Raw genomic sequence first — 59,659 nt, 5'->3', positions numbered from 1 at the left:
GTTTTGGGTGCTCTTGGGAACATAATTTAAAACATAATACCTCTTTATTAAATTGGTTTAGATTTTCTTAATTTAGTTAAGTCTTGATGCATGTGATTCATGAGATCTTTAAAGAAAACAGATACGTATATAATTTTATATATATATAATATATTATATATAATATAATATATAATAAATTAAAAAGAGAAAAGTAAGTGAAAGAAATTCAGATATACAGTACACAATTAGGGAAAAAAACAAATTATATAACAGTCAGGATGCAGATAATTAAACGTAGTAAACCAGAATCAATAAAAATCAAGAACCAAGTTACCCAGGGCATTTTCCAGTCTTCTCATAATCAAGCACTACATAGTGATGCAAAGGACCATCATAGTTTCAATTCTTCTAACTAATTAATATTACATAGGGGTTACGACAAATATCCAAATGTTTGTCAAATGCAATCATACAACACAATATCATACAAAACTTACAAGAAACTCATTTATAGGAAGAATATTTTGATAACTCTAATATCCCCAAATAAGAACACACAATGAAAACTACTTTAAAAAAAAAAACCCTTTATACACACACACACACACACACACACACACACACATTTGAATTGGTTATACTAGTTAGTAACAGTTTCTGATGATTATATAAAATTTCAGAAAGGATCTTATGTGTAGTAAGTTGATACTGTTCTTTATCTACAAATCTTGATGCTGAGTTGCTTATTGACAGATTACAGTCAATTTATATTGAAAATCATGGAGATGATTATATTGCTTTATGGTCTGTATGGCTCCATATCCTATTAAATTTGGAAGATGTCAATTGCCTGCTGTGGTGATACTGTATCAGATAGATATAGTAGGAGACAAGATGCTACAAAACAAGATCATCCAAGTCCTCCATTACAATGTATTCAGTTTTTCTGGGTAGTTTAAAGATAGACTGCAAGCTCCTACAGGAAAATGGCCCTTCTCACTGTTCCATCCTGGCTCAATGTTTGGTGTATACAGATAATTGTAGATAAGGATTAAGGGGTGGGGTGAAAGAGGCCAGAGAACTTCACTTTGCAGCAGGACCAGGAGAAGGGAGGTTGGTGGCGAGTTTGTGGCAGTTTGTCTGTCTCCTTCACTTTTCCCCCTGAAGACTAGTTGGTGGTGAGTTTGTGGCAGTTGGTCTGTCTCCTTCACTTCTCCCCCTGAAGACCAAGGACTTTTACTTATCCTGACTCCAGCTGTTCCTGAGACCTCCAGGGAGCTAACCCAGACTTTACAATACCTGATATTTTGAAAGCTCTCTTCTGTTTCAGAGCACAAAAATATATACACAAAAAAAATTGTATGCCATAGTTTTTGTTTTACCGTGTCCTTTTAGGAATTTCTCTTAACATCTTTATATCTACAACCCAGAAGAGAACATAAATCTAAAAACTGAGAACACTTCACAAGGGGCAAAGGTTGTCATGGTACCTGAAATGGATTCTGTTCATTTTCAACTGGCTTTCCATCTGATGAGTCACTCACTTTCATCACTTCACAGTGAGGCTGCCAGGAGCCCAACCTCTACAAAATCTTTGTAGGCGTTAGCTATACATAAAATTAAAATATACTTATTGTTAGGGAAATCATGATTCAAGAAGGCTAATAGTAACAGTTTTTGGTTCAGCCGCTCCTAAAAAAGGGAGCTACTTCTCTTAGTCCTAAGGCAGTAGGTATATGTAGGACAAAAAATACAGAATTACAATAAGTTAAGCTCAGAGTCTAGCAGAAGGAATAGATAGCATGGCAGGAAATGGACTAGATTACTTTAGGGAAATTGCAAAGTTCCCTAAATTACCCCAAGCTTGGGAACATTCTATTAATATTGTATGACAGTGAGACATGGAATGTAATAGTCTTTGAAGAATTAAAAATGTATATCACACAAAGAGTGATAGAGAGAAGCACGGTAAGTATGAGCAAGCTTCAACAGATAATCAATGAGAATCTTTAAAGAACAAGAATAAAAGATGTTATCATGGAAATGTATGGTAGAAAAAAATGATGGAGTAGCCATTTGTCAAAAAGGTGAGATAACAGACAGACAGTTGTAGTCAAGGTGGAACCCTGTGGCAAAACTTATATAAGAACACAAACAGCAATCTTGCAACTTGGGCAGGCATGCATGGGCTATGATCTCTGCAAGGGAATTTCCAACTCAATGAAATCACAGGCCCATCAGAACATTTAAATATTTGAAGTGATCAGACCTAGGGATGAGATAAGAATGGCTCCTTCACTAAAAAATGATTAAAAAAAAATCTCTGGCTTTTGAAATAAAAAAGCTTGACATCATATTCTTCTCAGGAGGAATATTTTTAGCCAAGGATCACAGCTAAAGCCAAAAGTTCAGATAAAAACTCCATTGTCACATGCCCAATCAAGCCTATTCCAGGAGGCATCTCAGGAAGACTATATATTCAGCTGTGTAGTATGCATATAAAGAACATTCATTAAAGTAGCAGTGGTAGACTATGTGTCCAGTAGTAGATGAAAGATGAAATGATTGAAGAAACAAACGTTCGATTTTCCAAACATAGCAATTTATTAAGTAATGTATACCAATTGCCTAACAAATCAGAGCTAGTCACCTTGCTCATCTTAGGACTAGACCCTGAATACAGGGAGAGACAGACTTTTTCTAAGTTAAAAACAATTAATCAAATAAAATCGAATAATTGAAAAGGAACAATACAACATAAGGTAATCTGATTTCTAGCTGGAGAAAAGATTAGGGACTTTCCAAATCAGGAGGGGGAGAATAAACAGGTGTAATTCTTTGAATTCAGAAAAAGAGGTGTCCCTCCTTCCTCAAGTGTCTGTAAATAATCAAGGGAACATAGAAACAATAATTGATGGATCAGTATGGGAACAGTTTTCAGAGAAGACATATGGGTTGCTTGAGATGTACGTTTGTACCCTTTGATCCAGCAGTGTTTCTATTGGGCTTATACCCCAAAGAGATACTAAAAAAGGGAAAGGGACCTGTATGTGCCAAAATGTTTGTAGCAGCCCTGTTTGTAGTGGCCAGAAACTGGAAAATGAATGGATGCCCATCAATTGGAGAATGGCTGGGTAAATTGTGGTATATGAATGTTATGGAATATTATTGCTCTGTAAGGAATGACCAACAGGATGAATACAGAGAGGCTTGGAGAGACCTACATGGACTGATGCTAAGTGAGATGAGCAGAACCAGGAGATCATTATACACTTCGACAACGATATTGTATGAGGATGTATTCTGATGGAAGTGGATTTCTCTGACAAAGAGACTTAACTGAGTTTCATTGGATAAATGATGGACAGAAACAGCTACACCCAAAGAAGGAATACTGGGAAATGAATGTGAACTGTTTGATTTTTGATTTTCTTCCTGAGTTATTTTTACCTTCTGAATCCAATTCTCCCTGTGCAGCGGGAGAACTGTTCGGTTCTGCAAATGTGTAGTTTATCTAGGATATACTGCAACATATTTAACATATATAGGACTGCTTGCCATCTTGGGGGGGGAGGAGGGAGTGAGGGGAAAAAACGAAACATAAGTGATTGCAAGGGATAATGCTGTGTAAAAATTATCCTGGCATGGATTCTGTCAATACAAAGTTATTATTAAATAAAATTAAATTTAAAAAAAAAAAGAGATGTACGTTTGTGAGAATCAATCTTTGGATGTGATTAAGTTTCTGGTCAGCATAACCTAGGTCTTTGGTTAAGAGTCCCTAAGCATCAGGAAGGTGTTATCTAATTTCCCAGCCATGCAGGGCTAGATTCAAACAATGCAATAAGGTTTTCTTCCAGTTCTCACAAATGAATAAAGTTTTTTCACAATACAGATATTGGACTAGATCTATAGCTGAATAGAAAGAGAATTGAGTTAGCTCCAGAATTGAGTCACAGGATGGAATCAGTGTGGTTCACTCAATTAAGCATTTGCTGTCCTAATCCCCTTAGTTTCCAAACCAGTAGGGAGTAGGTCCAGCAGGAGCAAGATGATGAAATATTCATAAATATACAACATACATAAAAGATGATATAAGCGAGGAAATAATCACATTTTCCATCTATGGATGAGAAAGTGTTTATAATTAAACAAAGGATAAAGAAGTTCACTTAAGAATAAAAGACTTTGCACAAACAAAACTAATGCAAGTAAAATTATAGAGTAAACTGATATCTAAGGAAAAGATCTTTGAAGTCTGTTTCTATGATAAAAGTCTCATATTCAAGATACACACACACACAAATATACACATCCATATTCAAATTTATAAGCATAGTAAAAGTCTATCCCTACAAGAACAAGATGTGCAGCTTGAAGAGAGCAGAATAGACATCTCTAGCCTTTTTTTTCTACCCTTCCTGCCAGGAACGGACACAGGATTTTAGCTCAAAAATCTGGCCACTCTTCTCTCCTCAGAGAGAGAAGGTACCAAGCTAGAATTATATTTATCTGATCCCTTAAACACTATTTGGTCTAAGGGATCTGCTTTTCAGGTTCAAGCTAACAGACCCCAAGTTTTATATCTAAGGCTTAACTCCCTAGCAAATACCATTTCCATAATGATAACATGCACATCAATTAGGAAAGAAACCCATTTATCCAAATCAGTAGCAAAAATAGAAATCATATAAGAAAATATAACAGACACTAAAGGCGCTCTCCTTTGGAAGTGAGATGACTTAGCTCAGTCACAAGAGGGAGTCCTAGATCTCATCCAAGGAGACATTCCTCAAAGTTTCTAGTGTAGCAAGCTGGGGATAGTTCCTCTCCTGATGATTTCTTTCCAGAGCCTTTTCCTTCAGCATTCTGAAATGGGTCTGGATTCATCAGTCTTTTCTCTCAAAGATATAAGCCAGAAGCACCTGAAATTGGAAGAGATTGAAGAAGAGATTTTCAAGCTTGAAGAAAGAAAACTCTTTCCTCCTGTTCTAAACAACTCCACTCAGTATTGATCTTCATCAATAATGAGAGAGGCCTGTATCAATGGACTTTAGAACTTATGTTACATAAGGATAATAAAATTCTCCAGATGAAAGATAAAACAGTCATATTTCAAAAGAGAAAAAATGAAACTATCAACATTTGACAAATGTTCAAAATTAATAGAGAAAAGGAAATTAAAACAACTCTGAAGTTTTTACTTACATACATCAGAATAGCAAAGATGACAAAAGAGAAAATGACTAAGAAAGCAAGTACAGTATTGCACTATTGTGCATTGTGAATTGGTCTAATCCTTTGGGAAAACAGTTAAGAACAATGCCCAAAAGTTTACTCAATATTGCCACCACTAGATCTATACTCCAGAAGAGCTCAAAGAAAGAGAAAAACAATGTATATGTACAAAAATATTTCTATCTGCTCTTTTTGTAGGAATAAAAAAAACTAAGTATTAATAGGGTGCCTATTAGGGAATGTCTAAACGTATTATGGTATACAAAAGGGATGGATTATTGTGCCATGATAATTACAAAACTGATATTTACACAGGAAATTGGGAAGACCTGCATGAACTGCAAATGAAATTAGCTGAACTAAGGAAACAGTATATACAACAACATTGTAAATCCAAACAACTTTAGAGCTTTGATCAATGCAATGACAAACCATGATTCCAGAAGGCCAAAGATGAAGCATACTAGTCACCTCTGACAGAGAGGTGATAGACTTAAAATTCAGAATGAGATATTCATTTTGAAAATAATCCGTGGAAATATGTTTTGTTGACTATGCATATTTGCAGTGAAGATTTTGTCTTTATTTTTTGTTGTTGAGTTGAGGGAGGCAGTGATCAGAGAGGGAGAAATTAATTATTAAATGGAAAAATAAATACCTTGAGGTAGATATCACAAAAGTTATTATATTACCAATAAAAAAAATATGTTCATAAAATCTCAGTTTAGAAGGTAGGAGAGAGGGAAAGGAAAATTTACATCTGAACATCCAACTACTACTAAATTGGGTTTCAAAGGAAAGATTAAGGGAGCCAGTATACAAAAATTCAATATAGCATTTGACTCTCCTTTCATTTCTCCCTGTGTAGTGGTTTAAGAGAAGAGTGGCATCAAAATGGCGGAGAAAAGGCAGCAACTCCCCTGGCTTCTCTCCCAAATCCATCTAAAAACCTTTAAATAATGCCATAAGACTATTCCTGGAGCAACAACCCACAAAAGGATGGGGTGAAATAATTTTCCAGTCAAAGATAACTTAAAACGTCAGCAGGAAAGATCTCCCACCTGGGAGAGAGTGAAACACAGTCCAGCACAGGCTGTGTCAGCACAGACCCAGAGCAAACCAGGAGTGGGCCTTCGGAGCCACTGAATCATTAACAATGATTGTTTCTAGAGTTCTCAACCCACAGGTGATAAGGGAGTCAAACAACTGGTCAGAAGGAGATTACTGAAGGGGTCTCTTTGCTAACCCTGAGGCAAGATGCTCTTTCTTTATCTATATTTGGATTCCAGTAGCAGCCCTGAGTGGCAGTACCTGGGCAAGGATGAACATTAGCACACAAGAGCTTGCAACCACAATGGAACAGAAACCCTTGTCCCAGTTCCAGAGCAGGAAAAAATGCTTGCGGTTGCTCACAGGCCAGGAAGGTGGTAAACAGACCTCTTCTTAGTTCATACCACCTTGGAAGAACTGAAAATTAACAGATACCTAGAAGTGTCTCTGAAATCAGCTGCACAAAAATCTGAAGCTCGGGACAATGCACCCTTTACCTTGGAAATAGAGCCCTGCTTTAACAAAGAGTTAAAAGTCAAGAAATGGATTGGGAAAATAAAGGCTTAATAGAAAAATATTCTGATTATAGAAAGTTCTGGGGTGACAAGGAAAGTCAAAACACTCACTCAGAAGAAGATAACAAAATCAAAATTCCCACATCCAAAGCCTTCCAAAAAAAATATGAATTTGTCTCAGATCATGGATATTCTCAAAAGGATTTTGAAAACCAAGTAAGAGAGATAGAGGGAAAATTAGAGCGAGAGATAAGAGTGATGCAAGAAAATCATGAAAAACAAGTCAACTGCTTGGTAAATGAGACACAAAAAGATCCTGAAGAAAATAATACCTCAGAAAACAGATTAGATCAATGTGAGAAAAGGTACAAAAGGTCAATGAGGAAAAGAATGCCTAAAAATGGAAAAAGAGGGACAAAAATTTCACTGAAGGAAAAAAGTCCTTAAAAGGTATGGGCCAAATGTGGGAGAGGAGGAGTAAAAAAGCTCATTGAAGAAAATAATTTCTTAAAAATTATAATTGAGTAAATGGAAGCTAATGGCTTTATAAGAATTCAAGAAATAATAAAACAAAACCAAAAGAATGAAAAAATAGAAGACAACATGAAATATCTCATTGGAAAAATAACTGATCTAGAAAAACAGATCCAGGAGAGATAATTTAAAAGTTATTGGACTACCAGAAAGCTATGATCAGAAGCTCTTAATAGAATGGAAAGGCCATACTCTGCTTTCCAGAGCTTTACAAAGCAATTAATTGTCCCATGGTGAATTATATATATATATATATTGCAACCCTATCATTTTTACACATGAGGAAATTAACAAGGAAAACTGCCTTGATATTCTAGAACCAGAAGATAAAACAAAAATTGAAAATAAGAATAAACCTTATTCTAATCAGAATTGGCTCAGAAGGAATAACATACACCTTCTACTTGCCTCCTGAAAGAAATCCCAAAATTAAAACTCTCAGTAATATTATAGTCAAATTCTAGAGCTTTTAGGTTGAGAAGAAAATATTTCCAGCAGGCAGAAAGAAACAATTCAAGTATCATGGAGCCACAGTTGGGATAATACAAGATTTAGCAGCTTCTATATTAAAGATTCTGAGGGGTTGAGATATAACATTCCAGAGAGTAAGGAGTTATAATTACAACCATCCAACCATATCACTTATCCAGAAAAATTGAGTATAATTCTTCAATGGGGTGCAGGAAATGGAAATTCAAAGAAATAGAGGACTTTCAAACATTTTTGATGAAAAGACCACTGAATACAAAATTTAATTTTCTAATATAAGACTCAAAAGAAGAATTTAAAAAGTAAATAGAAAAGAGAAATCATAAGGAACTTAACAAGGATAAAATGTTTACATTCTATCAACCAGATCAGAACTGGTTTCTAACCTATGGTGGCCAGAGTCAAAGCAGACTAGAGACAGGAAAGTCAGTTATCAAACAGAAGTTTAATTTCAGAGTGAGGAAAACAAGTTTGCCAACCAAAGTCCTCCTGAGAAAGAGGGCTAGTAGTTTATAGTACACTTGAAAACCATAAAAAGGTGAAATCACAACATAATCATTCTTAAGCTTTAAATAGTTTCCACAGCAGGTCCATTCCTTTTTGAGGACAATACAGTCATTCTTGGGTCCTATGGGAACAATCTCTAAGTCAATTGTCTCAAGTCTTATAGATCATTGAGCCTTGTGATTATTCAGTGTCGTATAGAACCAGAATTAGTATGCTAGGAACAGACATCCAGCACCTGGTTCTATTCACTTAGGAATTACAGGCATAGGGATTGTTCAGAGTATTAGGAGATTTAATTGATAATTTTCTACTGTAGTATATCAACTGCTTCTGGCTCTCAACTCCTTAAGAAATATGGAACTCCAACAAATCAAAATAATTATCAATTAATATAAAAATCATTAAAGCTTCAGTAAACACCTGATGCCGGGCAAAGCAATAGATTTTGCCAGAAGGTGAGCCCAAAGGATTGTTGTTATGCCATGCTCAGGGCACAGCTTGTTTGCTGGACCTTAACTCTGGAAAATAGGATGTCTTCTAATATGTTGACAACCCCTACAAGGGAAGATGATACAACTCATTAGAACTTTCTCATTTTTAGGGCAGTTACAAGGATTATGTATAGACAAAGGGCACAGGTATGAGTTGAATATGAAGGGACAATATCTTTAAAAATTGAGAAAGGAATGACTGGAGAAAAGGGAATAGGGTAAATTATCTCACATAAAAGAGACAAGAAAAAGCTTTTACAGTGAAGGGCAAAGTGAGGGATAATAAGAATAAGAATAAACCTTATTTTAATCAGAATTGGCTCAGAAGGAATAACATACACATTCTATTAGGTATAAAAATCTATATTACCTTAAAGAAAAGTAAGAGAAGGGGACAAGAAAAGGGGAGGGAGGTGTAAGAGAAGGGAAGAGAGGTGCAAGAAAAGGTGAAGGAGGTGTAATAGTAGGGAGAGCAGATTGGTGGTGGGGTGGTCAGAAAGAAACACTTTTGAGGAGGGACAGGCTGAAAAGAAAAAGAAAATAGAATAAATGGAGGAGAAAAGGAAATATACTTAGCAATAGCAATTGAAAAAATTTGAACCAAGTTTACCTAATAAAGGCCTCATTTCTCAAACATATAGAGAACTAAATCAAATTTATGAAAATGAGTCATTCTCCAAATGATAAATAATCAAAAGATATCAATAGCTTTTAGATGAAATAATCAAAGCTAAATATAGCCATATAAAAAATGTCCTAACTCAAAACAAAATGCTCTAACTCAAATTAAAACAAAATATCTATTATATTGGCCAATATGACAGAAAAGAAAATGACAAATGTTAAAGAGAATGTGGAAAAAAATAAAACATTAATGCATTGTTGGTGGAATTGTGAACTGATTCAATATCTGAAACTATACCCAAAGAGCTATAAAATTACATATACCCTTTGACCCTGCAATATCTCTACTAGGTCTGTATCCTAAAAGAAATTTTTAAAAAACAAAAAGGAAAAGGATCCATATGTACAAAAAATATTTATGGAAGCTCTTTTCTGTTGGCAAAGAATTGGAAATTGAAGAGATGCTATCAATTTGGGAATGGTTGAATCAACTGTGATTTGATTATGATGGACTACTACATAAAATGATGGATGCTCTCAGAAAAACCTGAAAAGACTTATATGAGTCTATATGAGTGAAATATACTATGTACAAAATAATAGTAATATTGTAGTATTGATGGGGGTAGCAATTTTGTTAGTAATATTTGTGTCAGCAACACAAGGAGCAATCTATTGTCTTAGGGCATTAACCCTATAGAATGATGATCACAAAATCACAGAATGGACTTTCCCTAAGCCAGTGCACAAACAGTAACAGCAAAAGTTCTCATTTGGATAAACATGATGTCGGAGGGTTTGTTATAACATCATTACCATAAATTAAACCCAACTTCTACCAGCCATTTAGGGGAAGGGATGGGGGGAAGGAGGGGAAAAGTTGGAACAGCAGGTTTTGCAAGGGTCAGTGTTGAAAAATTACCCATGCATATATCTGGTAAATAAAAAGCTATAACTTAAAAAAAAAAAGAAAATATTGATTCTAACCTGCAAACTGGAAACAGAATTAGTTTTAGAAAGAAATGAGGAAGTACAAATTCATTGTCTCATAGAATAGAAAATTCTGCCAAAAAATAAAACTTCTTTAAAAAAAAATTAAAACCCCACTGAGTGAACTTTTCTGTGTGCATTATGGGTAGCCACATGTACGGCTTCTGTTTGCCTTTATTATCATGTAATTGTGTTCTAGACAAGACCCAGGATGTTTGTTAGCATTTTCTACTCTATATAAACTTCACACACCTAACTCCCTTAAGGAATAGGATCGGGTAGGTACATTATCTCAATAAATGCCTTTGCTTGGGTTGGAGACTGTCTGAACCTGAATTCTTTCAGATACAATGCATGACACAAGCCAGTTACCTGAACAAGATCATCAGCTATGAATAACTTAGCTACTCAGCAATACAATATTCCAAGACAACTCTGAAAGATGAAAAATGCTATCCATCCCCAGAGAAAGAACTGATGATAACTGACTACAGAATGAAACATACTTTTTTTTTTTTACTTTCTTTTTCTTGAGATTTTTTTTGTGTGTGGGTAATGTTGCTCTCCATTTTCTTTCACAAAATGATGACTAGTTTTCAGTTTCTAATGCCTCTCTCCCAGAAACCATGCAAATCACCATTCCCAAAAATCCAAGATCAAGCATGTCATAGACTACTAAACCCCAGAATTGTTTCTACTTTTATTCCTTTTCTTCATAAAAGTATTCATAACTCTGATGGATATGTTATGCACAATCTCTCCTTTTTGAGGGTCAATAATCAATAAAAGTTTACTAGGCACTTACTATATGCCAAGCATTATATTAAATCTTCAGGATACAAAGCAAGGCATAAGACAATCTCTGCCCTCAAGGAATTCACAATTTAATATATAGAAAGAAAATTGGAGGGGAGTGATGAAATCCTAATGTCTCGCTGGGGGATGGGGTAATCTGACTTTTGGAATTGACTTTATTTTGCAAAATTAGCTTTTGAAAATCATAAAATTCAGGAAGTCATCTAGGTAGGAAATAATGGAGTGAATTCCTTGTTTACTCTTTTTAAGAGGAGGATTTAGGGGGTGCTCCCAGATGTTCATTCCCACTCTTTCCACCTAGAATAAGGGAGGCTATCAAGATCAGTAGGGAGTAAAATGTTAACGATGAGTTTTTTTTACCAGATCTATGCTTTGAGATCTTTAAATATAATAATTAAAAATTATAGTACTGTGTGGCGTTCTTTTTCTTTTTTATAATATAATTGTTCTCTGTGGGAGAGATTTCTTGGGGAGGTTTTCTGGAGGCAACCTTAGTTTCAGTTCAAAGTAATAATCACCGCAAATATAGCTAGCTGATAAAATCCAAATGTTTATTTTCTCTTCCTTGATTCCAAGAGCTCTTGCAGCTTGTCCTTTGCTTCTGCCTCTGCTTTCTTCAGCCTCCAATCAGCACAAAGGTGGAAGATGGAATGAATCTGCCTCTGCCTCTGAGAGTGGGCTTGTGGGCTTCTGTATCTCCCAGAGTGCTCTTTGGCCCTGAGAGCTTCTTGCTTATATGCTGTTTACTGAGTACACACCAATCATTATATCACTGGGAAACCATTATTTGTTGTATGATTAAATCAATGCTAAACTAGATTTAAACATTGTCTCCTCAATTCCACTTAGTACTTTGTTTCAAGTTCTGGCCCATAACATCTCCTCATAGGATCAGATCAATCTATGTTAAATTAGATAATTATTGTCTCTATCAACTATAATGAGTTAACACTTTGTAAGGATTCCAACAATACTGAAATGTCTCTCATCTACCCAAGGCTGGTTAACAAAATAATATAATTATGATCTCAGGCTCTATGGAGCCATTTGATCCCAGTTGGACAATTATTTTTTTATTATAGCTTTTTATTTACAAGATATATGCATGGGTAATTTTTCAGCATTGACAGTTGCAAATCCTTTTGTTCCAATTTTTCCCCTCCTCCCTCCTCCCTCCTCCAGATGGCAGGTAGACCAATACATGTTAAATATGTTAAATACAATATATGTATACATTGGACAATTATTTTTGGAATTATGAAGGGAGAGACAAATGGAAGAGATGGTTTTGGAAATGAAAATAAAAGAAAGTAAGAATTAATTAAAACTACACAGATTATAATACAGTAACCATCAAGCTTCCCAATCAAAGTTTGGTCTCTAAATTGGCTGGCTATTGTCAGAAAGATAGCTGTGGATTTTTTTTTTTTGTCAAGTCACTATCAAAGGCTGACAGTGCTTATAGGTTTTTCTCCTGGCTTCTACATATTAATACTATCTCAGATTCAGTGAGAAAAGGGAAATAAAATAATACACAATAGTACTTTCATCCTAAAGGGGAGGGAAAAAGACCTCAATTATGATTATAACTATGCATAAAGGTATGTAACAATCCATCAACATTTGTTTAGTAAATATTTAGACACCAGGGACACAAAGGCAAATTTTAAAAAATGAAACAAATTCTGCCCTCAAAGAGCTTACATTGTATTAGAGCACCAATATATACATAAGTATGTAGATTCAATCCAAGAATCATTTCTTAATAAGGAAAAGTCACTAACAATAAGAGAATGTCAGAAATAGTTATATATAAAGTGGTGCTTGAGCTAAATTTGAAGGAAATGAAGAATTCTATCAAGTGAAAGGGAAGAGGAAATGCATTTCAGGCATATGGCCAGAACCAAAGTACAATGATGGAAAACGGAGTCTTATGCTTGAGGAATGAAGAGAGAAAGCCAGTGTGGAAAGACATGTGGGAAAGGGTATAATGTATATGATGTTGAAAAAATGGTTTTGGCCCAGGTTATAAAGAATTTTTAGAAGCAAGTTGAAGAGTTTTTTTTATCCTAAAAACCAATGGCATTTATCAAACAGGACAAAAACCTGATTTAATTTTTCTAAAGGAAAACTCTTTGGAAACTTGTACAATGTAAATTGCAGTGGAGAGAGACAAAGTTGAGATACTGTTATGATGACTTTTATTTCCAGAGCTTAGCTTGGTGCTTAGCACATAGGTGCTTAATAAATATTGATTTACTGATTATATGAATACATATTTGAGAGATGTATACATAGAAAACAGCAAGAGTTGGCAAACCAAGGATGAAGAAGGAAATGTATATTAAGTACTTACTGTGTGCTGGGTACTTTGCTAAGTGATGGAGATATAAATAGAACATTGTTGTAACAATATTAAACTATTCTAACAAGTCTGGGCCTTTTTTTTTCTTTTTCATGAATTTGTCCCGTTGATGCAAACAAATACAGTTTGAGAAATTCTGGGTTACTATTTTTAAATTCCTTGGTACATGTGCAATGGGTTTTTTTTTTAATTCAATAGTATTTTATTTTCCCAATTACATGGAAAGGACTGCTATAAATATTTTGCATATATAAGTCCTTTTCCCTCTTTTGTGATCTCTTTGGAATATAGACCTTGTAGTGGCACTGCTGGATCAAAGGATATCAAAGGGTACCGTTTGATAGCCTTTTGGGCATAGTTCCATATCACTCTCCAGAATGGTTGCATCAGTTCACAATTCTACCAACAATGTATGAGTGTCCTAGTTTTCCCACATCCCCTCCAACATTCATCACTATCTTTTCCTGTCACCTTAGCCAATCTGATAAGTGTGAGGTAATACTTGAGAGGTGTTTTAATTTGCATTTCTCTAATCAATAGTAATTCAGAGCAATTTTTTCTTATGAAAACAGATAGATTTAATTTCTTCATTTGAAAATTATTTGTTCATATCCTTCGACCATTTGTCAATTGGGGAATAATTTGCATTCTTATAAGTTTGAGTCAGTTCCCTATATATTTTTAAACTGAGACCTTTTCTCAGAAACACTGGCTGTAAAAATTGTTTCCCAGTTTTCTGCTTCCCTTCTAATCTTGGCTGCATTAGTTTTGTTTGTGCAAAAATTTTTTAATTTAATATAATAAAAATTATCTATTTTGAATATTATTGTTCTATAAGAACAATCAGCAAGATTATTTCAGACAAGTCTGGAGAGACTTACATGAACTGATGCTAAATGAAATGAGCATCACCAGGAGATCATTGTACACAGCAACAACAAGATTATATAATGATGAATTCTGATGGATGTGGCTCTTCCCAACAATGAGATGATCCAGGCCAGTTCCAGTGATCTTGTGATGAAGAAAGCTATCTATGCCCAGAGAGAGGACTGAGTATGGATCACATCATAGCATTTTCACTCTTTTTGTTGTTTTTTGCTTGCATTTTATTTTCTTTCTTATTTTTTTTCTTTTTTGATTTGATTTTTCTTGTGTAGCAAGATAATTGTATAAATATGTATGCATATATTGGATTTAACATTTATTTTTATTATGTTTAACATATATTGGATTGCTTGCCATCTGGGAGAGAGGGAGAAAGGGGAGGAAGAGATTGGAACACAAGGTTTTACAAGGGTTAATGTTGAAAAATTGTCCATATGTTTTGAAAATTAAAAAGCTTTAATTAAAAAAATATCCATTTTGCATTTCACAATGTTCTCCATTTCTTTGGTTATAAGTTCCTCTCATCTCCAAAGATCTGACAAGTAAACTGTTCTTTGCTCTCCTAATTTGCTTATAGTATCACTCTTTATGTCTAAATCATGTAACCATTTCAACCTTATCTTGTTATAGGGTAAGAAGTTGGTCTATGCCTAGTTTTTGCCATAATATTGTCCAGTTTTCCCAGCAATTTTAGTCAAATAGTCAGTTATTATCAATGGATTTATTTTTTATAATATTTTTCCAATTGCATTTAAAAACAATCTTCAATTCATTTTTCTAAAAAAATTGAAAGCCAAATTCTTTTTCTCCCTACCTCCCAGCCCCTCTCCCTGGGACAACTAACAATTTGATACAGATTATACATGTATATTCATGCAAAACATACTAATATATTAGTTATTCTTGAAAGCAAATAGACCAAAAAACACATAGAAAAAATAAAGAAAATGAAAAATAATATGCTTTGATCCATAGTCAGCTTCCATCAGTTCTTTTTTTGGATTTGATAGCATTTTTTCATCATGAGTCTTTTGGAATTGTCTTAGAGCATGGTATTCTAAATTATTGTTGTTCTATTATTGTTCTATAGTTGATCATCATATAATAGTGATGTTACTGTGTAGAATGTTCTTTTGCATACACTTGTACTGTGAACAAGCTTACTTCACTCTGCATCAGTTCATATGGGTCTTTCCAGTTGTTTCTGAAATTATCTTAATTATCATTTCTTATAGCACTCTTGTATTTTATCATTTATTTATAATAATAAACCACAGTTTATTCAGCCATTCTCCAAATGATGAACAGCCACTCAATTTCCAATTCTTAGCCACTATAATGAATTCTATAAATATTTCTGTACAAATAAGTCCCTTTCTTATTTTGTTTAAGTCTAGGTCTTAATGGGTTTTTTTTTAAATAATAGCTTTTTTATTTTCAAAATATATGCAAAGATAGTTTTCAACATTCATCCCTGCAAAACCTTGTGTTCCAAATTTTTTCCCTCTCTTCCCTCCATCCTCTCCTCTAGACAGCAAGTAATGTACAATTCTTTTATATATATTTCCACATTTATCATTAGATCTTAATGTTACAGACAATTTTTTTACTAATATTTGGAAATGAGCATTTTCTTCATTCTGCATGATTGTAGATAAAGTTAGGGAAGCTAAGTATCATACTAGATAGAGTATTATACCTGGAGTAGAACTGAATTCATCTTTGGTCTGAGACACTTACTAGCTGAGTTACCTTGGATAAATCACTTTAATCTCTGCCTCAGTTCCCTCATCTGTAAAAATAGTACCTATCTCTCAGAATTGTTAGAAAAATAAAACAAAATATTTGTAAAGCATTTTCCAAACATAAATAATGGTAGTTATCATTACAATTGTTCATAATCTCCAAACTACGAGGAATTAAAAGCTTTAAAGACATAGAGACCTAGAAGAAAAAAAAAGTTAAAACTCATGTGAGAGGCAGATGACAAAAGGCATGTGTAATTCCTTTCATCCTATCTTATCTGATCTGCTACTGAAGTTGTCCCAGAGATACTTTCAGTAGGGCCAGTAGAAGATGAATTTATATCCCAATACTCCTGTTCAATTACCACCATCAACAACAGCAATAAATAAATAAATGAATAAAAAGACAGGCCATATATAATTAAGTATAAAAAAATAGCAAGATAATGAGCTGCTTTCTGATAATCTCTATTTGAACTTCATCAAATGATAAAAATAGGATAACAAAAACCTTTCTTGCATTTTAGAATTTTTAAAGTCCTTTCACACTCATTTAATTCTCACAATAAATTGTGAGATTTATTCACAATTGTAAATATACTAAATACTATTTCTCCACATGAAGAAAGTGAGAGGGAGAGACATTAATGCCTTCTACACAAAGCTACACATTAAATTAATGAAATAGAGTGACCAGAAAAGAAGTGTCCTGATTTTGAATTTAGTTCTTTTTCTATTACAGCTTTGTGATATGAACTCCACGTTTTAGTGGGGAAAAACAAAGACGTAATTTTCACTACTCTAGACATGACAAAATTGGAATACTCGGAAAATTGTCACTTTTCCTAGTGCCATAAATCTGGATGGGTATTTGAGATGTGACAGGGAGAAAGCGGAGGGGAATCACTTGAAGCTGTGCTAGGAGGCAGAGTCTCTGAACAAACGCTGCCTTCCTCTTCCGAAAGCAGCCTCTGGTGAGACAGGTTAAGGTCCTCTGGGCGCTGGCCCAGAAATGTTTTAGGATGGGGAGAAGGACGCGGAACCTTCTCTATTAGAGGGAGAGGGTGGAGAAGCTGCTTTCTCCTACCTCTCCCCAATCCTCCCTGGAGCGAAAGCAAAAGCAAAAGTGAAAGTGAACGCCACTGTCCCCCACCCCGACCTCCGCCCACCAGCAAGCCTCGCTCAGCCTCTTTTCTGTCTCGGCCGGGTCGCTCCCGTCACCTCCTTTTCCCTTCCCTCTAGCCAGGGGAAGCCGGAGCCCGGGAGCCCGCTGCCGCTTCGCAGTGGAAGCAGAGCCGCTGCCAACCCGGAGAGCGTGGGCTCGAGTGGGCACGCGCCTAACTAACCTCAGGGGGCGCTCTGGCGCTCGGACGCCGTGGACCCAGTAGGGGTGGGGAGAGCGGAGGCGGGAAGCTCAACTGATGGCAAAGTGCAGCCAGGTCCTGCGCTGTCGGCTCATCGCCCTGCCCCTGCTGTGGCTCCAGCTCCTCCCGCTGCTGCCCCTCTGCGCTTTGCGAGGTAAGCAGAGGAGGGTTTAAGCCGTCAGGGGAAAGCGGAGAGGGAGGCTTCCTGGAAAGAGAGGTCGCTCCATCCCTAGAAATGACGGCTCTGCGCCGGGCTGACACTGAAAGGAGATGGGGAGCGCGGGGGAGGATTCCTAGAAGCTGCGAGGGGGCACCAGCCTTCCCCGACTCCGGGTCCCGAACTCGTGGGAGTCCGACTTCTGAGGAGAAAAGAGTCCGCAGCGCCTCTGGTCCGAGACTCCAGCTGCCCGCAAGCGCCGGCCGGAGTTAACCCCTGACTCTAGAGACGCGCAAACGCTAGAAAGTAGGGAGCTGTCCTAAGTCAGAGAAGCAACCACCGGGGTTCGGGCCAGCTCTGTGCCCAGCTTTAGGCCCAGATAAAACGAAAACCAACCTCTTGGCTTCTTGGCTGAGCTCCCGGGAGTTTCATCGATTCCACTTTCAGTTTCAGATCCTCCTTATCTTCTTTTGACAGGGAGTCGCATTTCTCCGTCAGGTGTTTTTTAATTGTTGAATTCGCTACCAAGTTAACTTAGAGATTATGGCTTTAAATTGATTTTATTATGATAATATGAAAAAGAAACTAGAAGTGGAAAGGAGATTGTACTGAGCAAAGAGGGAAAAGGAGGTAAAATAAGGGAAGTTACATCTCACGAAGAGGCAAAGAAGATCTATTATAATTGAGGGGGAAAAGGGAGGGGAATAAGCATTGTGTGAATCTTACTCTAATCAAATTTGATTCAAAGAGAGAATATCAGGCATATTTGGCTTCACAGAGAGACTTGTCTCACCTTATCGGAAAGTGGTAGGGGAAAGGGGAAAAGAAAGGAGAAGGGAAAACACAAGTAGTAGGGGAAAGGTGTAAGAAAGGGGGAGGGGCTGTTTGAGATGATTATCAGAAACAAAAAACTGGGAAGGAGGTAAGGGGGAAAGAAAAGAGAAAAGCATAACTTAGGGTAAATAAGATGGCAGGGAATGCAGAATTAGTTATTTTAACTGTGAACGTGAATGGGATGAACTCTCCCATAAAACGGAAGCAAATAGCAGACTGGATTAAAAGCCAGAATCCTACAATATGTTGTTTACAAGAAACACATTTAAAGCAGAGTGACACATACAGAGTGAAGGTAAAGGGCTGGAGCAGGATCTATTATGCTTCAGGTGAAGTTAAAAAAAAAAAAAAGTAGGGGTAGCAATACTGATCTCAGATCAAGCAAAAGTAAAGATAGATCTAATTAAAAGAGAGAAGGAAGGAAACTATGTCTTACTAAAGGATACCATGGATAATGAATTAGTATGGCTTTGAGCAACTTAGAATTTTCCTCTTTTATGAATGTGCCTCGGGGTGCTGAGAGAAATATTGCAGTTCAGGTTCCTGAAGTTGCTTAAATCAGGAGGAAGCCTACAGAACTGGTAAATTAAAATCCCTGACTGCAGGTAAGAAAGAGGGAAGAAAATTGTAGAGGATGAAATGGAATCAGTCATGAGAATAAAGATTCCAGTTTCAGATGGTAGAGATGGCTGTATTTGGAGTTTCTTGACAAAGTTTAATTGGTAGAAATAATCAGTGTGGGTTTGACAAGCTCAGAGAGGCCTCTGTAGGTATTTAGCAATTCAATGTTGGTCTCTTTTCTTGAGAAAACAACTGAGGAGGGGGTGGGGGAGAGATGGAGGGTAGGAGGATAGACAGAATATACAGATTATGATCAACCTTTTGTGAGCTGCAAAAGATTTAATTTTCCATCCAGCCTTCCTGGGTGCCTGTAACAGACAAGTACTTTCTAGATGATTTTCTCTGTTTTTTAAAGCTGCTTTAGTCTCTTAATTTTGTCTCCTATAAACTCTGATCACTATCATTTCACTGTGATTTATATTTGTTCATTAATTGCTTGGAGAAGTAGTGTGGAGTGTGGTGGAGGACACTAGTGACTAGTTTGGTATACACAGGATTAAATAATCAGAAGTTTTGACCTCTAACTAGAATGCTAAAGATTTTCTAGCTGGTCTGTAAACAGATGATGAGAAAATTTTATGGGTTTTACTTTTATTGACAACTTTTAGGAACTCTGAAATAGCAGAAAAACATGCAACTTCTGGGGTACTAATGGAGTCATTGATTAGCTAGATTCAAATAGCTTAAAACAGAGGTGCCTCAAGGAAGTTCCAGTTTCCAAACAGAAGAGAGTGGGTTACAGTGAGGACATAGGGAAGGTCTTGCCTCTAAGGATAAGATGTGGAAAGAGAAAGATGTGATCCAGAAATTATCTATCCTTTCCTACAAGTGTCAGGGAACTAGAAGAGAAAGTGGCTCTTTTGCTTTCACTTTCCATCCTAAACTTCTAAAGAGAAAGTGAAATTGGACACTTTTTATGGAAAAACTTTATATTTCATGGAGGAAGAAAATATTAGGAGCATAGAAGAATTAATAATGAGGGAATGAGTCTAGAAAAGGTATGGGGAAAGAGAAAATAAGTTTTGTTTAATTGTAGTCTTATTCCAATAATAGTACTTAGGAATATATGGCTTTCAGCTCTTCCAAAGTAGAATGAGGGAGAAAGTATAATTGAAGAATCAGTCAGTCAACTAGTATTTATTTAATGTCTGTACCATGCCACTCTGCTTAGAAGTTTGTAGAAAGCTACAAATTCACCATCTTCCTGGTCAGAGGAAAAGCATTGTAAATGGGAAGAAAGTAAAAGACTGAGAAATATAGGGGATATAAAATTAAAAGGTAGCAATAAAATCTTTTTAAAAATTAACTTAATTATATTATTTCTCGATGATTAAAGAACAAGAGATGATAACAGAAATAAAACACATTTGGAAAGATTAATCAATTACAACTATTTATTACAGATCTACACTAGACACAACATATGAAGACACAAAATAGTCTCTATTATCGTGGAATTTACACTCTACTGGGGAAACAACATAATTACATATATGTATAATATGTTTGTGTATATATATATTCATATGTATATGTGTATGTATATTGGCCAATGTATTTCTGAAATGTTTGTTTTTTTAAATTCCATCTTTCTAGAAAAGAGAATATATTCAATAACTCCTTTGAATTAGATTTTTTTGTTGATCTTAAGTTGTTTCAATTGTGTCCAACTATTTGGGGGTTTCTTGGCAAAGATACTGGCTCTATCTGTTATGCCATGTTACTCCTAACTTATTCCCAGTTACCCTGGGACATTTACTTTATTAACTTTTTTTTCTCTAATCTTCTGTTTCCATTGTCCTTGGTATTTCAAGGTTTTGTCTCTGATATTATTTCCTGTATTCCAGTATAATATGGTTATTTTTATTTTTCAAATGCAGTTTATTGATAACTTTTAACTATACATTCCCTGTTTTTTTACATTGTATCCTTTCCCCTTCTCCCATACAATATTCCTTTTACTAGCAAGATGGTAGATTAATAACTCTCTGCATATCTTTCCAATCCTTCCATCTTCAAAGGATTTAAGTATCAAATGGAGAGTAGTTAGAGCTAAACCTCAAGAAAAACAGAGCACAGTGTAAGATTAAAAAAAAAATCTTCAGAATTAACAGTGAAAAACTTTTAATACTTAAGACTACTAATGACTACTCTCCCCTTGTTTCATATGGCCATGGCAATGAGCATAAAATAAATTGCTGGATTATTTTTGACCCAACCATCACATAGTAATTCTATCCATAGTAATATCTCTGATATTTGGGGGCACTAGTGAAGAGGGAGGCATCAGAGTAAATGGTAAATAAAGACACAAAGAAGATACTGCTGGGGGGAGGGGAGGGGACGTATATGAAAAAAATTAGCAAGAAAGAATCCTACAACTCAGAAAGAAAAATTAGTAAAGCCCTAAGGAAAAACCCTCCATGATTAGCTAATATAAAAAAAGGCAAATAGAGTGTGATGAGTGATAGTTTCTTATAGCAACCCCTAAAGATCATGGGATGACATAAAGAAGCTTCAGAATAGCTCAAAATGACAATGAAACTCACAAAATTAGAAATTATGAGGGAATGAGGTCAAAAACTAGATCTCTTTTTTCTGTATCTTTTTTCTAAAGATTATTTTACCTTCTTTTCTTTAATCTCTATCCTTTCTGTCCATTCTGAACTTTTGTTTTTTGATCTATAGTCTTTATATTTAGTTTTTTCCTTCTGAATCAACCTTTGGCCATAACAAACAACTTTGTGTATTGTTAAAGAGTACTTCCAAAGTATTATTCATTTATTCATTATTCATTCACTCAAGTATCAAGACTCAAGAATCCTGTTCCTAAGCTCTTGTCAATGCCTCATAAATCTAAAGGACAGAAGAGAAGAAAAGTTTCTCTTTGCTGGAGCATGGGAATCAGGCTATGGCTCTTACTCTTTTTATGAGAGCAGGAAATCTTACTCATAAAGGAATAGGTTGCCATACTCATAAAGGCTGCCAGGTGGCCTACTTACAGCCTTGATCAACACTGGTTCTAAGAGAAGAGGGAGTAGGGAGTAGAAAAGGTTCCTCAAACAAGCCCTTGCTTTGGAATCTTGAATCATGGCACCATTCTCATGTAGATATCACAAAGATTACCTAGCTAGGTAGTCACAGATTAGTGTGATAGTTTATGGATTATTCCCTACTACTGAAGTAGGGATTCAGAGACTGGCCCTCACTCTCTCTAGCAAAGAAGGTGATGACAGGATAATTGATTCTACTCCATTCTTGGAGGTGTAGTTGTCAGGAACTTTATTTGTAGCTTTGACCAGTGACTCATGAACTAAAGGTATTCATGACCAAGGCTTGACTTGTTATTCATTCAACTAGTTCATTTGGATTTTGTCAGACAGAGATGACTCCAAGTGTCACAGAAAGATATATTAATCATAATACTTAATACTGGAGATCAATAGATAGACTGCAGTGGTCCTGAAGCAATTAAACCTAAATGAGAATAAGGGAAAGAAGGACAGTTTCTTAGGGAGTCACATACAGAGGATTAGGTGATTTCTGTGAACTGGAGGAATTGATCTCTGGGCATCAGCTGAGAGTGAGAGACAATCAAGCAGTACAAAAATACTATTCTACCAACTAACATTTGTGAAAAGCTTTTATAGTGTTTTTATTGAGTGTTTTCCCAATTATCTTAACAGAAACAGGACATTTCCCTTCTGACTATAAGAAGATATGACATTCTCTCCTAGCCCTGAAGCAAGGAGGATTTCTCTACCCTAGCCTTGAAATGAAGTGGAGCAATTCCCTCCAAGCCATTTAAGGATAGTAGGCCTTCTATAGGTAGGGTAAATGAGGAACTAGCAGTGTTTAAACCATGTACATCTTGACAGTGATGGCCTTATGCCAAGGAATAAGGGTAAGGAGTAATAACTTCCCAGAATACAGTCAGAGGAAGCAAAACATAGGGAATTGAGCAAACCAGCTAATAAACAGTAAATCTGTGTCACATATCAGAATTACAAGATAGATCTCAAGTGTTAAAATGGGATTTAAGAAACATCAGAGGATCTCAAAGCAACACATATTTCCATTTGTGAAAATTTGTAGTTCTTTCTATAATTCTTATAGTTCTCATAGTTCTACAATTCTTGAATTTGTAGTTATTTCTGGTTTGGGAAGAGAGGAATAATTTTAAATTAGCCTTATGGGAACAGTGGAAATTTTTACAACTCTTAAGGAAAATGAAAAGAGAAAGGGGGGGAGGGGAGTCATCACATAGTAACAGTCAGTGTTTGCTAAATCTGTAGTTCCTTTAAGATCATGAAAGATGACTTCTAAAGGGACAAAACGGGAAGTGTATGCCTGAGTTTTTATTATGGCATTTGCTTCAATAGCATTAAAAAACTGACAAATGAACCAGAGAAACAGAAGGGCCTTACTTCTGCTTAATTGTGGATTTTTTCCCCCACTATTTTGCTAAAGCATACATTTGTCAACTTTAATATTAAGTCTTGAAAATACTTAATGTTACCCGTAATTCTTTTGTTTTTAGCATAAGGAAAAAAATGTGAACCGCATGGGAGAGAGAGAGACTTTTCCTAGTGCAAGACTAGGAGCTCAATCCATTGCCCAATGATCCTTTGCTCTATAACTGGGAGGGGTGAGCACCATTTCATAATGACCCTTCTAAGTGCGGAATTACTATGAATGTGGGTCATGTTTTATAAATCTGCCTTATGGACACAAGCTGATGTTATATCTCTTCCTTTTCCCCTAGATATTAAAGAGAATTCAATATAACAATATTTTCAAAATTTACTTCTCATCTTGATTTTAATAATTTTCTTAGCATTATTATTTGTTGTATTACTTGAATTGGAAGCTGAAAAAGCCCCAAAGTGTCTATTTTTAGGAGAATTTTAAATATCTACTTATCACTCTATGCTATTTGGATTTTTTTTTTTGATGTGGGATATAATTTTTTCCTGCTTGTTTTGGATTTGTTTTGTTTTCACATCTTACCAAATATGATCCTTGGCCATTATCCAAGTATTTATAAATAATAATATTTAGTATCTGGTGCCACTATAGAATGCCATTTGTTTTGTGACTGTTTTTATTAGGATAGCTGTAATCAGAATGTTGTTTATGCATGTAAGTTTAATGGTTATTATAACAGCTGCTGAGATATATCAGATTTGGCCAAATTATTTGGGAAATTGTGTTGGGAACCAATTGGGAATTGGTTAACCACTGGCTTTTTGGAGCAACACTGGAGGATCCTGATCATACATAAAACATAAAAGGTTTACTGATACTTGGAATAGATTCTATATACGTATATGAGGGTGTTAGGAGTGTTTTAAAGGGCAGGCAATGAAGCAATTTAGATTACATTAGATGGTCTACCTATGAAGGAGGTTAGGACAAGTCATTGTGGATAGGCTACAAGAATTGTCAGTCATATGAATATAACAAGTTATCAGAAGAAATTCAGATTGGGAATAGTTCATGGATGTTAGTGTATAAACTGCCCTTTCCCCCATTCTTGTGAGGTAGAAGCCTTTAATAAAATAATGACTCTGATGAGCAAAGAGGGTAATACAGCACAGCATTTGAAAATCAGTCCTGAAAATACATTTGGTGCAAATTAAAATAACTTTGAGCTACCACTCCATACCTCTCAGATTGGCTAAGATGATAGGAAAAGATAATGATGAATGTTGGATGGAGGTATGGGAAAACTGGGACACTGATACATTGTTGGTGGAGTTGCGAACTGATCCAACCATTCTGGAGAACAACGTGGAATTATGCCCACAGGGCTATCAAAATGTACATACTCTTTGATCCAGCTGTGTCTCTCTTGGGTCTGTACCTCAAAAAGATCATAAAAAAGGGAAAAGGACCCACATATGCAAAAATGTTTGTAGCAGTCCTTTTTGTAGTGATATGGAACTGGAAACTGAGTGAATACCCATCAGTTGGAGAATGGCTAAATAAGTAATGGTATATGAATGTTATGGAATATTATTGTTCTATAACAGAAAGGCCTGGAGAAAATTACATGAATTGATGTAAGTGAAGTGAGTAGAACCAAGAAAAACATTGTACACAACAAGAAATTATACTCATTATATATATATATATATATATATACATATATATATATATATATATATATATATATAGAGAGAGAGAGAGAGAGAGAGAGAGAGATGATATATACTTATATATCAATTCTGATGGATGTCCCTCTTTTCAACAGTGAGGTGATTCAGGCCAGTTCCAAAGGTCTTGTGATGGAGAGAGCCTTCTGCACTTAGTGAAAAGACTGTGGGGATTGAATGTGGATCAGAACATAGTATTTTCACTTTTTTGTGGTTATTTGCTAGCATTTTGTTTTCTTTCCCATTTTTTCCTATTTTGATCTGATTTGGGGGGGGGAAGCATGATAGTTATGGAAATATGTGTAGAAGAATTGCACATTTTTAACATCTATTGCTTGCCATCTAGGGGAGGGGGTAGGGAAAAGGAAGAGAGAAAAAAAATTGGAACACAAGGTTTTGAAAGGATAAATGTTGAAAACTATCTATGCATGTGTTTTGAAAACAAAAAACTTTATAAAAATAAAATAATTGTAGACAGAAAACAGGCTATTAAATAAATTTTTAAAAAGAAAAAATACATTTGGGTTCACAACTATTTCAAGATGCTAAGGAAAAACTTTGGCCAGCTGCCACAGACAACAAATATATAAGTGATGCTAATGTATGTTATCAGGCAAAGAACTTGTCTTTTCTTATTACTAAAGCTCTAAGACAATGTAAGTCCCCTAAGACTCTCAGTGTGACATCTGGGGGAACTTCCCAATGACAGGTGTATTTGGATACTAGAAGGTGTTAAAGGTGTTGTGATATTTATTTTCTTCAAGTCATACAATGAAACTTCTCCAGAAAGTGAAAAAGAGAAGAAGCTCACTAGGTGAAGCAGAAACACTTTTCCTGATGGCAAGAATAGGACAGGGCATATCATCACAGGAAAATTCTGCTAGTCCAAATTGGGAACTTTCTCAGGAGAGACTTATGCCCTAAGGAAGAAACATGGGAAACCCAGCTTGCATGGATGTTAGTGGTACTGCAAAATTGGAGAAGATAGTAAAAAGAGATTGTCAGAGAATCTCAGTGGAAATGTTATTTGATTTAAATTGGCAGAGCACCCAGAGAAACATTTGCTTCTCATTTAGAGGCACAGCCTCCTCCTCCCATTTCAACTTTTCCTGTCCCTTTGCTTCCACTGCTTTTCTACTTTTTGAGGCCTGATGGCCAGAAATCCAGATATGACATGGCAACATTGTTTACAAAAACTTGGAAAATACTCTGGGAATGTTGAAACATAAAATCAATTATATTTCACATTTGTTGCATTGTAGATGTAGAAATGAGACAAATAAAACATTATGTTTTTAGTGAAATCAAAATTATATAAATTACTAGATATAGAAACAGTAATGACTGCAATGGAGAATGATTTCAGCTTGGAATAAATACATGCAGACCTCTAGTACAGTTGGGTAACTGAAACCTACCTAAATTTGAAGGCTTGCTAGACCCTGTAAATGACATGGAAAATAAGCCTAAGAATGTCTGGAAGGATTCCCACTGGGAAGCTTCAAATATAAATGTCCAAGAATTCATGTCAGAGCACGGACTAAAGATCTGTCATGGAACAGTTATTCTAGGGTTGCAGAAATGTAAACAAAAACTCAAAAGAATGCTTTTGAAGGAGACTCCCAGTGACATTGATCCTGGAATATGACCAATGTTAATCTGACACAACTTCCTTCACCCCCAGAAGCTTTACATAGCTTCTTTTCCCCACACAACTTCATTGGCCTCAACCTTCTGGACATAGCTTCCTGATTAAAAAGCATAAAAAGTTCTAGCTACAAATAACCTAGACTTCTCAGACTTAGTAGATACCTGAGATGATTGGGAGTGTGGAGACAAGAGTGGAAGTGTCCAAAAAAACCTAAATGCCACTTTATCTTTATTGTATATTCTTTCTATATGTGGGCAAAATATTTTTTTAATTTGTTAAATATTGAATGCTTCATTTCATCCCAACATTGAACCTGAATTTTAGGGTACTGGCTTGAACTATGCAGACAGTGGTATTGTTGGAAAAGTCCTGGACTTTTCCTAGGTTAGGAAACATAGAAGAACAATTCAAGGAAATAGAATTGGCATCTGTTGCAACCATAGAGAAAATGATCACATAAGCTTAAATGCATTAGAAAAGAGAATGAAGCTTTGGGACTTCAGGGGCTGAGAAGTACAGAACTAGTTTTAGGGAAAAGGAAGTTTGACCTGGGAAAGAGGTCACCCTAGCCCCATCAAACACAATGATCTCATAAGCAATTCTACTGTTCTTTTACATCTAGTCTCATAGGATTTCACAAAGTAGTATCCATAAAAATTGAAAATATGGATTACTCTACTGTCCTGGACATTGGACCACAAGTGACTAGTCATTTTATGAGAAACATTTGTAAAAAATATACAACTTTTTTTAGGTTTTTGCTTTGAAGGACTAAGTGACAAAAACTATCCATAGTTGGGATGTGTTGAAATGACAGGAATTTCCTGGAACTATTTCTGGTGTCAAAATAAAGTGACAGTCTAGCCCTGATTTGTACAGATGTTGGTGAAGTATCAGCATCACTTAGAACCAGTTATAGACTATTCAAGAGCACTGCAAACAAAAAATTGAGACTCAATATCTATCAATATTATACATTTTGGCCATTTATAGAACTTTCAAATTGGTGTTCAAGAGGATAAAATAAAGTGATAGTAATCTCTATAATGGTATACCTCAGTCATCCATTCCTGAAGTGAACTTGAAGAATTCTCCAGGGCAAGCAGGATGGAAGGAGGAGCTGAAGCAGAAGTTCAACAAGAAGACAAATGTATTCTCTCTAAATATGTAGGAAATAACTCACAAAATCCAGCTTACCAATTCAAGCCCATTCCATGAAGGATCTAGAAAAATCCATTTGTCTATGGTTGACAGACAATATTTTAAGAACCTGCTGGTAAATGGCATCATCAAGAAGTTTATAGAACCCATGGTAATAATAGAAAGATGTGTGTGTGTGTATGTATGTGTGTGTGTGTGTGTGTGTGTGTGTGTGTGAAGAGAGAGAGAAAGAGACAAGAGAGAGCCAGAGAGAGCCAGAAAGAGAGAGAGAGAGAGAGAGAGAGAGAGGAGAGAGAGAGAGAGAGAGAGAGAGAGAGAGAGAGAGAGAGAGAGAGAGAGAGAGAAGGAAGGAGGATGGAAAGGAGGGAGGGAGAAAAAAGAGAAAAAAGAGAGAGAGAGAAGGAGGGAGGAGAGACAGACTACCATTCCAAAGCAGATCAATATACAAGGGTTCAAAATGTCTTGGATTGTCTGGATTGGCTCTGGTTTTCTGTGTTGGATTGATGAAATTACACGAGCACAAATAGCAGGAAATGACAAAAGATCTGTCCACCTGGATTTTACCAGTTTATACATATGCTCCAAGGTATCCCAGGGGCATTTGGCATCGATGGAAAAAATAGTGACATGAATCACCTGCAAATTATGGTGTACCTTCATGACATCATCAAAAATAATTTATCAACTAAAGGAAAATGTCTTGAAGCTCTCAATTAGCAAATATTACATATGTAGATATATTTGACATATGAGTCATAGTGTGTCACAAAAATGTGTGAGCATCAACCTAGAGAAAATAGGGGCTTTCCTGACTTAGCCACAGCTAAAAAATTTTCACACTAAAGAATTGGGAAAAACTTTTAAACTGTACTCTATTGCTAATCCATCAAATGACTTTATTCAATATACATGATTAAAAGGACATAGAAACAGAAAGGCAGGAAAGACAAAGGAATTTTGAAACTGACATTTGTATATGGATAGATATGTATAAACAAACATTTAAAGACTTGGTCAATTTGCCTTATATATGTGTCAGTAATGACTTATTCTGATCCAAGTGAGCTTTCTGTCTTGCCAACCTGGAAAGCTTGGGAGCAGTCCCCTTCCTAGAAAGTGATGTTCACATGAAAACAATTGCATTTGCTAACAGATGTTTGAGTGATACCAAACCTAATATCCCATTTACAACCTCAATCCCATTGAGGTGGGCTGTCACTAAGAAAATTATGTGTATAGAGCAGAGTTGTAAGTGTGGCTCAACAATAAGCCATTGATATTTTGACAAATGTCAAGTAGAATGCCATTTGCAAGAGATGTGTGGCAACACTAGCTAATATTGAGTTCAGCAACAGAAACGTCATTATCAGGTTCATACCCCAAGGAAGGTATTGATGAGAAAAAAAATCCTTATATGCTCTACAATATTTGATGAAAGCACTTTTTTGTGGTAGCTAAGAATTGGCAACAAAGTAGATATTTGTGAATTGGGAAATGGCTAAAGAAACTGATATATGAACATAATAGAATATTACTATACTATAAGAAATGATGTGTGTGATGGATACAAAGAAACATGGGAAAATCTATATAAACTGATGCAGAGTGAAGTAAGCAGAGCCTAGAAAACAATATATACAGTAACCATACAATGCAAATGCAAATAATGAAATATGAAAATCAAAAGTAAATGTAACTGGAAGCTATTGTGCAAACAAATACCATCACAAGATTAGTACTTTTTGTCTGTGTTAAATCATAAAGATCAGTTAAAATTCAAATGAAGTGATATGAGAAGACAATCCCCAACCTATCCCTTTGTGGAGGTGGCAGTTCCACAGGTGTTACACATTACACAAATTAGAGGACTTTTTCAATGCATTGATCAGTTGTACTGGTTTTCCCCCCTCTTTACAAATACTATTTGCCATATGGGATGGCTGTCTGGGAAGAGAAAGGATAATACTATGGTAATATAAGAAACAGAAAATAGAAATAAAAACATATGTTGAAAAGTTCTATTTTTAAAACCCTGAGTTCAATATTCTCTACAGCTAGGAAAGATTAATGTGGATACAGATACACTATATAGAAGGCCACAATCAATCAATAAACATTTATTAAATATTTACAATGTGCTGAGTATAATACTAATTGCTGGGGATACAAAAAGAGGCAAATGGCAGTCCCTTCCCTCAGGAAGTTTACAATCTAATGGGGGAAACAACATGACAAAATTATGATAATACCCAAAGAAGGAATAAAAGCAACAATCCAAAGACTGGACGGCAAGTGGATGAAAATATAGCTAAAAGTCTAAAACTTCCATCTGTCTTTACATCAGCAGCATATATGAATCTTACTTCTTCATTCAATTAACCTTCTTCAATTGTCCGCAGAATTTACCCTCAGTCCTCCCCATTATCATTCTCTTTCCTAATTGCCATGTAGTTTCCTCTTCCATGTCTTTTCACCCTTATTGATTGCACTATCACTACTTAAATACTTTTTTGTTTCAAGTTTGTCTAATAGTGTTAATAGTATTCTTGAAATGACAAATTGTATACAAATCTGTCCCAGTTTGAAAAAACAAAAAGACTAAACCTAACTTGAGCTTTCGTCCTCACTAACTATTCTTTCACATCTCTTCTGCCATTTGTGGCTAAACTCCCTCCTAAGGCCATCTGCAATAAGTGTCTCCATTTCCTTTTCTCTTACTCTCTTAACTCCTTATAATCCAGGCTCGGATTTTATCATTCCACTGAAACAGTTCTCTCCAAAATTACTAATGAATTCTTATGTGTCAAGTCCAATGGCCTTTTCTCAATCTTCATTCTCCTCAAATTCTTTTTTTTTTTTTTGCTGAGGTAATTGGGGTTAAGTGACTTGCCCAAGGTCACACAGCTAGGAAGTATTAAGTGTCTGAGGCTAGATTTGAACTCGGATTCTCCTGACTTCAGGGCCAGTGCTCTATCCACTGTGCCATCTGGCTGCCCCCTACAATTTACTTTTAAATCCAGTGACACTGGCATTTCATTCAGTCATTTCAGTCTCATCTGACTCTTCAATCCTATCTAACCCCTTTTAGAATTCTGTTGTTCTATAAGAAATGATGAGCAAACTGATGTTAGAAAAGCCTGAAAAGATGTATATTAACTGATTCTGAGTGAAGTGAGCAGAACCAGGAGAATGATGTACAGTAATAGCAATTTTGTTTGATGACCAACTTAGCTCTTCTCAGAAAAATCCAGGATAGTTCCAAAAGTCTTAGGATAGGAAAATGCCATCCATATCTAGAGAAAGAACTATGGAAACTAAATGCAGATTAAAGCATACTATTTTCACTTTTTTTAATTTGCTTTTTCTTTCTTTTCTTTCTCATGGTTTCTCCTTTTTTCTTATTTTTTTCACAACATGACTAACATGGAAATATATTTAACATGATTATACATACATATCTCATACTGAATTGTTTGCTGTCTTAGGCAGGGGGGAAGGAAGGGAGGAAGAGAGAAAAATTTGGAACTGAAAATTTTAACAAAATGAATGCTGAAAACTATTTTTATATGTTATTGGAAAAATAAAATAAAATCCTATTAAGTGAAAAAAAAAGTTACTGGAATAGTTTGTCATTTCCAACTCATTTGCAGAAAAGGAAATTTATTGTCCCATGAACAAGACATTCCATTTTTTAGCTCCAGGAGTTTTCTCTGGCTGTACTATAATGCTCTTCCTTTTCATTTCTATCTCCTCACTTCCTTTAAGTCCCAGCTAAAATACCATCTTCTGCAGGCATCTTTTCCCAAATTCTCTTTATTCTAAAGCCATGTCTCTGTTAATTATTTCCTATTTATGAGCTACATAACTTTTTACATATATTTGTTGTCTCCCCCATTAGATTGGGAGCTCCTTGTGAGCAGAAACTAATTTTTAATGTCTTTTTTTGTATCCCTAGTACTTAGTATATAATATCTGGCCCACATTAGAGCTAATAAACATTAATAAATGTTCATTGATTGATTTTGAGTCTATTTCAGCCTTTCCAAATTGTTTCTTTTAAACAATTTATTGCTGGATTCTTCTTTTTAATCCATTTTATTACTCTTTTGCATTTTCATGGAGAGTTTAGTCAATTTCCACTACGAATTGCTGTTTGTCTTTTCTTCAGACATCCTATTAGAAAAAAAGAGTGCTTTGTAGTATTTAGTTCTTTTAACTAGACAAATTGTTGCCATAAATATTGTTTTTATGAATTATTTTCATGTAAAAGAATAGTTCAAAGGAGCCTATATTCAAATTGGGTTTTCTCAACCTAATAAAATAATAGATAATGGGCCATTGTTACTTGTTGATAAAATTTTAAAAGTTTCTCAGTGAAGTTGAGGAGATTATAGGTATGAATTGTTGGATGAAAGCAACTGATAGATTACTAGGAATTTCTTATGACTAACTGGCTCAGGATTTGTCATGTATCTTATGGCCCAAAAATTGATCCTACATTTCTGGGTGTCAGCTCTTGGGAGTTCCCTATTCTTAAGAATTAATTCTTCAGCTTTTCCTTTTTGCCACTAACAGAATGCAGTAGTGGCAACTTATAGCAGAAGTACATGGCATAAGACACATGTGTTACATGAAATTCTAGAAAAGAACTGCTATTTTAAGGGAGAAAGATGGAGAAAGTGATCTGAATATGGACAGATGCTAGTAATAAGAAATGGAAGTGAATTCGATAGTTGGATAGTGTTAACCTTAAATGAGACCTCCCCAAAAAAAATTCAAATGAGAGCTTATTGAATAATGTTGGCAGAGATATTGGGAAGCAAAGAGTGTGTAATCACTCTCTAGTTTTAAGAGACTAGGTTTGAAGAGGTAGAAGGACTGAGAAAAGACATGTCCAACTTTACAGTTGATAACCAAGTTTTAGTTAATTAAAGAAGATAGAATGACTGGAAGAGGATCTCTAGAAGTTTGATAACAATGAAAAAAGACTCCCAGGGGACACCATCAGTATAAAGGTCAGCCAAATGAGGATAAGGCCTGAGGGAAAGACTGGCTTGTAGAAGACTGGGGATAGGTAGCCATAGGATAGACCACATGATTAAAATAGTATATCTGTATGGCAGTGGTTAGTGGAATATCATGGTAGGAGATGACCTAGAGGAACCTGTTGGATAGCAGGCAAAAAAACTTGTAGAGTTAAGTTGACATAAAAGTCATTAAAGCGTTGGTATGGTAGAGTATGCTTCCACAAAAAAAAGAGACTGAATTTAGGTTCAAATCCTGGCTTTTCCACTCATTTCCTGTGTGACCTCAAGAAAGTCACCAAACATCTCCAAGTCTCATTTTCCTCATCTGTAAAAATGAGGTAATTAGACTAGATGATCTCTAAGGTTCCTTCTGGCTGCAGATCTTTTGAACCAAGGAAATTTACACTTTGAATTCCTATATGATTTCTCTGCAGTAGAGCTGACTGAAAGGAACAGAGTTTGTCAGAACTTCCACAGTTTCTTTCTATTCAGATAAAATTTACCTCTTTACTTACTGATTTTGGTTTCAGTAAAAACTTTGTCTATGACCATGGGTAAGACCTCATGATGTACAAGAATGAGCCAATAATATTGACTGAGACTTTATGGAAGTTAGTTTGTATGTATTAGCAATAGCATACTAGGTACCATTCTGTTTTGTCTTTATTTGTATTTGTATTTGTATTCCCAGCTCTTTGCACGGAATCTGACATATAGCACATACTTAATGTTTATTGATTGACTGACTGTTAAAGGAATACTTTTAGAGTTTTCTTTATACCAGACTCTCTACCTTGCATCATTGTAATAGACATATTCCAAAAGTTCCCAAGATCTTGCATATGACCACTTTCCCAGGACTATAGTAATTTATTTATTTTTTTAATTTTTTAAAATTTATTTTATTGTAGCTTTTTATTTACAAAATATATGCATGAGTAATTTTTCAACATTGATCCTTGCAAAACCTTCTGTTCCAAATTTTCCCTTCCTTCCCCTACCCCCGCCCCTAGATGGCAGGTAGTCCAATACTTGTTAAATATATTAAAATATTTGTTAAATCCAATATATGTATGCATAGTTATACAGTTATCTTACTGCACAGGAAAAATCAGATCTAGAAAGAAAAAAAAACCCAAGAAGAAAAACAAAAATGCAAGCAAACAACGACAGAAAGAATGAAAATGCTCATAGCAATTTATATTAGATAAAATAGAAAGTAATATTCTTTCATTGAAGGAAGGGACCAGACCTGCTTTTTCTTTGTATCCCCCACAATACCTTGTATATGAAAAGTTCCCAATAAGTCGTTATATAACTTTAAGATTTGCAAAATACTTTCCTCTAAACATCCATCTAAACATTAGTACAATTATTATTATTCCATTTTATAGGAGCAGAAATTGAAACACTTAGCATTAGGAAAGATTTGAATCAGGATTTTAACCTAGATCTCCTTATTCTATTATCCTCTGACAGAAGATTAGCAAATATGAAGAACTATCTTCCATTGTCTCAACTTTCCCTATACTTATGCTACTAGCAGTGTAAGGTCACTACACACTAAAATAGAGCTATGAAATCCTCAGAAAGACTTATAGGCCACAGAAGTTGTTTGGTTTTTTGGTTTTCTAATCAACCTTCTAGAACCTCGGGCATTTGTCTTAATGAGCCCACTAGTAACAGTGACCAAAGTATTCCATCTTCTTTTTTTATTTATTTATTTTTTTTTACAGAAGTGACATGTCCTACTCCAAAATCTGTTGAAAATGCAGATATTAAGGTTAAGAGTCACAGCATAGAATCCAGGGAGCGGTATGTTTGTAATTCAGGCTTCAAACGTCAAGCTGGGACATCCAACCTTATTCAGTGTATACTTGACCAGAAGTCAAATACAGCCCGCTGGACAGAGACCAATCTAAAATGCATCAGTAAGTGGCCCTTTTGCAACAGCTTTCCTAGTTTAGTGGGGGAGGGCATACAAAAAGCTATATAAATCACTAAATGATCAAAGTACAAATGATTTAGAGTTCTTTGTTGGACATATAAATCAGAATGGGGTAATAGGATTCTTGTCAGCATTCCTTCACCTGTTGCATTGCTACTAGGATTGAATTAGGTAGGTAGAAATAGGTAGGAATCGCAATCATGTCTCCCAAAATTGCTAAATATAAGACTCATCCTATCCTGCTCAGCTATCTTCTTACCATGGGCTCTAAGATAAGCTGTCCCTTGACCTGTCCCATTGAAATGACTTGAAAATTAATGGTTCCACAGTGCTTATGACGATTAGACATGAGCACAAAGCCAGAAAAAAAGACCTGTTACAGATCTTATACCCCTTCATGACAGGCTGAATAAGGCTTCCTCAGCTAAGAAGTACCAGGAAGATTATACAAAGCTGAGAAGCAGTAATCAGATACAAGTTGCTAAAGAAGGAGACAGAGGCAGGATGCTGGATTTTGTTGAGCTGTGTGAATAATTGAGAGACAAATGAAGAGATATGGTCTGTTCAAGCAATGGGAGAATCACGGAACCCAGCAGAATTTGTAGCACAGAGATTCCTAGTTTTTATGTCTTAGTAAAAGAGATCAGGTTTTTCTCTTAATGTCTCCTCACTGCTGCTGATAGTATTACCCTCAGAGGAAATTGCCATCTCTATAAGTCATGGCTGACACCCAAAATAATAAAATTCTATAATCCAAGCTGGAGAAATTTCAATCTTTAGCTCACTTCTTGTACCTTTAAGGCAATCAGCCTAAAAAGAGAGTCACTACTTCTTTGCTAAAAAGAAAAATTATATAACAAAAATATTTACATTTCTGAATTATCACGATTCAAACTTCAGCCATAAATGTCATCTGATTTTCTCTAGGAGATCCCACCCTGGTTCACCTACAGACATCTTCCCCAACTATGTCAACAAGGAAACTTCCCATCCCTGGAAAAGGTAAGAATATCTGAATCAGATGCTATTGTAGTACTCCCAACCCATGCTTGTCTCTCTGATACAAAGTCAGAACAAGAGTCTTCTGAATAGAGCAGGTAGTCCTCAGTTCTGCTAGGAGAATTAGGCAACTAAAGGTTTACCTTTTTTTTCAAGGTTTTGAAAATTTTACATATTTAAAACTTGAATCCAAGGCATCTTTGATAAATATAGCAAGTATTTATTTTTTAAAATAAACCTTCCTAGGCATTTTGCTTCTTGGATATGATAGAAATGCTTCTTTATGCATATCTGTACCTATGTATCCTTTTCCTTATATTGTGGTACAATAAATAATAATAGCTCTCTCTACTTCCCAGAATTTTGGTAGTCTTTCCCCATGAGCTGAAATGTGACATTACCAAGGATGTCCCGAAAGGTTAGTTTCAGGGAGCAAAGGATAATATTAGATTAGTGTTGTAGGGTCAGAACTATATCCTCTTTATTGGATTCTGTTTCTAAGTCAGCCTTTACTCCAATCCCTGCCACAAAAATAGGATTTGCTTTAAAATATCTACGTTCTCAATATCTCAGGCTTCACTGTAGAACCGGAGGCTTCCAAGTCAAGCACCACAGTGACAACAGAGACAATCATGATGTCAGCTTCTATTTCCCTCCCATCATCCATACACACAGAATCTCCAACATTAGCAGGTACGGTCTCGAAACCAGTCTCCAAGGAGATATCATCAGAACCACCTTCTGCAACAGTCATAATAACAACTCGAAACTGGTCCTTCACAGTCCTGGCTCAAACAACAGCACAGACCATGGAACAATCCTCCCCTACTACCTATGGGATAAAACCAGGTCAGCCACTGACTACTCTCCACTTTAAGAAAGATTAGCTCCACATTTCTTGTTACTTAAATTTGGTCTGAGAGCTTTTTTTTGCATGTTTTTGTTACATTCAGGCGAAGTCAATGCTGAGTTACCTTTCTCCCTATGACTCCTGGTTATTCCCATAGCCTATAGTCTTCATTCTGTGGAATGGTGGCCTAAGATAGCCATGTCCACTGGAAAAGGGGTATACTTCTCCCAGAAAGAAAAAGGTCTATCTTATTAACCTTCATAGAAAGTCTGGTTCTAGAATAAGATTGAGCCATAAGTTGTGCATCTACTTTGTGATTCCAACTATAGAGAAATAAAGAATATTTTCTGTCTTTCCAGTGATAAAACTCTTCATGATGGAGGCAGTTGTATTACACTGTATTGGGTTTTGATTTTTCTTCAGAAGTTTGGGAGTGCTTTGTATTTAAAATAGATTATTAGGAGTCTTAACACCTTCTATCATATGTTTGCCAGGGTTATTATCTAAAAGTCTGCCCCCACTTCCAAGTGAGTCAGATTATTTACTCTTCCAGAACACATCTTGTGACTTCCCTTACATTTCCAGAAGAAAGAATAAAACCCTTAGTCACACTTTTTCTGTGTCTTTATTTAGCAGCCTCAGAATTCAGTAATAAACATTTTTCATCTCCTTTTTCCTTTGCAGAAAAACAATATTCTGTTATCTCTTCTATTTCTGGTAAGTGTTCTTTAGCTGGATCTTATTAATTGTCCTTTCATGGTGGCTCCTCGTCATTTGATAGTATTATTTGTATGAATATCCATTCCTCTAAAAGATAGTTTGCTAGCATGAAGAGATTGCTTAAACATAGCTTGAACATCATACTTGCAAAGAGAAAGGATTATTTTAAAGTTTTTATCAGAATTTGTCCTTGGTAGAAGCCAACATTTGCCCTGAACAGGTTGAAAGACAATTCATTCATTCAACATGTTTACCTCAAAACCCAATACATTCAACTGTATCCAAAGGACTATGCTAGTTACTATAGGGAATACAAAATCAAAAAAAAATTTTGGTCTCTGCCTTTAAGTTTACTCTTTAGTAGGGAATAGGTAATTATAGATAAAAACATCAAAAAGACACCAGTAATCAAAATAATTAATATTGGGAAATAAAAATAATTAATGTATCTCCTACCAGAATTTCCATCTTTTTTTTTTTATAGAAAGACATCAAACTAAAAATAATTTTATTTCTTCTTAAATACTGAAAATTCTCTGGTGATTTTAGAATTTATTTCTAAAAGTAGATATAAAAAATATCAAAAAAGAGTGGCACAGGAAAAAAAGAGTTGGCACAAAACAAATATAGAATGTCTTCATAGATCAACCAGAGGATATGTTCATCCAATTAAAAATGTCAGACAATGTGATTTTGACATAAAATTTTAATTGTATGATGATTGGAACAAATTATGACTGCAATGTTTAAGATGTTACAGTGATCTCTTTCACATGATTCACAAATTAAGTACTCCCTTAATCTGCAAAATCCATGAAAAAAAATTTGGCCCTTTCCTCATATCAGAAAAGAGGTCTGAATTTTTTTTTTATTTTTCTTTCAAGGGGTGTTACAGTACATTATTGTAAAATTTGGGTTAATTATTTGGTAAGAGGCTCTGTGTCATCTGTTGGCCTTCACATATCACCTGTAGCCTTCATCAAACTCTCTAAAAATTCCCATGCCAACCCGTGATATATTGAAACTATGATGGGAAAGTCTCAGTGTGGAATGGATAACTGTACTGTCACATAGTACTATAGAATTCTTTTTTGTCCAGCCCATGTGTAAAAAAATGGTTGCAGTTTTTGTTGTTGCTCTTTGGACTCACAGTTTATTGCATTGATCAGAGTTCGAGTATATCAAAAATTTTCCTTATAATATATTAATTTTATTAATTACTCTCATAGTTCTGATCACTTTGTCCTATATCGCTTCAAAAAGGTCTTCCTGGTTTTCACGTCCCACCAGAATCATCTACATTTGACACACAGAATGATCTGACTTTGTTGCTTTCTCATAATTTTCTACTGTGATTCCAATTCCTTTGGGAGGATTAAATGCTATTGAGAATTCAATTGTATACATGAAAATACAAGTAATAACACTCTTGTAGGTAGAAGCTTTCTACACCCAGGTTCAGTGGTTGCATAAAATGAATTTACTTAGAAGAAACTGAGTTTACTCCAATTATAATAAAAGACTTAGGACAGTACAGAACAATAAATCTCAAATTGTTTATAAGAAAACATATTTATAGCACAGGGACACATAAGGCAAACAGATGTTACTTCTACATTAGTAATAAACTTAATAAAGATGACTTTCATCAATGTAAAACAAAATATTTCCTAATATCTGTCTTAAGAAAACTGCTCTAAAATTCTTTTCTTCAAACCATACTGAAGTTGTTTTTCTCATTTGGTTTCAATAATCAATTGAATAACAGCTAAGTCCCACCAATTAATATTACATCATTTTGAAACATTTAAGGACCTTATTTCATAAGATATATATTTAGTAATAGGCAGATGATGAGGCCAAATGCTCATTTACCTAATTGCTTAGATTGAATACCATGACCTCATGTTTTCAGATTGAAAATAGCAAAATCTGATATACTTGCATTGGGCTCATGTCCTCTACTGACTACTTGCTCTGATTATAGAAAATTGTTATAAGAGGAAAAAACTGGAATATGATTATAACAGCATCAAACTGATCTTTCAGGCTTAAAACTAAAGACACAAATATGGCGGTAAAAAGCATCTTTAGCTATATTTGATTTCAAGTAAAAGTGGCAGTTGACCACCAATCATGCAATAAAAATTCCATCTCATAGCTATTCTCAGCATTAATCAGGTAGGAAACGTGATTTCTCATGATTAATCATGACAGGAAACTGAACCAGAAGGATTCCACCATAAGCTTAACTAGAAGGGTGTTCTCTATGCTTTTGTCCAGATAGAGATCTCTACCTACCTACCAGTTCAAGATCACATCTCTCTGAGTAACTTATAGAATTTCTCTTGAATGGTGAATTACTGCTTTAAAAAATCCATCAGACAAATTATATCTGAATTCAAAACTCAAAACAATATCAGTTACGATCCCAAGAGATTTTATTTCAAATAGTAAGTTTTACTAATTACAGCTTTGGACTAGATATGGTTGTTTTTACTCATGGAATTTCAATAAGCAATAAAAACTTACCGGGACTCATACACAAGAGAGATTTTACTTAATAGCTTTCACTTGTTTTTCTTTTCTTCTTTTTGAATTTAAACTTACCCTGATGTAAAAATTGATTATTAGAAATCATTTGTATATAATAAACTTGTATATTCTCAATAAACCCATTCCTTGTTTGGAAACTTTTAAACTCAAACAAGCTCTTTTGAAAAGGCTGATGACTTTGCTCACACCAATGGCTTCAAGAAACCCGGCAAGCTTACAAATTAAAAGGAATCAACAGGAATCCCAGAGAAGTGACTGAGCCTGCTGCTCCTATATGTCCACGCTATCTTTCCGGTTGCTGTGGGCTATGCTCTTTGACCAACCCCACCACTCTGAAGGAGGCAGAGAAATAGACTAATCCTGTGACATACTCTCAAAGGGGTGAACTGCTGTGAATAAGCAGGACCAATCCAGATGAAACTCATTCCCTTCCTTTTCAATAACCAATTTTAGATTTTAACATTATGGCAATAATTCCAAATAATTTAGTTAATAATCTTAAAATTTTCATAAGTAATAGTCAATTTGTCATAGCTGTAACTTCCTTTTAACTGCAAGTGAAGGTGAAAATATCCAGTTCCCTAAATTGCATTTACAAAGCATTATAAAACAGGGTTAGCAAGGCTGATAAAATAACAGAAGAGGCTTTATAAACAAATTTTCCACCTTCTTTTTGTTGTTCAGTTCATACACTAAAAACATTTAGATTATTGGATGATAAGCCAAATCTGAGTTCTATAATCTCAGAAAGAACTCATCATTTAGCAAAATTACTGTTTAATGAGTCTCATCACTCAGTAGTAGAGCCAATTGGTAATATTTTCTTCTCCGCTGAGTTATTATTACTGAGACATCCCCCTCCTTCTCCTTTAGATAAGTTTCTCTTTTGTGTTAGAGAGAAAAGAAGACAATTCTTAAAATTCAGATAAAACATAATCTATCACAAAAATCGGTAGGAGCCTCATATAATTTGCAGTCAAATTTCCAATTTTAACACATCCCCTTGGGAAAATATCATCCCCAAAGCACTTTCTTTTTTAATCATTCACTCTGAGGTTCTGTTTGAATATGATTAAATGTGTATAAAAAAGATACTTTTCTTAAGTGGATTAAATAAAAAGACCAACCTTTTCTTAGTTTGCTCATCACAAATAAGACTAAAACCCTTAGCTTCAGGGAATCAAGATTCCTCCCTAAAATTATTTGTCTCCTGTTAAAGGAAATTTGATTAGATTTTTGATTCAGAAGAGTCCAAGAACTTCAGGATAAAACATTGTCATGAATAACTTTCTTATTAATATTTTATAACACAACTTTAATGAATCTTACTTTCCATAGGTATGCTTCTATATTCTCTCCTTTTTTATATACTCTCTTCATTTTGTAATGAAGTTTTATAAATTCTCTTCATTAATTCCAGTTGCATCTGCTCTTCTTGATCTTAGGACTCATTTGATCAGCAGCAAAATACAATCAACTAATTGGTTCAAGATAATTATGGAGCTTTCTATGCTTGGTTTTAAGAGAGCAGATGTGACAAAGCAATGAACTAAAGTGAACTATTCCAAATATTATATACAGTATGCTAAATGGAAAAATATGGTTAAAGAATTGCCTTGAGTATGACATGTTATATATTGGGTATAGAAAGCTCCAGAATGGGTGAAGATAAAAGCCCAGTGTTCAAACATACCTGACTTTCCAGTGTTTTAATCTCTTGAACAGAAGCCAATAGACTATGAAGATAAAAGGAACTATCTGGAGTCTGGCAGTCCAATTAAAGAGCAATTGTACTTAGAAGTAATTTATTCTACAGCTCAGCTAATAAATAGGTAGTCTGATCTTAAGTGATAACTATTAAAATGGATGCTTTGAATTTATATATTGATTATCCTAATATAGAATATCCTAATGACTCATCTGAACAATTTTCTTCCTATTCATTGTTCAACCCAAAAAAAACTTATAATGCACTACAACTACATTTTCATCTCTAATTATATACACTAAAAATTCCATTTTGTGACTCTAATTTCCTTTTTCTACCCAAATATCTAACATTATTTCAGGAACACTTAGGAATCACCTAGACTGTCTCAAGACCTTGTTCTCACCATTAGGTACTACTCAATTCCATATATATCTTCTCTCCCCAAAAGCTCTGTAAGTCCTAGGAGTCAAGATCCAGTTCTTTAACAGTACTATAGGCAGGGAAGGCATAGTATCAGTGACTGAACTGCCAATCTGAAAACCCCCAGGCAATCTTCCATAGCCTTTTGTCAAAAGGATCTTTGATTTGTTATGTAGTCTGTCGAGTCACATCTGATGAGGGCTGACATATTTATGTCCCATATCTGGTGGTTCCAGAAATCCTAGTCCTCAAAGAATATCCTTTCCACTGGAGTATCTCAACCTGTTGGGACAACCACGCTCATCACTGTGTAAAGGTGCATTATCATATCATTCCCTAGTGTAAAAATGAGATGAAGCTCTTCCAAGCTTACCTGGAACTAATTCAGTTTTGACTCCTGTCATAAATACAATAATTTGTTGTAATAATAGTCTTTCTAGTTTTTTATGCATATATAGACTGAAACTGCAGTATTGGCTATCAAATCAAATCTCATTTATCTCTCTAAGAAAGACATTAATGAGATGCAGATGCTAGTCAGGGCTCTGAGTTGTGCCATTCAGGTAATTGTCTCCCAGGAATGAGAGTTTGGGGAAACAGGGTTGTTAAAGAAAAGATAATTTTTCCAATCTTTATCACCATCCATCTTCTTTCCCAATTTTAGATCCTGTCATAAGATAGAAAGATGTTGTTTCTAGGAACCATCTATGGTAACAATTTGTATATCAGTCACTAATTGTTATACAAATATGCATGTGTATCAAATCCTTTCTTATCTTATCTTAATCTTAATCCTTTCTTAAAGGACACAACTGTGGCCACTGATTTAGGGAACGGCAAGTGAAGGCTCCTAACAATAGAGAGCCTTAATAACTATAGATCTTACAATTCTAGCTAAATTTTTCCCAATTCCCTCTCATTCATACAAGCAAAAATGTTTTGAGTCCACACCTGAATAAAAAGATCCTTCTTTTGAAACTATTTAGCCTGGTCATCTACTAGAGTAAGCCAATTCAATTTTTCTAAGAATTTTCAACTTTTATTTCTCTGGTGGATAAAATATACAATATTTGCCTTTTCTGGGATAGAAACACTCATCTAGAGAGTCTGTGTATCCTAGTCTGAAGGCTCTTCCAATAACTTGAAGAAATCTGATTCACCAGCTTGGGGAGGCTGGCCCAAGATCTAAATTTCAAAGAAACCTGGTTCTAAACTTTATTATATGTCATATACTTGATATAAATATCACTCCCCTTAAAGTCATCTGGTCTTCATTCCCATCTGGTCCTATTCCCATAGAATTTACTTCTCTGCTATGTTTCTTTGCATTCCTTACCAGCACCTTGCTAGGTAGTCTTATGCACATAAGGAAAAAATAGAACTGGTTATATATACCAATTTGGCCAAATTTGCTATTATTTGCTAAATTGGAAACCCTGATGAAAAAGCCACAAGTTTCATGAAATTCCCAGAGTAGCTGGGATAAGCCCCTCCTTGCAAATTTGGCTCTTTAGTCTAAGGTTTGGTGTCCATTCAATGCTAAGGAAAAGGGTAAAGGTCCTTTCCCTAAAATCTCATAAACTCTGTGTTGTGGCTTAAATTGCCTTAATGTCAGGTAGATAATTGATATTAAAGGAAAGGCTTATCTAGAGCTTAGCGCAGGACCTGGAACAGAGCAGTCACTTAATAAATGTTTCTAGGCTGACCAATGAGTTTGGCATAGAACTTCCCATGAATAACACATTGAGATAACTACAAATACGCACATGGGCAGAAGCACAAATACCTTTTAGTATAAATGACAGACTTGATCAGATTTCATGAGATAATAGAGTCAGCAAGATTGAGCAGCTCTAGTCCAAAAACAAGTAAACAAAAAACAACTCAAAAGGTTCCTTGTGACAGTATTGTGATACCAAAATTCTTTGCAAAGGGAGGGTCAGTTTTTCAGCATTTCTGGATTTGTGGTGAGGTTTGAAGGGATGTATGACCTTTATTCTAAGTTTTCACGACATCACTTTAAGGGTTTGTCTTGAAAAGAGTAGGTGTAACATATGAGAATTCTGGTGACTTTATCCTTGGGAATCATGACTTCAGCTAGTCTATTCAGTCTTGTGAGGCCTGTGCCTAAATAAAGAACCCAACTTTTTCAACAACTTCAGCATTTCTATTTTATAGATGAATTGTTCAACTTCCCTAACTGCCCTAAAACTGAGAAAATTGAAAGCTCAGGTAGCATCCACCAAAAATACCTATAATTGGTGCAGAGATAACTATGCTGGACCTCCAGAGTAGATTTTGCACGCATGTGTAAGTGTGGCCAAGTATTCAGAATCTCTGCTTTAAAAGACCCTCAAAGAAGCAAGTGAACCAAGCCAAAAAGGACAGCAAATCCTGGTGATCTACCAACTGTAACTCTCAGACACATATTTATACAAGGTTTCTGGGCCTGTCTTCCCACATATGTACATGATTTAGAACCAGTAAACTTTTATGCATATCCAATTATTATTATTTTAATTTAATTAATGTTAATTTTAATTTAAAATATTTTAATATTTAATTGTTATTATTAATTTAATAAAGACTTAAAGAAGTCTCTCCCCTCTAGATTTTCAAGACATTTCTGTCTTCTAGTTCTACATGTTTGACCACTCCTCATTCTTTTTTGGTGGCTATTTATTCAGGTTTTGCCCGAGTAACCCTAGTTGTCCACCAAGGCTCTGTCCTGGATTTTCTCCTCTCATCTCCCTATATTGTACTATTTCACTTGGTGATCCTTTTTGGCCCCTATGGATTCCATTACCATCCCTACATAGATAATTCTCAGATCTCTTTATATAGCCCTAATGTCTTTTCTGACCTTCAGTCTTACATCTCCAGCTGCCTATTGAAGATCTCAATCAGATATCCTGTAGACCTCTTAAATTCAGCTTGTCTAAAATCGACCATATTATCTTTCCCCCAAAAGACCTTCTCTTCTTCATAATTTCCCTGTTACTGTTAAGAGCCCAACCATCTTCCCAGTCATATCCAACCTCACAGTTTGTGAGGTTTGTCATCCTTGACTCCTCATTCTCTCTCACGTCCTACCTTCAATCTGCTACTAAGTCTTAATGAGTCTACTCATCATTCATATATATCTATTTCTCTCTTCTGATACTGACACTTTCTTGATATTGGCCATCATCACCTTAAACATGGAGTACTGAAATAGCCTGCTGGTTGATCTGCCTGCCATAAGTCTTTTCTCTCTCAACCCATCTGCATATCCCTGCTATCCTGCATCCACTTACCCTCAGTGGTTCCCTATTAGTTTTAGGATAAAATATAAAATCCTCTTTTGAGCTTTCAAAGCCCTTCATTACCTTCCTACCTTTCCAGTTTTCTTATATCACCATGACAGAACTGATTCATTGAGGACCCCCACTCAAATTCTAATCAGTATTAATTCAATATTATGTTATAAGGGGTAATGAGTCACATAAAAATATAAATTCTGTTAGAAGGACCCCACAATAGACCCCAAACTTTAATGTTCATTACTTGTTTAGCAACTAAGGAGCTCATCTTGCACAATCACAAGAATGCTGACAAAGATATCTATCCTGTTTTGCTCAAATTCCATGATCAAACCATTTGGGTAGTGGCTTGAATGGAAAATGTTCCACTAGATGTTCTTAGATCATATATATAGTTTGTACCATCTCCTCCTGCCTAACCTGAGAAACCTATCTATCTTATGACTACCTGGCCAGCCAATATGCTTCTTGCTTCCCCCAATTTGTGACCTTGATGACATCATTTTTGCTTATTTTAGCTTATGTCATATGTCAGTTAATGGAATTCTTCTGCATTGTATATAGCTCTTCTTGAAAGACTGGATATCTAGCCCTATAAAAATAAGGCCCTGGAAGAAGAAGATAGCTCAGATCATGATTATCTGAGTTCCACTTAATTAGAGGGATTATGGATCCTTTAATAAAATGCTATTGGATCAGTCTCTTATTATATGTTGGATAGTTTTAGTCCTCATAGTCAACCCCCTCACCTCAACATATACACATACAATCTTCCCTGTTCTCCTTCTTATTCCTCTCACTCAAGAAATATTTCATCTCCCTGATTAAATAATATTACTTAGAGGAGACCTCCAAGCCTGAAATGCTTTTCCTCTTCATTTTGAAGTTCCCTGAACTCCTTCAAGCTTCAGATAATGTTCCTCCTTTTACAAAAAGTTTTTCCCAGATCTCTTTATTCTTAATGCCTTACCTCTGTGACTATCCCAGTCCTATTCTGTATATAGCTTGTCTGGACTTGTTGTTTGTATGTTGTCTCCCCCATTAAACTGTGAGAGCCTTAAGAGTTGTCTTTTTCCTTTCTTTGTGTCTTCAGACTTTATAGCACAGCTCTTAGTAAGGACTTAATGATGCTTATTTTTTGACTTCTGGAGTAGCACTAGCAGTGATGAAATACTAGCTGCCCAGTGAAATCCCCTATTTTAAGGAGAAAATGGAAGCACTCCAGTGCCTGCATTATGGCAGGCAGAGTCATGTCTTTGTTATCCTTGAATCCTCATTCTCATCTGAAATTTCAACTGACCCTGTATGCCATCTCTTCATCTATTCTTTGAACTCCTTCATACCAACTTATACTTCTGATTTGGACCTTACCCTGGGTGGCATCCCTATCCCTGTCCAAATAACCTCTAGCTCTCCAAAATGGACCTTTTTCTTACTTTCTTGGTTTGGAAAGCTTCAAGCATGCCTAACCCAAGCTTCCAAGAAATGTTACACAATGGATTTCAATAACATGCGGTCTCTTCCTTACCTTACTTCCAAGAAACAGGTATTTATAGCACAAATGGTGAAAATTTCTGACTTTATGCCAGAAATTTAGTCTGGTATTATTTAGAATTTTTTTCAAGCTCTGCTCTGCCTGGAATTTTCAAAATATGTGTGTTTTAATTTAAAAGCTCTCATTCTGTTTTCATCCACAAAACAACTAATGGAAAGTATGTTTTACATGATTTCATATGCATAATATTTTTTGCTATATCAGGGAAGAGGAGAAGGAAGGAAAGAGAGAATTTGGAACTCAAAATTTTAAAAAAAGAAATGTTAAAAAATTGTTTTTACATATGATTGGGGAAAACAAAATATTATTTAATTTTTTTTTTAAATAAAATGTTTTCATTCTTACCTATCATGGACTACTGTCCAGCCATATACCAAAAGGCCCAGAACTAAGCTAATGCTGGTGATTTTGGTCTGAGTTCAAGCAAAAGACAGCATTAATTTGGTGCAAGAGGATCATTGACAAAGACATTGACTATCCCTATCACCTCAAACTGTTTTTCCTTTTCCCGCATAATCATTACTAGAGAACATTAAACAGCCTGAATTCCTAAATGCTCAGAGACCATAATTTCATGGTCCATTGTTGTGTCCTGCTTTCTACAGCCCCCAAGCTGGGGTGACAAAACGTACTATGCTTGCTAGAGCCCCCACACCAGGGTGAAAAAATATACCTTCTTAATGGAGAAGTGATGAGGCAGGACTCCCAAGGATGGTGGAAATATGGAGTCCATTTATTCCAAGGTCTTCCCCCGTTTTATACCCTAATACACATGCACTAAGTATGTACTGGGCATGTGGGACCACATGAACAACTTGCTATTGTATGTATTTTGCCACCTGGTAGCACTCTTCCACCTGGTATCATTCTGCTTCATCCACAACAGGTTGTCACCTCCCCCCTGACTGTTCAGGAAGTCCAAGAGCCCTTAGGGGAGAAGGGGAGCTGAACCAGACATTGTCAGCAAGTTCCCTCTGGGCTGAAGGATCCTATGCCTCACTCAGAGTTCCCCCATTGTCTGTGGCCCTCTACAATCCATAGCAAGTAGAAAATCATCAGGAGTCAGGAAGAGAGCATTTCTGGACTCTTTCACCTTCTCTCAGGTGCTACAACTTTGGTTTCTTCAATTCTTCTTAGTCCCTTGCATCTCCAACTTTTCTAAGTTACTCACCCATCTAAAGAGCTCAATAAGTAGGATAGTTTGGCAACTGGTATGTACATTCATGAGCTTAGTTCTCCCACTTTGAATTTTTTCATATGAGGATGGGGCATGATATAATAAGAAAAGCTGTGAAAGACTTTGGGTTTGTATTTCAGTCACAAAATTTAGCCAAAGAGTGTTCCCCTTATCTACCACCCCATTCCCCTTTTCACTTTCACTTTTAATAATTGTAAATTATTTTTAATAATTGAACAAAAACAGAAAACAAGTATTATAGAAGAAAAACTATATTATTGACACCCACTTGCTTTTTCTAATAAATTTTATTAACTACAATAAATGGAACGCTAACCTTAGTCAATATGAAGATTTATCATTGTGACTAATAACAGAGACTGATTATTTGCTAGTCCAGCCTTTCTTTTTTAGCTTTTGTGACATAAAAACTAGTGTTTGGGGACAATTAGGTGGCACAGTAGACAGAGCACCAGCCCTGAACTCAGAAGGACCTGAATTCAAATCTGGCCTCAGACACTAAACACTTTCTAGCTGTGTGACTCTGGGCAAGTCACTTAACCCCAACTGCCTTGCAAAAAATAATAATAATAATAATAATAAAATAAAATGCAGCATTGAGTCACAAGGATCAATCATAACTGCCTACTTTGTCATATGCCTTCAATATCTGCACATCTACAGGTTATTTCCCTACATATTTAAGTGATTTCTATTCATGGTTATGGTTATCTTATTTACTGTATGGTTTTTTGCTTTTGAAGCTTGGCTTGATAATGTTAAATCAACCTAACTGAACTAATTTGGAGCTTGTTATTATTACACATTGACTTAAACCTGCCCTGATCCCTAGTTTACTCCTCTCTTCTATTTACAAACTGCATTCTCATTGCTATAACTAAAAGAGGGTTTCTGTGCAGCTAGACCATCTTCATTTGCTTTTCTCTTCATTAATTCCTTTGAAATTCTTGACCTTTTGTTCTTCCAGATGAATTGTTATTTTTTCTAGGTCATTAAAATAGTTTTTGGGGACTCTGATTGGTATAGCACTATTAGTTTAGGGAGTATTGTCATCTTTATTATATTTGCTTGCCCTATCCAAGAGCACTTGACATTTTTCCAATTGTTTAAATCTGACTTTCTTTGTATGGAAAGTGTTTTGCAGTTTTGCTCATATAGTTCCTGACTTTCCCTTGGCAGATAGATATTTTATGCTATCAGCAGTTATTTTAAATGGAACTTCTCTTTTTACCTCTTGCTGTTGGATTTTGTTAGAGACATGTAAAAATGCTGGTGATTTATGTGCGTTTATTTTGTATCCTGTAACTTTGCTAAAGTTTTATTATTTCTAATAGTTTTTTAGGAGAATCTCTGGGGTTCTCTAAGTAAACCATCATATCATCTGCAAAGAGTGATAATATGGTTTCCTCATTGCCTACTCTAGTTCCTTTAATCTCTTTTTCTTCTCTTATTGCCAAAGCTAACATTTCTAGTACAATATTGAATAGCACTGGTGCTAGTGGGCAACCTTGTTTCACTACTGATCTTATTGGGAATGGTTCCAGTTTATCCCCATTACATATGATGCTTGCTGATGGTTTTAAATAGATGCTACTGACTATCTTAAGGAAAAGTTCATTTATTCCTATACTCTCTAGTGTTTTTAATAGGAATGGGTGTTGGATTTTATCAAATGCTTTTTTTGCATCTATTGAGATGATCATATGGTTTTTGTTAGTACAAGGGCTAATACTGAAGAACTGTCCATGCATATGTTTTGAAAAATAAAAAGCTTTAATAATAAAAAAGCCTCATTAGCTGGTTAATCTTCTCTATTCTATATATAACTGCAATTGATCATTAGATGACCCTGGACAATATTAAATAAATGCTAACTAAATCTTACTTTGGGGTTCTCTTTTTACTAGATTTTATGCATTTCTTCCCCATCATCCTACCCCACTAGAATTTATGGATGTCATGATCCTGGATTTTTTTACAGTTGATTATTTTATATTAATTATATGTTAGATTCTTACATTAACATCTGATTACTCATTATGACATAGAAGGAAATATGAATTCTTTTATTTTTTGAACATGACTAATTTCTTTTTAAAATTTTTCTTTATTTATTTTAAATACATATTGCTTTATGAATCATGTTGGGAGAGAAAAACCAGAACAAAAGGGAAAAACTATGGGAGAGAACAAAAAAAAAAAAAAAAACAGAAAAAAGTCTACATAGTATATATTGATTTACATTCAATCTCCATAAGTCTTTTTTCTGGATGCTGATGGCATTTTCTATCCAAAGTCTATTGGGATTGTGTTGGATATGAGTTCTTTTAAAGAGAAAAAAAGTTCTGTTCATGTGTTTTGTTTTTACATCAAGATTGAGTCTTTCTGGAAATGTCCTTCTACTCCCCCCCAGAAATGAAACCAGACTTTTTACCAAAGATAAAAGATTGTGGGTGTTTTTTAACCCTATACAGTGATTAATAGCGTATTCAGTAATCTTCTGTAGAAGTCCCCAAGCTCTCTGCTGAGAGGGAAAAGAATTTCACCAATTTTTTTCTGAGACTATTATTGGTTTCTAAATTGCTCAGGTAGGGCTAAGCGTGAGTTCTTAAACATGATTCTATCAGAATAAAAGGTCTAGTTATGATTTGGGTATAGACTCAGTCATAACCCAAGACAAAAATTGCCCTTGAGTTGTTAAAAAATTTTTCAGCCATAAAAATTCATAAAAATTCCTAAAGTTTAGAATTTTATTATCTGTTTGTTTCAGTAGAGTGCATTTACCTATTAAATCACACTTTCTTGAAATCTCCAAGTGTCCATTTTTGTTTGATAGTGAGTTTCATCTGAAAATTCTGAGATAGACATTTGTGTTCTATCTATATCTCCCATCTCATCCTGAAAAGCCTTGGATACCATTCATGTCCCTAAGTCTCCCTTACCTTCTTCTTTTTTTAATATTTATTTTTAAAAACTTAAAAACAAAATAAGAAAAAACAAAATAAAAAAAGAAAGACAGAAAAGGAGAAAAAAAACATTGTCACAGAAAATCAGAGAGGATTCAAAATATTTAACAATAGATTTTTATTTCAGGAAAGCATTTGTAATAGAAGAGATTATATTCATGATTGTCTTTTTTTTTTTCTCCCTTGTAGCTTATTTTGTTCTCTGCTGTGTACCTTTTACTTTATGCTTTTTTCTCCTTTCATCCCCACCCCCCTCGCCTCCCCTGAGCAGACTATAGTTAAGCACAAGTATATTACACACACACACACACACATACATATATATACACACAAACCCATAAACCCACTCACATACATATATCTATATACACACATACATAAACCTACATGCATACACACACATATTTATATATATATATGTGTGTGTGTGTGTGTGTGTATACACATACACATTTATACATGTACACATGCATCTAAAACAATATTAATCTGATATATAATGTAGTTTTTTCCTGATCAAATCTTTAAGTTTAACTTTGTCTGAGATCAATGATTCCTAGTCCTTTTTTTAAAATACATTATATTCCTAATCCTTGTTGCATCTTATTATACAATAAGATGTATACATCTTATTTCCTATCTAAATTAATTTTTCTACTTTAGTTTTACTCCTTAATTTGCCTTACTATTACTTAACCTCTCCCCACCATGAATTCTCCTCTTATTTTCTCTCCCCACTCTTTCCTGTCCTCTTTATCCATTCCTATACCTTATCCCATTCCCATTAATCTAAACACCCTCCTATACTCCATTTTATCCTTTATCATTTTCCATTAATCTATATACCTTGTCCCACTGCTATAAATCTACATAATCTTTCTATAGCCCCAACTTATCCTATTCCCTCCTCCTTTGTTTCTTTAAAGGGTACTGTACTTTTTGTGGAATACATATATATATTTCCCTATTTAACACATTCCTGATATGAGTAGATTTTTCAGAACTACCGGCCCTCCTCTGCTCTCTAATGCTACTATGTTCGTTCTTCCTCTACACCTCATAATTATTTTTACCTTTTCCTAGACAGTTTTGTTTTTTAGAGTCAGATCATACTCGGCTCTGCCCCCATCTTTTTTTTTTGAGCTTCCCAATTACTGATGATAATCTTAAACATGTAGTATACATTTCCATGTAAAAAATATAAAACAATTTGTCCTTGTTGAGTCCCTTGAAATTAAAGGATTCAACATAATTTGTTGAGCTAAATTTTCTATTGAGTTCAGTTTTGGTTGAAACAAAATCCTGAAAATCTAAGTTCATTGAATGTCCATTTTTTTGCTCATTATTATAGTAAATTTTTGCGAGATATAATTTTGGCTATAGGCCTAATTCTTTGATTGTTGATATAAATTATTCCAGGATCTACAGCCTTTTATTGTAGCTGCTGATAAATCCTACACAATTGTATTTCCAGCATATCTGAATTGGGGTTTTTTTTTTGGTTGTTTCTTGTAGGAATTTGTCTTTGATCTAAGGGGGGGCGAGGGGGAGGAACGGGGGGGGGGGGTGGTTCAGAATTTGGCAATAATATTCCTATGGTTTTCCTCTTAGGATCTCTTTGAGGTGGTGATAAGAGGACATTTTCTGTTTTTACTTTCCTCTCATATTCCATCCCTCAAGGATAATTTTAATTTTTCTTTATTTCTTGCATTGTTATGTCAAGGTTTTTTGTTGAGTCACAGCCTTTAGGTAATCCAATTATTCCTATATTTTCTCTGCTTGATCTGTTCCCTAGATTTGATGTTTTATATGAACTATTTTTCCATTGTTTATATTTTGTTTTTTCTTTGTCTTATATCTTCATTAGCTTCTCCTAGTACAATTTTAATTTTCAAAAAATATTTTCTTCTTTACAACTCTGTAACTCTTCTTGTTGATCAACTTTTCCCCATTATCTTCTTGTTTTTTCTTGGATTGTCCTTATTTTTATTTTAAGGGTTTTTTTTTTTTCAATTTCTTTCATTTGATTTTTGAAGGTTTTTTTTTGAGTTCTATAAATTTCTTCTGGGCAGATAGCCATTTAACATTATTCTTTGAAATCAAAGAGGCTTTTTTTACTTCACTGTGCTCCTTTGAAGATGAACCTTAATCTTCCTTGTTCCCATAGTAAATTCCTGTGATTGCCTTTCATTTTTTAAGAGTCAAAACTGTTAGTGTAACTACCCCTAATCCTGGGATGGAGACCAGAGGGGAGATGGAACCCATAGCTTCACTTCAGCTCTCTCCTCTGACCATATAAGAGGACCCTGTTCTGCCCAAGTCTTATTTGTTTTTCATTGGTCTATATTTTCACAATTTTGTTGTTTCTAGAAGACATCTGGAAAGCTTGGAATTTTCTGACCTACTCCACATCTTCCCAGAATCCTCCCCCTCTCTTCTTTTCTTCTTGAGACATCTGCTTTTTACTGTCACTATCCCACTCTTTTACTCTTATGCCTCTTGGCTAAATCACACTGAAAGCAAATTCTATTCCTTAATCTATATACATCTTCCTCTACTGTTTCAACAAATTTTTCTCTCTAAATTCTTTGTTCTCTTTTTCTTATTTCCCCAATCAAAAAATAAAAGGGGAAATGATTTCTCCCTTGTATATCTATGTTCCTGTTCTTTTTCCTGTGGGGTCATGAAAAGACCTATGGATTGAGTTCAGATTTTATTACTAACTTCACTCTGGCTCCTTTTTCTTATCTGTTGGAAAAAACCAATCAGACTAAATGATCCTCTACATCCCTTCCAGCCCTGGCATTCTGATATTCTAAGGATCATTTTCTTAGACAATAATCTCTCAGTATTTTTAGGTGTGGGTTCAGGATGACATTTGTACTGGGAAACTTCAGACAACTACAAATTGCTGTTCCTCTGAGATTACCTTTTACTTATACTTATGATAAAATAGATTAGCTGGCAAATCAGCCTTCCCTACTCCAGGAGATGGAGGATGATAAAGTATAAGTATAAAAAAATTAATTTCAGAGGAAAGGCCCTAGCTTAGGAGATAGTGAAGCCAGCTTCCACCCTTCTAGAAAACTTAATCTCCTCTGACAGTGTTCAGGTTATCAATATTCATTAAGGGAAGTAGTATATAGTTTTCTTTCTCTGTTTTTGCTTTCCCTGGTTTAGGTATCAAAATCATATTTGTGTCACAAAAAAAAAAAAAAAAAAAAAAGAATTAGGTCAGACTCCTTCTTTGCCTATTGTTTCAAACAGTTTATATAATATTGGGATTAATTATTCCTTAAATATTTGATGGTATGCACTTGTAAATCTATCTAGTCATGGGGATTTTTTTTTCTTATGGAGCTCATTTATAGCTTCATTTTTTTTTCTAAACTAGGGTTAAGTATTCTATTTTCTCTTCTGTTAAACTGGGCAATTTATATTATAAAGAGAGCAAATAGCTGGGGAGTAAAAGGATATATTTAAAAGAGACTGTGGATAAGGTGATTGAGATGTGTGGGATTATATGGAACTCTTAATACAACAGATGCTCAGAAAATTCAATATCAAGAATATGCTGGTTGCAAGAAGTAATGCAAATGTAAAAGATTTTCAGAATCTTAGACATAAATTAGATCTCTGGATATATTGTGACACAAACTTTGTTTTGTCTTTCTTTTTCAGTGATTATCATTAGCCTGATAGTAATTTTGGTATATTTTATTTGTCGGTGGTACACTAGAAGAAGGTAAGTAGCACAAAAGAAAAATAGCAAAATTCATTCTTCATTCCATAGAAGAGAAATTAATTTCCTTACCAGAAAATAGAAAGTTTCTTCTGTAATTCCATTGCCAGCTACCAAAGTGATCCCAGACTGTGATCTTGCTGTTACTCTTTTGGCCTAATAGAGCTCCAAAGTGAAAGTTGTATTTTGCTCTGCTCTGATTGTCCCCAAATGGGGCCACATGAATTCAAAGGGGCTGTTTTGTCCTACTTCCTTGTTAAGCACACCATCAAATTCACAAGTAAAAAACTGTATTCGATATGGCTTGGCACATTTCAGCTTTTCTTCAAAGAGATCAAAATACACTCACAGGTATTATTAATTCACATACTCAATTCATCTCCAGGAAGAAGATGGTCTACGGTTGTCCTGCATACTATGATTTCTAAAAGTATCAAATGAGCTACTGAAAATCTAGGAATAAAGTAAATAGATTTTCTATGCTTCAATACTTCAAGATATTAACATTATTTTACAAATTATTATTACATAATACTTTGCACTTCCTTTCAGCACCCAGCATAATGCTTTACATATACAAAAAGCTCAATAAATATTCATTGTTTGAGCTTAGAGGACCTGCTGACACTAATGAATTTTCTATTTTACAGGAATCCAGTCCCAGAAGTCTCTGTTGGGACAGAAGAGATACCAATGACAGGGGGAATTGATAGAGAAGAAGATGTAGGTAGCTAACTACAGAACATACATAGTAAAAATGGAGAAAACAAATTCCTTTTGTCTATCACTCCTATGTAGCAAGGTGTGGTAAAGAAGCCACATTTGCCTTAGAAAAAAAGAGCTATCCTTAGCTTATACAAACAGAGAGAAACAAACCAGAAGAAAAAATCTGAGCATTGCATCTGAGGAGAAATACACAGTTCTTAACTTTAAGTTCTTTATGCATCTACTGAATACCCCAACATCAGGTTAGAATTTGACCAGAAAAGGTTCTTCCGAGGTATACAGGTGTATTCATAAGAGGCAGGGCACTTAGAAAATACATTGTGGGAAAGTTTTCCAAGCAAAAGCTCAATTAGATCCTCATTAATAGCTACTTACTTCATTTGGTTCTGTCTGGAGACTGAAAGAAATCTGAGTATTCCCCCCCCAAAAAAATATCTAACCTGCAAATAACAAAAAAGTACATGAACATATGACAGAAATTATCTGTAAGTCTTCCCTGTAAAATGTCTGGTTAAAAGATTTGTAATTTTTAAATTAATAGCATGAGCATTTCAATACCTAAGAAACATATCTGCAGCTAGATTGCTTCCCTTAAAATGCATGGTAAGGAAATCACTGATCAGGCAGAAGAGAAATGTGCAAATTTAGGCATAAATGAATCCTTTTGACTGATGATTTTTGGATCAAAGATTTAAAATGGGTGATATACTTTTTTATATGTGTATTTGTCTAGTTTATATACTTGTTTGAATGTATGTAATATAAGATAAAATAAATTTTTTTAATTTTTTAACATTTAAGTGAGACAAATATTATTTGAGGATTGAAGAATATATTATGACTGAAGAATACATTCTCTGTGCTGAATACTTTCTTGTAAGATAGGAAAAGAATGGAGTTGGTAGGAACCTGAGGATTCCTCTTCCATATTAATATTCCCCTATGTAGCTCCTTACAGCACTGCTTTTTTTCTGGAAACATTGGATTACCATTGGTCCTTATAAAGTTATTTGCCTTTCATAAGGACTTAAACATGTCCCACTTTTGATGGGAAACCCCAATACTGTCCTGACTTGGGGGGGAACCATGAGGTAAACTCTTGAGAAACTCCTTGAAGGGGAGAAATTCTCCTTGATCTCTCAGAAAAGTGCTCCCCTGAGAAAGACCCGCCCCAGGGAATCAATATAGTTTCATTCTGTTATACTGGAGGAGACCAGAACCCCTCCTCTCCCCCTCCATTGATAACATTCACTACGGATTACGCCCTCTACTGACTTGAAGATTAGTCTAGTATTACTCATTCAATTGGAAAACTTCTATTCAATTTGAAGATCTCAGTCTGATTTTACTCAAACTGCCCCCGACCCCGAGCCAAGATAAAATGTTTCAGCTCCTTCATTTCCTTGCAGAGGCCCAAAGCAGGAACATGCCAGGCCAAGGGACCTTTCCCTGGCATAGCTGCCGGTGAGGACTCCCTGGCTGTTGAGAAGTCATTCTCTTCTCAGCATTAACCCCTTTATCTCTTTGCCAGGATTTCTCTGCCAGACCTTTACTTCTCTGTCAGGACCTTGCCACTAAGGAGTCAGCCTCCTAGCAAAAGCTGACTTCTCAGTCCCAATAAACTTTTTCCAGTCTAACTTTTCAGGTTTGTAAATTCTTTTATGAAGGACCTACACCAACCACAAGGGGTTCCCCCAACTCTCTGCCCTGCGCCAAACCTCATCATTTCTATACTATTCATTTCTCTCTCCTCCTTTTAATTATTTTAGGATTCAGTTCCTTCAAAAGAATGTCAACTCATTTCAAATGTTTATAGATAAGTCTATAAAATTAATACTTAATTCCTCCTTTTCCCACCATTATGCCCTCATAAACTGCAGAAGAAGAATACACAGGATTGAAGATCATTTTGAATTGTTCTGTTTCCCGAGTTATCATAGCAAAAGAATTCTGATGAAAGAAAACTCATAGAATCTGAACATAAGCAAATGAAGTAACAGGGAAAACATTAACAACAAGAATATAATTTCTAGATCTAGTTAACCAGTTCAGATATCCACGAAAACTGCAAACCAAAAGAAAATGTTCTTACACTTGATGAGACAGAGGATCCTATGGAATTTGAGGAGAACATGGAACCACAACATGCTCTTCCAGAGAGGTTGAAAAAAAAGATGAAACTTATGGGAACAGAATTTATGGTCTGCAATGCAAAAATAATTGGCAGAATAGAAATATTTGAATCTGTAATAAAGACTCTCACAAAAGAAACAAGAGTGAACAATGAGTTGAAAATTAAAATTGTTGTTTGTTGTTCCTTCTCAGTTCTCCAAAGAGGACCAATGACATCACAAAGGTGATGTCTTAACTTGCACATGGATTAAATTTAAAGTCATTAGCTTCTTATTCTTTCCCCCAGAGTTAACAGAATCCAGTGGCATGACAAGTGGTGATTGCTCTAGAAATGCAAATTTACAAAGGAAATTTAGAATTACAAAGGACAATATGGAAAAAAAAAAAAAAAAAAGCATTAAAACATGTTCTTTATCCATACAAAACATGTTGCTCTCCAAGACAAGATGCATGGAAATAACTTAAGAATCATAGATTTACATCCTAATAATGGGGATATGATATATAATTAACGAAGATATAAACTGATAAAGGATTTAGCAACTAAGAAATCCTCAGTCACTTCAAGGAGAAGTTTATCCAATGATAAATAAGGTTGGAAGCTAGTTTGCAAAGAGTTTAGAAAGAATGAGAAAAGAGAAAGTGGAGGCACCAGTTATAAGGGCTTTCTCAAAGAATTAGGCCATAAAAAGGGGATATAGGATGATAGATACTGAGGTTGCGTGGATTGAGGATTTTTTTAAGGGTGGGGTGGACATGGTCATGTTTGTAGACAATCAAAAAACATCCAATTGATAGAAAGACATTGAAGATTAGTAAAACTGGAAATAATAGGGGCAATATACTGGAGCTGAAAGGATTTAATGGGATCAAGGATGAACACAGAGGGTTAGTCTTGGTTAAAATATGGACTCTTCTCATAAAATAGGACTAAAAGAGAAGATGGTAAACAAGTCATTTTAGTGATACAAGATGAAGAGTGGAGGAAAAAGAACTCTCAGTGAATGGCCTTAATTTTTTAAATGAATTATATTCTTAGATGATTCTCAGAAGATTCTAGAGAGGATGGAGTAAATACCATGAGGAAAGAGGAAAAAATTTGGAAAAGCACTGAAATATGGGATAGTGAATTAATTAGGGAAGTGTAAAAGATTTGCCTTTCTGTTATAAGGGTTCAGATGATATATGACAAATTTGTCACGTGTAACGTTCTCTGTTGAGGTTTTCTTGGGGTCTCTGGAAGCAGCCTTCCTTTCAGTTCAGTAATCACAAGTACAGCCAGGGGTTAAAGTCCAAATCCTTTATTGCCTCTTCCAAAGTCTTGTCTCCTTTCCTGGGGCCAAGTTAACTTTCTTAGAGTCCAGATCCTTTATTATCTCCTTCCTGGGGCGGGGCAGCTTTCTGGAGAGCCTTTTAGTCTGGCCTTGGTCTTAGTGGGGGAAATGCAGGAGTCCAGGCCAGCCTCCAGGAGGATGGACGATCAAATTGAATTTCTCCCTTTGGTTCTGAGAGCTTCTCCTGCTGCCAATCTTTTGCCTTCTCTCCAAATCTCTCTGACTGAGGCTTCTTGCTTATATGTTCCACAATGAGTCCAAATCAATCATTATATCACTAGGAAACCATTAT

General features: G+C 35.2%; 1 protein-coding gene across 3 annotated transcripts; it reads left to right on the top strand.

Annotated features, from left to right (window-relative positions):
• The first annotated feature begins 16,982 nt into the window (after positions 1-16,982).
• IL15RA (interleukin 15 receptor subunit alpha) lies at positions 16,983-56,749 on the top strand. Of its 3 annotated transcripts, none has more exons than XM_051961862.1 (7): positions 16,983-17,752; positions 34,944-35,138; positions 36,083-36,157; positions 36,728-36,847; positions 37,689-37,721; positions 55,114-55,177; positions 55,825-56,749. In XM_051961862.1, the coding sequence occupies exons 1-7, from the start codon at positions 17,656-17,658 to the stop codon at positions 55,907-55,909; spliced, it is 669 nt and encodes a 222-aa protein (XP_051817822.1). In that variant the 5' UTR covers positions 16,983-17,655; the 3' UTR covers positions 55,910-56,749. The 3 variants fall into 3 exon arrangements, with proteins under 3 accessions (XP_051817822.1, XP_051817823.1, XP_051817821.1); XM_051961861.1 differs by having other exon boundaries at positions 16,985-17,752; positions 36,728-37,003; XM_051961863.1 differs by lacking the exon at positions 34,944-35,138 and having other exon boundaries at positions 36,728-37,003.
• The last annotated feature ends 2,910 nt before the right edge of the window (positions 56,750-59,659 follow it).

Source organism: Antechinus flavipes, chromosome 5 (genome assembly GCF_016432865.1).
Source record: "Antechinus flavipes isolate AdamAnt ecotype Samford, QLD, Australia chromosome 5, AdamAnt_v2, whole genome shotgun sequence".
Taxonomy (NCBI): domain Eukaryota; kingdom Metazoa; phylum Chordata; class Mammalia; order Dasyuromorphia; family Dasyuridae; genus Antechinus; species Antechinus flavipes.
This window is presented reverse-complemented; position numbering and strand designations above follow the sequence as displayed.

Bases quoted from the DNA above. Each gene is read 5' to 3' on its own strand.
- IL15RA (XM_051961861.1), top strand. From the start codon at position 17,656: ATGGCAAAGTGCAGCCAGGTCCTGCGCTGTCGGCTCATCGCCCTGCCC. The intron at 36,158-36,727 runs GTAAGAATATCT...TCAATATCTCAG, and splicing joins ACTTCCCATCCCTGGAAAAG to GCTTCACTGTAGAACCGGAG. The intron at 37,004-37,688 runs GTCAGCCACTGA...TTTCCTTTGCAG, and splicing joins TACCTATGGGATAAAACCAG to AAAAACAATATTCTGTTATC.